Source organism: Sceloporus occidentalis, unplaced genomic scaffold (assembly GCF_023333645.1).
Source record: "Sceloporus occidentalis isolate IW3139 unplaced genomic scaffold, rSceOcc1.0.p SCAF_12, whole genome shotgun sequence".
Taxonomy (NCBI): Eukaryota; Metazoa; Chordata; class Lepidosauria; order Squamata; family Phrynosomatidae; genus Sceloporus; species Sceloporus occidentalis.
In genome coordinates, this window is record NW_028316992.1 from 4,535,037 (window position 1) to 4,607,125 (window position 72,089).

The window sequence follows — 72,089 nt, forward strand, 5'->3', positions numbered from 1 at the left end:
CACATACCAAGTGCATGCAGACATGTACTTGGTGTGTGTATACAATTATGTACGAAGTGGAAGAAGTGGCTAGGAATGTGACTTTCTCCTTCCCATAGTACTACAGCCTGGAGTCATCCACAGATGCTTAACACTAGTAGGACATTCAAGTCAGATAAAAGGAACTAGCTCCTCACATATGTAACTACCTATTTTAAAGCCTTTTAAGTGAGTGGTTACACCTGTGAAGAGGTTGGTCTAATTCTGCACAGCACAACTGCCATGGATCAGTGCTATGGGATTTGCAGATCTGTTATTTTGCAAGATATTTAGCCTTCTTAGTCAGAGAGCTCTGGTGCCACAACAAACTACAAATTCCAGGATTCCACAGGAGGGGTCCATGTCAATTAAGATGGTGTCAAACTGCATTATTTCTGCAGTGCAGATCAGACCATAAAAAGAACCATAGTTCCTTTTATCTAACATGTCAGATATACAAATTTGGGAAGTAAAATACTTTGTGCAATAAAAGATATAAGTGACTACATTAGTCACAATGGCTGTATATTTACTTATTTCAGCTGCAGTTTGGGCATTATGGGAAGAGGACGCTGGGCTAAATAGGCCTTAGGCATGATTTTTAAATCATCAGCTGACATGCTTATTACTGTTCTTGCTGATATTCTTATAACCAGCTGTTGCTGCAAATACAGTGGGACCTTGGTATTTACTGGGATTTGGTTCCAGGACCCACCATGGATAGCAAAATCTGTGGATATTCAAGTTCCATTAAATACAATGGAATAATAAAATGGTGTCCCTATATAAAATGGCAAAATCAAGGTTTGTTTTTTGGAATGTATGTACTTTTTAAAATATATTTCAAGTTGTGGATACTTTGAGTCCATGGATAAAAAGATCCATGGATATGGAGGACTGACTGTATTTAGAATAAGTGATTATTCTGAATGGGAACAAGACACTTGGTCGACTCTTTTTAAAAAATCAACTAGTTTAGTTACTTTCTGAAGAATGACCAGTAACTTTCCCTATGCTCCCCCCATTCCTTTCTGGGTTTGGCTTAAGTATATTTGGAATCTGTTCAACATTCATATAAGTTGTTAGATCTCAGGCCAGTCACAGCAGACGCGAAGGTGCTGGTGGTTGCTGGGAGAGGGGATGGAATGAGGTTGGTTTCAGATGTAGAAACCAACAGTTCTGCTCTCAAAAATAATATTCTGCTGTCTAGATCTTTTGGACTGTTTTGCTAGGTGAGGAATGCTTGTAAGATTAGACTAGGGGGAAAAATGCCATTTGAAAAGCCGAAACCAAGTTAAGAGTATGATTTAACCTTATTTGAAATGCTTTTGGAATCTATTTTTCCTCTAGTACCTTAAATGGGAAAAAAAACCCCAAGGGAGTTCAACTGGGAAACTGACTGACTGATACCCTGACTCTAAGCCTATTTGTTATTGTGTGCCTTCAAATCCTTTCTGACTTACAGCGACCCTAAAGCGAACCAACCAAGGGGTTTTCTTAGCAAGATTTTGTTCAGATGGGGTTTGCCTTTGCCTTCCTTCGAAACTTGCTCAAGGTCAACCAGTGGGTTTCCACGGCTGAACAAGGATTCAAACCCTGTTCTCCAGAGTCTTAGTCCAATGCTTAAAGCACTACACCATGATGGCTCTAAGCCTATTATTTAGAAGAAAGTCCTATTATACAAGCCAGAGCAAGCTTTAAGTTCTGCAGGGGAGGGCTTTCTGTCAGTCCCACCACCTTCACAGGCACATTTGGGGAGAACATTGTTTTAGACATCTGGAAGCCACATTGGATCCTATTTCAGGAGAAAGGCAGGGTATAAATCCAATCAATCAATTTAATGTAACTCTAATTTCCACCGAACAAGAGCAAGAAATGTTCAGACTCTAGAACCTGCTGAACTGGATCTCCAAACAACTTTAGTTAGCCTTGCCAATGTTGAAAAATCATGAGAGTTGCAGTCCCAACAACTGAAGGGTCACATATCTTCCCTCCAATCCATGCCACAGAATATCCTTATACATGGGTAGCCTTATCCATGAATAATGTTTGCTAGTTCCATGGAGTGGCAATGGTAATGTTGCATCTAAATATTTTTGGATTGTAGCTGCTAGTTATCCCTGCCACGGGCTATAGCTGCTAGGAGTTGCAGTTCCAACAATTTTCACCTGTCACACAGCAGAAATGACTAAGCATTCCTGTCTGCTTTTGCAATAAAAAGTATCTAAAAACAAGACAGTGCTTTCTGAACAGCTAACAGACCACCTTTCTTACCTCTTTCTAAGGGGAGGTAACAAAACATGACTATCTCTGGTACCCAGTCTTAACATACGTTGAGTAAAAAAATCTACTGTATATATTCGACTACAAGTCAAGAAATTTATGCCCCAAAATGGGACTCCAAAATCATGTGTCAAGTAATATATAAGTTAATACTGCTTATAAAGTTCCTAAAAGAAGCATCCACCCTTTCCTTGTAGCCAGGGATCTTAAAAAAGCTCCCTGTTTGATTCCCCATGCAATCTCCTGTGTATGTGTGACACCCCCCCAGCCTTTCCTTGGAGCCGGTGAGACAAGGGAAATGGAGGAGAGAGAGGGAAAGTGAGGGAGTTTGCTTCCCTGTTTGAATCCCCGCATGCTCTCCAATGTGTGTATCCGTGTTATCTCTCACTCTTCCTTCATAGTTAGAGCTAACAAACAGCTGCTGAGATGAGTTTGCTTCCCTGTTTGAATCCCGACATGCTCTTCTGTCTCTCTGTGTGCCTTATCCCTCAGCCTTCCTTCATAGCCAGAGCTAAAAAACCAGCCAGCGAGGTAAGGGAGAAAGAGTATGCCAAAACTTGTGCCCCATTTTGCAAGCCATGAGCCTTGGAAATCCTGAGGGAGAAGGGAAAAGAGAGAGAGAGAGAGAGAGAGAGAGAGAGAGAGAGAGAGGTTTGTACCCAGTTTTGCAAACCATGAGCTTTGGAAATCCTGAGGGTGAAGGGAAGGGGAGAGTGCGTGCATGCCGCGGTTTGTTCCCCATTTTCCATTTCTCCCTTGGGAGCAGTCTAGAGAAGGAGATGTAGGGACCGAAGTAATGCTTTGTTTCCCCCTTTAGATTTTGTAACATGCCCCAGTGTTTGACCCTCGACTTATCCATGACTCATATCAAAATCCATGATTTTGGACCTAAAAACTGCTCTCAACTTATACATGAGGTCGACTTATACACGAGTATATACGGTAATGATCCCAAGCCAATTGCATCACAGAGAGCATCTAGACTATAGAAATAATGCATTTTGACATCACTTTACCTTCCATAACTCCATCCTACAGAATCCTGGGGTTTGCAGTTCTGTGAGGCACCAGCACTCTTTGGCAGAGAAAGCTAAAGACCTTGTAAAATTACAAATCCCAGGAATTCATAGGATGGAGCTCCATCACTGAAAGTGGTGTCAAATTGCAAAGTGTAGATACACTCTAAGCAATCTTTCTGGAATGATCTGACTCAGATACTACAACAGGGAAAAGCTAGAAGAGTCATAGGGTGAAACCTGGATAAAAATGTTATGCCATGTTCTCAAACATCTGCTATGCAGTGTGTACCTTACGCCTTTACTATTTCTTTCTGTTGGTTATGCTGACGTGGGCTGCTGGAGAGCCACATGTTCTCCACTGATAATTCAAAAAATTGCTCTTTCTTTGACATTTTTCTACCACATGCACTGGTGCAGATTCAAAATTAACCACTCTTCAGCTTTAAATAAGAACACACAGTGATGACACCCACATACAAATTTAATATCTACTTTATTATTTAGGATATAGCTTTATTTAAGGAGAACAAAAATGAGGCACACTTATGCCTTCAAAGCCAAAACCAAACACAGTGAAACATTAACAACTCTGCATGGCAGAGGCTCTATAATTAGAATCTGTAACTGGTGTAATCCAGGACTACTTTACATACATTCTGATGGGTGTGTGCATGTGCAGCTGTCTGTATATGACATTCATGCCCGTGCTATTAAGCAAGCACATTAATGGAAGCTGATGGCAATCCTGCCACTTGGGAAGACTTAGGTCAGGGACCTAGAAACCACACAAGCTGATATACCTGAATCTGATATATACTTATGGCACTTACTTCCATAGAAACATGCTCAGGAGCCCATGTTCACTACAGTATTTAACAGCATTGAATTGCCACAACCTACAGCCCACATATTCCAGTGCAACTATTCTAGAGTTAATGCATTAGCCTTAGGTGCATCACGGATGGCAGTTTGTGCATTATTACATATGTGTCACTGACATTCTGTGATTAAGTGCATTTAGGCCAAGAGTCTAGTTTTCAGTTTAATGTGATACCACCCCACCACCCCAATACATATTTTATTAACATTACAGCATTCAACATTACTCTGAAAGCCCATGGCATCAGTATTCTACTCTTACATACATTCTACTCTTACATACATTAAGAGTAAATTCTGCAGATTTCAGTATACACAACAGTGCATAGCATGAACAGCTTCAAATCAAACAGGTACATGCATGCCATGTCATGGCTCAGTCTGGAAAAAAACAATGCTACTATTTCACATGTATAAATATGGCAATAAAGGGAAGTCCTTAACCAAACAGGCCCGCAGTCTGATGAAATTAATGGGATTCCTGCTGTACATTTGTGAATGTGTGTGTATGTGCAAGCATGTCTGTGCCATGAGGAAACAGTATCAGCTAAGGCAAGCAACACTGAATATTTAGTCCATTGTTAAATACACTTTAAATCTCACTAAAACGTGTAGGATTTAAAAATGCTTAATTGTGTCCTGGATTCTAGTCCTAGAGATGTCTACAAAATGAGTGTTAAAAATGTTGTTACGGCAGCATAGGCTAGATTTCCTGCACTGTATTCTGGCTGGCATTCTGCACTGAAACAGAAATATATACAGGATGGGCTGAAGCAAGTCACAAGAAGTTTCTCTCTTTTATATTCTTGGCATCCTTTTTAGAATAAAAAATAAATAAAGCTGCCATATATTCCAAATACAGCACCATGCACACCTAATTCAGATACTAAGTACTGAACTCTCAACACACACTTCAGAAAGCAACTTTGTTGTCAGCAGAACTATTTGCCTCTTGAACCTGAAATATACTAAAACTGTTTTAACGCCAATTATTTTCTTGGAATATTTTGTCATCCAGGGAAAAAATAATAATTTAAATAAAAAACCCAACATATCCAGATCCTGCTTGAATCTCAATAAGAGACAGAATCAGGTGAACTTCCTCCGTCTCAATAAAGAAGAACAAATGCAGGAAACTGAAATTTCAAACACATATAATTACGCTACTTTCACACAGTGCTTCTCTTGGCCTTTTATTTTAGCAGCCCCACCATCACTTCACTGATATCCCACAGTTTCCTTGCAACCAGATCATCCATGGCCTTAGGCAATAGCTGTTCTTCCTTGCAATCTCCAAAATATTTCCCAGATACACCCTCTACTTCAGGAGAAGATGCCAAATAAATAGAAGTCTGGGCTCCTTCCAGTGGAGATTTGAAAAAAGCCCAGGACACCAAATTAAAGAGAGGCCTAGCCAGTAAAGGAATATGTACATATCTGCCCAGATTTGTTCTGACAACACCAGGATGGAGCACATTGACCACAACCCCCGTGCCCTCTAAACGCCGGGCTAACTCCCTGGTGAACAGGATGTTAGCTAGTTTGCTTCGACTGTAGGCAAAGCTTTTGTTGTAACTTAGCTCGCTGTTCAAGTCGTCAAAGTTGATCTCTCCGTATTTGTAAAGCTTTGAGGAAACCACTATAATCCTGCTGGGTGCGGAGCTTTTCAGAAGTCCAAGGAGGAGGTTTGTGAGCAAGAAGTGACCTAGGTGGTTGACGCCAAACTGCATCTCAAAACCATCCTCGGTCTTCATGTAGGGACACTGGAATATCCCAGCGTTGTTGATCAGGACATCCAGTCTAGGCTCTTCCTTGACAACAGGAAAAGAAATAGAGCAAATTAGCTATACAGACATAACAATACTGAAATCATTCACCTATTTTGGTAAATGAGAAATCAATGAGTCAACAGAAGAAGCAAAAGATTAAGCCAGTGGTCATGAAGCTTCCACAATCTTGGCCATGCATGATTTTCCATCTCCTACCTCCTGCTCTGCTTCTATGATGGGCCCCATAAACAAGTGTGAGGTTTCTAAGAGAGTTTCAGATGTTGCCACTAGAGCACAGATGGGCAACTTGCGGTCTTCTGGATGTTGCTGGATAGCAACTCCCATTAGTCAGCATACACACTGGCAAAGTATGATGGAAACTGTAGCCTAACAACATCCAGAGAACTTTCCCTGATTTAGGGAATGTTTTGCATCATGGTGCACCCCCCAAAACAAAACACGGTAATATCTACTGTGCTCTGTGCATGTGTTCTGCACAGGCTCCAATCAAAGACTGCACACATAATGCTCCCACAGAAACAGGACCACCTGCTTCCAAATATGTTCCTACATTAGCAATGAATAGCTTCACGAGATCCAAGGGGATATAATCAAGGGTGGCACCTGCCCTGACACAGCCAATGTTTCTTTTAAAAAATATGGGTAGGCTATTGGGGAGGGGAACTGCCCACCCCACCCTAGAGGCTGCACTTTGACATTTCTGTCCTATAGGGTTGGGAGAACCAGTATGCTGCAGGAAGGTGGAATAAAAATGTATGAAGCAAAAAATAATTAATCAAAAGCAGCAAAGTCCCAGGCTAACACACACACACACACACACACACACACACGTATTCTTTATTACAAATGTATTACTAGGTTACAAAATCTGTTGCATCCTTTCACACAGTGCAATACAGACAAAATCTATAGGTCTCATATGGTGCAAACCAGTCACATTTTGCTCTATGACAATGCAAATAGTTCTTTGGCAAGATGCAACATGGTATTGTCAGATGCTCTTATCTAAAAGACACTGCTGTACTCAGCACTACTAATATTACTACTAGTCTTTTGATACAGCATACTATCAAAATCTCACCATATTTTCTTCATGTTTACACACACGCTTCTCTCATTTTTGAATAATAATTCTAATGTAAAATTAATTTCTTTTCCCCCTCAGTGGGTAGGCATGTTAGTCTGGTGTAACAAAAAACAACAGTCTTGTAGCACCTTAACCACCAACATATTTTATTTGGCATTAACTTTTGTGGGATTGCATCTGATGAAGTGGACTCCAGCCCACAACAGGATGTGCCAAACAAAATGTGTTAGTGTTTAAAGTCTCAGGGGATTCATTGTTATTGTTAACTGTCGGACCCTTCTTCTTAAGGTATGAGTACACTGTGTATTTCACACAACAAGCTGGTATCAGATATAAAAGAGGCTAGCCAAACCAGAATGATCACTACTCTTAACCTCTTGCTCTTACCTTTGGATCAACAGAATCAAGTTTTAACTGCCCTAATTTTATAGCAGAAAGGCGGTGCCCGTGTTAATAGCATGTTTAGCACACAAATATATTATTTAGAGGTAGTGCACTTGCTGGCCCACATTTCACACAGCCATCTCCATCTTCTGCATTCACAACAGGCAAAAATCACATTTAACACTGTTCAGTTTGTGGGCAGATAGTGGTGTTAAAGTGTGACAGTTACAGAATGTGTTATATTGCAGGAATGTACAGGCCTACAAATGAAAACTGTGAAGCATAAATGCCTCAAATGGTCTTTTGAAATATATGTCAAATTAAACTTTGTCAAAAAGGTTCAGAAGGTAAAAAGCTCCAGGACGCTGGTCCCTTTGCTAACAATGGAGGGGCATAAGAAAATGGTTGTTCTTTTGGCAACAGCTGGAAGGATTAATGCTGTGGTACAAAAACATAGGGAATCCCTGGCAGACTTAGCTTACAAACAGGCCTGTGCACAATGCAATTCACGTGCCTATGTTTATTTACATATGAGCTGCAAGCTAATTTCCACAAACAGAAGATTATTAGCTGGAGGAACAATCTAATGTTTACAACAGTCCCTAGTTATTAAAATATTTATAGCATGTAATAAAGAGCCATAGTGGTGTTGTGGCTTGCGTGACGAACTAGGATCCGGGAGAACAGAGTGCAAATCCTTGCTTGGCCACAGAAACCCACTGGGTGACCTTGGGCAAGTCACACGCTCTCAGCTTCAGAAGGCAAATGAAAAAAATATCTGAATAAATCGTGCCAAGAAACCCCCTTGATAAGTTCACCTTAGGGTCACCGTAAGTCAGAAACAACTTGAAGGCACACAACAACAACCATGTATGATATCATGGCAGCATACAGTACAAGTAAAATCACTTCATAGTAGTTTAGAACAATTGATGATTGAAAACAATAACAAAACTGAACAAGCTAAGGTATATTTTAAAATGACATAAATGTAAATACTGTATATACTCGACTATAAGTCAACCTCATGTATAAGTCGAGGGTAGGTTTTGGGGCCAAAATTATGGGTTTTGATATAACCCATGTATAAGTCGAGGGTAAAACTTAGGGGCATATAGCAAAGGATCTAAAGGATGAAGCAAAGCAAAACAGTGTCAAAACAATTCCAGCAGACATAACTGTTTGTGGTCATACTAAAGGCTGGATGGATGAGAGAATGGGGGGGGGGGGGGGTCAGTGCTTCCAGGACAGATTATGCTCGTGCTTTTCACCAGGGAATGGTTCCTTTTTAAAATAAGAGTTAAAGTACAGTACTTACATTGACCCATGGATAAGTTGACTCAGGTTTTTGGGGTCAATTTTTTGACTAAAATTTCTAGACTTATACATGAGTATATACAGTAGATTATTTAGAAACTTTTTTTTGGAGATGCTTACTCAAGTCAAGATGGCACTTATGTTTTACAGTGTGTTACAATAGCATGTTTATTCCAGGCAGCAGCTCTCATGAGATTTACCAACACCCACTACTGCCTGATGCTTAAAAAGAAGAAGAACAACAACAACGGAAAAAACGTAACTACAGATGCTATGGACTAGATTTTCTGTCTAAGCAAAGAATGTGCTCCATCATCGCCCTATGGTCCTTTCCTTGTGCTGGGGCAGTGCTAATGGTAAAGAGCTGTTAAAGTGGAGGAGATCTATCCCCTCCACTGTTTTTCACTGAGGTCTGAATATAGCAGAAGAACTCAGCTCATTGAACCCTAAAACTAATAAACCATAAAACTCACTGGCTGGCTGTGTGTCTCCTTCTTCAGTCTCAATTCAAGCCCCAGTACAGGACTGTTGTGAGGAAAAATAACCCCAAAATAACCATTGGGTTCAGTGGAGAGAAAGTGGAATAAATTAAGTAGTTTTGTTGCAAATACCCCATTCAGTGTTTACTCAGGAATCAGTCTCCCTGTGGTAAATGAAGTTTACTCCCAAGTCTGTATATGCCTTGGATGGACAGCTGTTCAGGTTGAGTATCACTTATCTGGAATCCCAAAATTCAAAATGTTCCAAAATTGTCCACATGAGTGGCTGAGGAGGGGACACCTTTGCTTTCTAACAGTTCCATATACACAAGTTTAGACTTGGGTCCCATTTCCAACATATCTCATTATGTATATGCAAATATTCCAACATCCAAAAAGCTCTGAAATCCAAAACACTTCCTGAACATTTTCGATAAGGAAGGCTCAGCATGTATTTACAACCCAAATTCATGTGACACACACAAGTGGGATTTTGTGTATCATATGGCCATAATCCTGAACCTAACTTCTATTTCAAATTTCAAAGAGACAGTTCTGTTAGTTCTGTATAAAAGGAAGAAAGGGAGATGGAAGGAATCCTGTGACATGCTTAAGACTAACTTATTTATGAATTTGTTAAAAACAGGTCACTAGTCTTAATAGTGCCACAAGATTCCCTCTTTTCAGCTCTTCCTCCAACTTCTTTGTATTGCTCTAGTAAAAAAAATAACGTAACGTAATGTACTCGACACATCAGAAAGCAAAAGTATCACTGTCTCAGCCATCCATGTGGACAATGTTGGAATATTCTGGATAAAGGAGACCCGACCTGTACTTTTCAGCAGGTGCTGCTTGTCACCAGTTGTTGTGTAGCCTTCAAGTCATTTCAGATTTATGGCAACCCTAAGGCGAAGCTATCATGGGGTTTTCTTGCCAAGGTCTGTTCAGAGGAGGTTTGCCATTGCCTTTCTGCGAGGCTGAGAGAGTGTGACTTGCCCAAAGGTCACACAGTGGGAGGAGGGGTCACCAGCACCTGCAGAAACTCTGTTTTCTGCACAACAACTCTGCCCAGTTTCATAGCCTTCACAAACCTAGAAGGGCTCTCCTTCCTTCCCTTTGCTTTTAGACTGCAAGCTGCTTTGAGCCCCAATTTTGGGGGAAACCTGGGCACAAATGTAAAATATAAGAATTATTTATACACGCACATATGCACACACACACACACACACACACACACGTATGTTAATTATTATTATTATTATTTATTAATTATTATTATAATATAAGTGTTTTAAAGCTCTTACTGAGTCATATTCTCCATTTTCCTTGAATTACCATAATGATGGTTATTGGGTCATGCCCTACATTTTCCTTGAATAACAACAACAACAACAACAACAACTTGTAGCACATGATTGAATAATCATTATTATTATAATTCAAAGAAAATGGAGAACATGACTCAGTAAGAGCTTTAAAAAAACACACACACACACTTATATACAAACACACACACGTGTGTGTGTGTGTTTATATGTTCATTCATGTATAGTGATATATTATTCAGGAAAATGGAGCCCATGGTCCAATAAGAGCTTTAAAAAAGGCACAAACACGAACATATGTATGTATATATGTGTGTGTATATATATATATACGTAATTCAAGGGAAATGGCGACCACGACCCAAGAAGAACTTTAAAACACACACACACACATATGTATGTATATATGTATATGTCTGTGTGTGTGTGTGTGTGTATATATATATACACACACACACACACAAACACAATTGTTATTATTTAAGGAAAATGGCGACCACGACCCAAGAAGAACTTTAAAACACACACACACACATATGTATGTATATATGTATATGTCTCTGTGTGTGTGTGTGTATATATATATATACACACACACACACACAAACACAATTGTTATTATTTAAGGAAAATGGAGACCATGACCCAATAAGACCTTTAAAATATTTATACACACAAAGACATATATGTGTGTGTGTGTGTGTGTGTGTATATATATATATATATATATATATATAATTAAATAATAATAATTCAAGGCCAATGTAGGGCATGACCCAAGAAGAGTTTTAAAACAGTGAATATAAGCTATAACCCCCTCTTCTTCTCAGCCAGGATCTAAATGGGGAATGGGGGGGCGCCATTTTGTCTTTCCCTCTTGGAGGGAGTGAGTGAGTGACAGTCAGTCAGTCAGGGGAAAGGGGGCGTGGCCTGTACCTGGAGGACCTTGTGGCAGAAGCTTCGGACGGAGCGGAGGGAGGCCAGGTCGAGCTCGCGCACCAGCAGCTCCCCGCGGCACTCCCCCCCTCGGGCCCCCCGCGCGCGCACCCCGAGCTCCGCGCGCAGCTCCCTGGCCGCCTCCTCCGCGCGCTCCTGGTCCCGGCACGCCATTATGACCCTCGCATGTTGCCGTAGCAGCTCGGCCGCCGTGGCCCTCCCCAGGCCGCTGTTGGCGCCCGTGATGATCACAGTCTTGCCTTCCATCGTGGGGGCCCCGGCGGAGGTGCAGGAGGAGGAGGAGGAGGAGGCGCACCGCTTCGCCTTCCCCGCCGACCGCAGCAACAAGCGCCGGGCGATGAGGAGCAGCCCTCCTCCCAGAGCGGCCGCCAGGACGACCGCGGCGGTGGCGGCGGCCATCGCCCCAAAGCGGACCCGGAGTAGACACGCCCCCTTCCCGGCTGGGAAAAGGGACAACCGGAAGTCCCTCTGCAGGGTTGCCTGCTGATTGGCCGGCGCGCTTTCGCAAGGCATTGTGGGCGTTGTAGTTTAATAGATAACAAACGCAATAAGCAATACACTCACCCCTCCATATTTGCGGCTTTTACGATTGACGGATTGGATTAATACGTTATCTCTATGAATCTCTAGGTTCTCCAGTGCAACTCTATGGTCAACTTTAACCAAAAGTCGCACTGAAGGACCTAGAGATTCCTAGAGAGGACACTCCACTAGGCCTTTGTATCTCCTCCAGTGCAACTCTATGGTCAATGTCTGTCGGACGTTGACCAGTTGCGCTGGAGGACCTAGAGATTCCTAGAGAGGACATTCCACTAGACATATGTAGCTCTTTTAGCACAACTCTATGGTCAATGTCTGTCAGATGTTGATCACAGAGTTGAGCTGGAGGACCTAGAGATTCCTAGAGAGGACACTCCACTAGGCATTTGTAGCTCCTCCAGCGCAGCTCTATGGTCAGTGTCTGTCGGACATTGACCATACAGTTTCACTGGAGGACTTAGAGATCCCTAGAGATCTCAGGTAAAAACATGGTGTTTTTGTTACTTGCGGTTTTTCCGTATTCAAGGGGGGGGGGGTCTTCTGCCCCTAACCCCAGAGAACATGGCGGGACAAATATACATTTATTTCGACCAACCATCAACATGCTTTTTCATTAGGCTTGTTGTTGCCAGTGTGGCGTAGTGGTTCACGCATTGGGCTACGACTCTGGAGATCAGGGTTCGATTCCTGGCTCGGCCATGGAAACCCATTGGGTGCCCTTTGGGCAAGTCACACTCTCTCAGCCTCCTCAGGGTTTGCAAAGGCAAACCTGAACACATCTTGCCAAGAAAGCACCATGATACTTTCTCCACAAACGACTTGAAAGCACCCAACAACAACAACACACGCAAGAACTTCTCTTCTTTGTAATTCATGGAAAGATTCTTGGTAATAGCATAATTGCTAAGGTCCATTCAATAGCTATCAACTTCCTGTGTGCTTTCAAAGGATTTCACTTGCAGTCCTAAACACAGTAGCGGTGTCTCTCCCAACAGTGTCACCTCCACTACAAGTCCCATCATCCTTAGCCAAAAAGAGCCATCCTGGTTGGAGGCAGCAAGAGTTGTAGTGTAACAGTTTTTGGTGTACACCAAGTGAAGAAGGCTCCATTTAAATGCCATCTTGAATATCGGAGGCACTTACTCTTTATACCAGGATTGTAAAGCATATAGCAGAGAGGCTAAATCCCACATGGACTGTACATGTGATAGCAATGTTTGGAGTGCCTTAAGCTATTTATAACCATCTGTACCTCTAATTGCTGTATTTAATTTTTCAAAAAAAATGATTAAAAAATCTTATACACAATCCGTCCAAAGTGTTGAATTTCATTACCAGTTACTCTAGTCACCTTACGGAGAAGCATCAGCCGGAGAAGGAGATAATAAACAAGCAAGTTATTAGATTTCTCCCATGAAAATCAGTGCAATTTTGAAGTGTTTCATGTCTTTTTTAAAATAAAAAAATAATTTGATATAAACCAAACAGCAGAATGTTCTGCTGTAAACTGTAATACAATAACAAAGTTTATAATTGCATGTTTTTTTCATTTTATTGCATGTAGCAATCGATGAGAGTTGGCAAGATGGTAGCCCCAGGATAGACCAGCTCTCACTGGGTTAGTTTCATCTGTAAAGATTTCTAACTGTGCATGTACACAACTGGGTTTTTTTTTAATAATCACTTGAAAAGTGAATATGATTTAGGGCAGAGTGGGGAATAAAGTTTATAACTGACTCATTAAATTGCTAGCTTTTTCTACAGTAGCTATTTCCCCTGACTTGCAAGACTCTTCAGATAGCAGTGATGTTAAAAATTCTGCTTCAGTGATTTAGGTTAGAATTCATTTTGATGAATGCTCTTCTCTTTGTTATATTACAAAAAAGGAAGTTCTGCTGCCTCAGGAAAAGAAATATTAGAAATGGAGGATTCACATTCTTCTTTTGTTAGGCAGGCCAGTGTTTTCTTTGGGAACATGACAAGGAGAGGGGGGAAGAGAATTTTATGGAGCCCAGTAAAAGAGTAGGGTCTTGAGAAAGAAGAAAAAAGGGAGTTTTGGAAAGGGATGGTTTGTTTCCTTAGTAGGAGACCAATGCCCTAAAGTAGCCAAACCCCTTCAGAAAGGTATGTTTCCCCCCTTTCCTATGGGATTATGTGGAAGGAAAGTATATGGAGTTTTTCCAAAAGGTGGTGGCACATTGTGACTCTATGCTTAGAGGCTCTCAAAACATTTCTGATTAAGAATTTTGCACTCTCAGATCGCTGACCATTGTAACTATCAACTTAGTTTGGTGGATTACATGCTTTCCAAACTTGATGATTCCCAGATGTGTTGGACCCCTGGCATTCCTGATCAAGTCCAACTTTTACAGATTACTTATGTCACTAGCATGCTTTGTCACATAACATCCCCAAGAAAAGCTGTAAAGCCCAATCTGCACAAAAATCACCTTTACTTTGGGGTTTTGTTGTGTGCCTTCAAATCATTTGCAACTTATGGCAACTCTAAGGCAAACCTATGACAGGGTTTTTTTGGCAAGATTTTTCAGGGGGAGTTTGCCTTTGCCTTCCGCTCAGGCTGAGAGTGTGACTTGTCCAAGGTAATCCAGTGAGTTTCCATGGCAGAGGGAGGATTCGAACCCTGGTCTCCAGACTTGTAGTCAAACTCTCAAACTACTACACAATGCTGGCTTCCTTATTTCAGTTAGTGGAACCTTAATGCACACTGATGTATTCTAAATCAGGTACTGAGATTATATTCAGAGTTAAAAGCATGAAAGGAATGTAATCTATACACCACACAAATTAATGGAAGCATTATTGATTTTATACTGGATTGTACTTTATTGATTTGCTACTATAGTTCTATTCGGTATGCACAGGGGACAGCAGACTGTATCCAATAATGCAGTAACACATGCAAAATCCCATACATATGTTCTTTGCTTTGGTGCTATTTGTGTTTTCCTACTGGTATAGCAGCATGTAAATCATGTTGTAGTATTCCCATGATTCTATAAAGCAATGCTTCCCAAGCTGTCTGATGTGGGAGACTGGGAATTATTTTTCCCAATATGATGGGGATCGGTATTTGTGACATATTTGTGCTGATTGCCCTTTCTGGAAATACAACGGGCCAGCAGCCAATGGTATGGGGACTGCCACTAATCTATGGACCACCACTTTCAGCAGCTCTGCTGTAGAACAGACAATGATTTCAGTAGTACAATACCAATATACATATTGAAATGAATAAAAGCCCAAGCTAGAAAATTTAGGGGTATCTGTTTAGGGATATCAATTTAAACAATGTTTTTCCACTTCCCACTACAAAAATATGTCTACAGTATAAAATATCTCCTCTAAAAATAGATTAAAAACCTAAAGGAGTCACATTTAAACATAACACTTGAAAGAAGTCCATGTGGGGAAATTTCAGACCTAACCCCATATTCACTGCTAAGTTAGAAGGAACTAATTGGTGGCTGGGCTTTCTTTCAGTTTGGATTTGTGGTACTTCTGCCCAATGCCGTACGGCACATGAGCAGCAATCGTGCCCAGCTGTCGCGCTCCTTCTATGTGAAACATCTGGTCATCAAAGAAAATGTGAGGTCTGATTTTGGCCAGGATTGGTCCCTTGGGTGCCCCTGCGAGGAAGAGGGCCTCATCAATCTGCACTCCCCAGCTGCGGAGAGTCTTCAGCACTCGGGCTCCAGAACTCGCAGCACTCCTGGCCGTCACCAGGTAAGTCCTGATTGGCGAATCCAGACGCTCGTTCTTAACATAGAATTTCTTTTGGAGCCTTCCAAGGTCTTCCAAGAAACCTTTCAAAGGGCCCTAAAGGGAAAAGTATCGGAAACACATTTTTTAAAAAAGTAAATTTTCATTGAACAATTGGTAGAAACTATAAGGTCTTCCTTTTGTTTTGCTTGAAGACTGAAAATGGCAGTCTAATGGCAGTTACTATCTGATGTTTCAAAACAAATTTATAGCAGTTTAATGGGAGCTACTGTCCATCAAAATAAGTCCTTTGATGTTTAAAAACAGATTTATGATTCTGCAGTTCTCATTAAATGATTGAGCAAAATTACATTTTTGCTGAGCATGACAACATTGATCATGAGGACCAAGAGCAATAGAGATGTTGAATATCATACCTGTGCCAGAGGCTTGTTTTCATTTATCTGTTCATGTTCAAAAAATCTATCCAGGCCATGTTCTTTCACAATTATTTCAGACTCATCAGAAAACAGAACAGCATCCCCGTCAAAGGCCACTCGGAGCTGCTTGTCATCGTAAGGAACTTTTTTGTTACCTGTGAACAATGTAGCAGCAGCAATTCCTGCAAAAAGATTGCAGAAATTATTAATCTTATAACCTTTGTAACATGAGAACAATTGGTGCTCTTAAAAGGGCTAGTCATAACTGTTAACATCCCACTGGTAAACATATGAAACTACGTTTTTTTAAAATAGTAAACACACTTATGTAACCCTAACAAAGCAGAATGTTCAAAGTAACTATACATTAAATCACTAAAAGCATAACAAGGAAAAGAGATTAAAAAGGTCACAATTGATTTATACTTTTCAAAAATGAATCAAAGTCGTTTGAGGTTCATAACCCAAACACTGTATCAATTGAGCTACAACATCCTATAGAAGGCATATGCAAATTAACCATATGCAAATGCTGTGGTTAAAGCAAAGAAAAGACCCAATACAAACCTGCTTCGATGGCTTCTTGAACTTTTTCAGAGTCAGCAGAGAGGTACAAATTGGTAAGGTATGCTTTCAAGTAGCCAACTGGGCTTTTTCCTCCAGTCATACAAAACCGTTCAATTAACAGACCTAGTATTGAATAAGAAAAATTCTCAGACCTGGCGGATGCACTGATAACCACCTGTACAGACTCAGACATCCACAGTTTGTTACAATAAGTTCAGTGGTAGAAAGCATATAGTGGGTGTGGATATGTTCAGGAGCCCATAGGACTACAGTGGCCATTTTTGGCTTCTTCCAGAAGGCTGCAGCTATACTGTTGTGGCTATTTTGGCAACCAGAACTGATGTAATGCCACTCATGATTATGCTGAACTGATCCTTCCAAAAACTACATACCCAGTAAAATGACAAGGCCATCACTAAAAACATCAAATTGAGAAACTTCCTTTTGTTTTATAGACCACTTCAATTTGAAGTCATCTGGAGGGGTCATTCAGTGTCCCATGTTTGTGACATCTTCTCTGCAGTCATTCAGAGCAGGGCATTTAATGCCAGTGTTACTCTATTCTGCCACTGCCACTTTCTCCATCCATCTGCGACCCTCCTGCTCCTCCATTAGCATCATAGTTGTTTTGTAGCTTCCATTTTCATACAGTTCCCTACAAGAATCCCATCCAGCCATTTCTATTGATATGGCCAAGGAAGAGAGCAGTGTAGCCAAGGCCAAGAACTGAACCATAAGCGAAGACAGAAGATGGGAAATGAGATGAAGAACATTTTGCCATTCAGCTTGTGGTATCTTACAGACCTCTGCAACTTCACTTATGCATTTGCTTGCAAGTGAGTTCTATTTGGAGTATAACATTCTGGCCTGTGTGGAAGTGTAAACCTCCACTTTGAAGCAATGGGTCAATTATAATCCTCTCTCTCGCTCTCTCTCTCTCTCTCTCTCTGTGTGTGTGTGTGTGTGTGTGTGTGTATATATATATATGTATATATATATATATATATATATATACAGAGAGAGAGAGAGAGAGAGAGAGAGAGAGAGAGAGAGAGAGAACACACACAAGATAATGTGGCTCTGTACTTCAGACTGAACCTCCCATTAATTCTAGACAGCAGAGCCAATGGTGACAGATCATTGAAGCTGAATACCAAAATAAATTAATAAATAAACACACACACACACACAAATCTGGAGGGCCACAATTTCCCTGAATTAAAGACTAAATTCTTTCACTACATCAGTTAAGACTGGTGCAAGCAGATTTTCTTCTTCCATTTGTTTTTTACACTAACAGAGCTGAAGCATGTAAACCATAGCAGCTACAGCAAAGTCAAAGGGAAAGAAAACATATAGACTCACCATAATGGTTAATGCTGTTGATAAGTCTCACCCCAACTTGGGCATGGTTATTAGTCATGAGCACAATATCAAACAGCTCTTCGTCATTGGGATATAGCTCACGGAGTCGGGCATTGACTTGCTCCAGTGCCTGTGGGTAGCAAATGAATGAGTCAAATGAACGCAAGTCAATTATCTGTTTGTATCAGGAGATCTTATTAGGGTATGTGGGACTCTGCCCAAAAGAAAAATGCATCTGCCAGCCTGACTTGCATAACAGGTTCTATTGATTCCAGCTTCTTGACCTCTCACCAGGGCCTGGTGGGGCTTGTTATAACAAGGAACAAACCTTTTAAAGAATTACAAAATACCATCTGCAGTTTCACAGTCTTTCAGTTAAGGCACCTCTAACTATAGATAAAATGTTAAACTAGACTACTTCATAGGGGAACATTAGCATTTCAAAGGCCCTTCATTAGAGCATCCATTATTTCTTGAGTGGGTAAATCCAGACATAATGAATAGTGAGCAGCATACAGTAAACACTGTTTCATGTGAACAAAAGAGAAAGTGTTTATATAAATAGGAGAATTTAAGATGGCAGAAGAGTCAGGAGCATAGGAAACTGCCTTATACTAAGTCAGCCCAGTAATAGGAGGGTACCTTGTATTGATAAAGGCCACACGCAACAAGCTGCCTTGTACTAAGACTACTGACCCACCTAGGCTAGTATTGTTGATACAGTGGGTAGTGGCTCTGCAGGGTTGCAGATTACGTTCTTTCACTACCTGCTTTAGACATGGAAGGGGCTGAATCTGGGGCCTTCTATATGGGGTGGGCAAAAGGTGGCCTTATATCTGCTTGCAGTTCCCCCAGATTGATTTCTGCACCACTCAGCCCTCTTTGGACCATCTTTTCTTGGTCCAATTTAAAAAGATGAATTAACTCCCATGGGCCTACAGCTTCATGACCTACATTTCACCTTTTATATAGGTTACAACTTCCCTGACAATGTTTAGCTCCCCTCCACCCCCCGGAGAAAAACAAAAGCGAGCTCTGGCCATTTCTGAGCTTGGGGAAGAAAGCATTTTTGGCAATCCATGAGACTGCCCGCCTCCTGAAGTGTCTCAAGGGCAGAAAACTGGCCCCAGGCCTGGTGCAAATGTTCTATATCAAAGCAACTGTATTCATTACCTCCATGGTGGCAAATTTTGCTTTAGCTGCTAGTAAGATTAGACTTAGTTCTCAAAATGGGAATCAGGATTAGAGTCTCATTTGCCATATGTTTTTTTCACTATTGTTGCATTTCTGTATCTTATTATTATTATTTTGTTTATTTGTATTTCCCCCCAGGAATTCTGTGTCTTGATCCTTTTATATTGCTTTTGTATCTACTGGCTGGACCAGTGTCACATTGTGACGGCTTTCAGCTTTTAACAATAAAGTTGTTTTACCATCAAAGCAACTGTTCTTCCAGTGAAAACAGTCCTTCTCTAGAACCACAGGTTCCATTTGCCCAGTCTGCCAAGCCATTTTGAAAATGCTACCTTTATGCCATGTGATAAATGAATTGGACATTTTGGCCAGAATGAGACTTAGCAGAGAACACATGGTAGTCACTGAAAATAATAATTTTCTTCTTCTATTCTCCTTCTCCTCTGTATATCTGATCATTATCTCTGATCTAGCATTAAAACATACAGGTCAAGAAGCAATTCGTTTGCAAATTTCCCAGCCACTGCAAGTGACAGCTAGTGAGATAGTTTCAGAGTGGAAAAACTAGAAAGACAATGACTTCACACTGCATGTCCTGCAATAATAGATATTCTACTCATTTTACAATACTACGGATGAGAAAAGAGGCAACACTGGCATGGACAGTCCATACTCCTCAGCTGTAATTGGTTTAGGGGAGCTGCAAGAAGCTACCAAGCAGGAAATGAACTGCAACAAAATGAACTCAAGGATTAAGACGGGAATGAACAACTTGTAGCCTGCATACTGTTGCCGGATGTTAGATCCCAATACCTTTAGCTGATATAGAAAGTAGTGAGGTATGAGAGGAGGTATTGTCCAACAATATCTGGAGGGACACAAATGGTCAGCCCTTGGATTAAAGGATTGTACTTCTTGGTTAGGAACTGGAAGAGATACTGTAAATGAGTGCTGGTGGCCCATGATCTCTTCTAGCCCCTGGCCCATTTGAGTTTTACTTTCTTGTCACCCATCTGGCATCATCCATTTCCTGCAACAAAAACAAAACAAAACAAAACCCCTAAAATGTTTCCTTCCCCATAATTGTGTGCTTCTTTAAAAAGAAATACACTCATCCACAATTCATCATTAATATTTAATTTGTCCACATGAATCTATTTACCTCTGCAGGGGTGGGGAAGCATTTAGGATGGTGAATCTGGATGGATACTTGATGGCTGTTGGGGATGTTTCTGTCACCTCAGCAGGTGATTGTTGAAGCTGTGCCTGATCTCTGGATTGGGGAAATGGTCAGGGTAGTGGATACAAACATTCTTAAGTGTCCCTTCTTACAAAGTGGAGTCAAACTAGCCCCTTGGTTTTCCATGCAGCTGGCGGTGATCAAACAAGTGGAGACTAGAGCGAGGATGGAAGACTTGGAGTGAGTCTAACTAAACATAAACTAGGGCCTGTTACAGACAGCCAAAATAAAGCTGCTTCGAGTCACAGTGGAGGTATGGTGTTTCAATGATGCATGCGTCCTAAAAGTCCAGAAGCCACACCAAAGCCACGCTCCAGTCTGGAGCATGGCTTTGGTGCGACTTCTGGACTCTTAGGATACATGCATCATTGAAACACCATACCCCCACTGTGACTCAAAGCAGCTTTATTTTGGCTGTCTGTAACAGGCCTAGAGTCTCTTTGAAAACCTACTTTGTGGCAGTGTGGGCTTGCATCTGCAAACAGCTATTACACACGTCCTCAGACAGAAAATGCAGACCACTTGATAGCCCACTGTGAAGAATTTGCACAGCACTTTGTAGATAAAATTGCTCAGATCTGCTCCAGCTTGGATCCAAGCTGGAGCAGATATAGTTCCAGTGGATGTAACCTTGGCTCCTGTTTATCCTGTGATATTGGATACTTTTCTATTTGTGCAACCTGAGGATGTGGACAGGATCTTTGGAAAGGTGAGAACCACGACATGTATACTAGACCTTGTCCTTGGCTGACTAAACAGATCAGAGCAGGGCTGGCTGAATGGCTAGTCTCCTTACAACAAGACAGAGTTCCAGTTTATGTAAAGGAAGCAGCTGTTAGGTCTGTGTTGAAAAAACCCACCCCAGAATCCCTCTATAATCGACAGTTATTGATCAATTTCTAACATAACCATTCTTTGTGAAATGTACTGGAGTGTGTGGTAGCCTCCCAGCTCCAGGTGTTTGGATGAAACCGATTTCTCAGAGCCAATTCAGTCTGGTTTCAGGACTGCTTATGGAATCATTAGACAGCTTTGGTTGCTTTGGTGGATGACCTACGCCAGGAGGTAGAGAGGAGCAGCATGTCCTTCTTGGTTCTAGTTTTTGATACCATCATCCATGGTATCCTTCTGGACCACCTTGCTTAAGAGGCACAGTTTTACAGTGGCTCTTTTCCATCCTGGCAAACCCAGAACGTGATGCTGGATGACTCCTGCTCAACCTCCTTGACCTCAGGTTTCTGTTTAGTCTCCCATACTATTTAAAATATACATGAATCTGCTGGCAGAGCTCATTTGGAGTTTGGAGTGTGGTGCCATGAACCTGACACCCAGCTCTACTACTCCTTTCCACTTCATTACGCCGAGGGATAACTGTCTGCATTCTCAACTGGTGTCTGTCATAAGGACAAACAAACTGAAACTTAACCCAGACAAGACAGGTACTCTTGGTCAGTTGAAAAGTAGATCAAGGAATAAGGATTCAGCCTATGTTAGATGGGGTTATATTTGCCCTGAAGACACAGGTTTGCAATTTGGGTGTACTCTTCAGCTTTGAACCTGAGGCCCAGGTTTCTATGATGGTCAGGAGTGCTTTTGTAAAGTTTTGGGAGGCCAACTACATCTATTCACTGAGATGTAAGATCTAGCCCTGGTGATACGTACTTTAGTTACATCCTGTTTGGACTACTGTAACATGCTCTAATAGGGCTACCTTTTAAAAGCGTGCAGAAACATCAGATAGTTCAAGGAGTTGCAGAAGGAGTGTTAACTAGGGCAGGTTAAAGGGACCATGATACCCCCCCGTTATAAAGCTCCACTGGCTGCCAGTTTGTTGCTGGGTACAATTCAAAGTGCTGGTTATGACCTATAAAATCCAATATAGTACATGTCCAGGCTGTCTGGCACACTGTATCTCCTTGTATCAGCCAGCCCAGGACCAGAGATCATCAGGAGATGCCATTTTGTCAGTCTCATCATCATTGCAAGCATGGTCATGAGCACAGTTGGTGGGGCACAAGAGAGGGACTTCTCCATGGCTGCCCCTAGACTCTGGAACTCCCTTCCCAGGTACACCATATTGGTCCCTTTCTTGTTGTCCTTCTATTGGCAGGCAAAGACATATTTGTTCTGACAGAGTTTTAAAACATTTCTTAAAGAAGGGACTGAGAATGCCATACTTTTTAAACTGAACTGTTTCAATTGCTTTTTGTATTTTAATTGCATTATACCTTATTTAAGTATAGTTGTAAATAATTTCAATATTATCAACAGTTTAATTCTATTTTAATGTTCATTTTTGTATGTTTTTGCTATAGTGTTCTTTTTGAAACTGTAAATCATCTTGAGTCTCAATTTTGGAAGATAGGCAAATATAAATATACCACTCAATATACAGTTGGCCCTTCTTATATATGAATTTTTGATACACGGATTCAAGCAGCCACAGTTTGAAAACGTTAAAAAAAGGATAAATTTCAAATATCAAACCTTGATTTTCCATTTTTTTATAAGGAACACCATTTTGCTATGCCATTATATTTAATGGGACTTGAGGATCCATGGATTTTGGAACCAAACCCCAGCGTATAACAAGGGTCCACTGTACATACTCATTTATCAGTTGAATTAATTAATCAAATATATTGCTGGAAGAGGAAAGAGGTAGAGGACTTTGGGAGCTCAGTAACAGGGACAAACCTACTGCCTCTTCAGTAGGTACAAACATTTAATAAAGAAACAGAGGGAAAAACTAAACAGTGTCTGACTATGGTATAGCTTGTTGTAGAAGTTGTGCTATGCCCCTGCACAAAGACATGCAGTAAACCACAAGCAAACAACCATAATAGAGGTAGAAAATTCTGTGAAAGGTCATGGTAAGAGTGTATGTGAGAGAGAGACTTTAAATTGGGAAACACTGCTATATAATCCATCTCCTTTGGAAAGATTCTGAGAGATCAGAACAAGATCAGGCCTCTAAACCTGTTTGTGCACAATCCTGTACACTTAAAACTTTATTCTCTACTTGTCTTTCTCTCTAACCCAATGCTCTTAACAATAGGCAGAAAGTCATAAACTGGGCATCAGAAAATATTTCAAATTCTCAAGAGATGTCAAATCAGCTATAAATACATTGGATGAACAAAATGTCAACAATGTGGCTTAGAGCAGTGGTCCTTAACCTTTTCTTCACCATGGACATTTTTCTTTGCCACAGACCATCAAGACTTAACTCAAGATTTAACCCCAAAATGCATCAAAGATGGCCTGTCCACAAAGAAAGGGCTGTAAGCTGCACCTCACGAGACCCTTAGTATACTATAAGGTTTATATGACTCCAGACCAGAAGGGATTGTGGATGGTGAGAGTAGCATGAAGAGACTCATGCACCACTCAAGGCTGTGGAGGTGGTGGAGTGACTGTGTGAGTGAAAAGGAGGGAAGCTGCTCCGCCAGTGAGCTAGAGCCTAAGTCAGACCATTCAACTGGTTTCTCCATTCTCCTTCCCCAATGACTTATGCCCCACCCAAACAAAAAGGCAGGGGAGTCTTGCACATGTATATGTTCCCATTCTTCCAACACTCAGCTCAGGCCCAACTTCAACAGATAACAAAGTAGAACTCTGAGCACTGATTTTAAAACTGATGGACACGAAAATTAAGATTTTTTTATACTCCCCCCCCCCCAAAAAAAAAAAAAAACCCCTTCCACATTTACATGATGATTCTGCTGTTTACATACAATGGCTTCGGACTGCAGTGCAAGTCTTGTCAAAACAATAATGCTGTATTTCTGTTCTGTGGAAATCCATATGACCTGACTTCTAAGTTTGTTTTTTTGTGCCTTCAAGTCATTCTGGACTTATGGTGACCCTAAGGTGAACCTATCCTGGGGTTTTATCAGGCTAAGAGTATGTGACTCACCTAAGGTCACTGATTGGATTTCCATGGCCAAAGGAGAATTGGACCCTAGTCTCCAGAGTCATGGTCCACTGCTCAAACGATTACACCATGCTGGCTCTTGAGTAGACAATACCATTTCTAATCCAGGTCATATGCCACCTTGAGTGGGATAACAATAATAATAATAACTGTAAGATAATGGTAGTGGTGGTACTCGTGGTGGTGAAGTCAGTTTTGCAGGGGACTATCCAGTAGGGTGATCCCACTGAGAGATGTGCTTCCATCCGAAGAACCAAAAAGAGGTGAAGTGACCTCCAGAGCCTGGAGCAGAGTCAATTCGCTGGAACAGGTTTTCTAGTGGTGTGGAGGGATGAAGGGGAGTGGGAGTTTCACTATGCCTACAGTGCTAGTATGTTCTAAGATTTAAGCAGCAGTGGAAATTCTGCAGACTGTGGGCATCTTGCCAAGCCACATCTCCAACCATTGCTAGAAAAAGAAATCCCCCCCCCCAAAAAAAAACGTATTTCCAGAAGCTTCTGTGGGGGGTGATTCTTACTTTTAAGGCCACTACAGTTCCCCAGATCCAAAATACTATTTCAGACTGGTTAGTTCCTGTTTTGGAAAAGTAATGGGTGGTGCAACCCATGAGGTCTGTATGTGTGCAGGCATATGTGTGCATACATAGGGGGCAGCTGCAAAGTCTTTAAGTTCCCTGCTTAACTTTAAGCATTGTTTATGATGCCATGATTGGTTTTTAAAATCTACATCTAAAATCTGATGGAGCCCTGGTGGCACATGGTTAAATGCCAGTACTGTAGCCAAGTTTGTGAGTTTGATTCCAGCCAGGGCCTCCAGGGTCAATTCAGCTTGGCATCCTTTCAAGATCTCTAAAATGAATACCCAGCTCGTTGGGGGCAATTGGTTAACTCACTGTAAACCACTTAGAGACTGCTTGGTTCAGTACGAAGTGGTATAGAAATGTAGCTACTATTGCTACTGTGATTCAGCTGAGAACCAGCTGGCTCCAACACTTCCGTGTCTGAGAGGATGTAGCTTTTTCAGAAACATTCTGAAAGAGGAACCAGTGCTTATGTGCACACACACAACTCATTTTCAGCTGGTGTGACTAGAGTTTGAAAGTCACTGTAAAGATAGACTTGGACATGAGACAAATAAAGTGTGTGAATGGGGGAATCACGGGAATAAATTCCCCTCTCAAACACAGACCCAATACATTTGGCTCCCCGAGGCAGTGACACTCCACATCTCTCTGACTCAAGTAAAGGTGCACAGTATGAATGCAACAGTACAAAGACTAATGAGAAAAGACAAGGACAATTACTATAATTACCAATGCAAGGAAATAGAATACAATAACAAAAAAGGAAGAACAAGAGACCTTTTCTACATGATTCAAGTTATTAAAGGGACATTAAACCAAGGATCAGGATGCTCCATGATAACACTAATAACATAATTCAAGACCAGGAGAGAATAAAAAAAGTTGGAGGCAATACACAGAAAAGATATACAAAAAAGATGAAAAAATGAAGGATGCATGGAATGAAGAGCCATATGAAGATGAACCACAAAGCAAGGTAGAAGCTGCAGTAAGAAAAATGGGGAACAGATGACATTCCAATCAAACTACTACAACTCACACTGACAGAATCAACTCCAATCTTAACTAACATATGTCAATAGATATGGAAAACAAAATGGTGGCCGATGGATTGGAAGTGTTCAAGTTACACCCCCATCCACAAGAAAGGAGACGCAAAAAACTGCAGCAACTATAGGACCATAGCGCTAATCTCCCATGCAAGCAAAATTAAGCTCAAAATCCCACAGCATAGGCTCCAATCATACATGGAGAGAGAAATCTCAGAGGTGCAAGAGGGGTTCAGGAAAGGAAGAGGAACTAGGGACCACATTGCAAACATACGATGGCTAATGGAGTGCAGGGAAGTCCAAAAGAAAATCAGCATGTGCTTTATAAACTACAGCAAAGCCTTTGACTGCATAGATCATGAAAGGCTATGGAACACCCTTAAAGACACAGGAGTGCCAACACATCTGATAGTCCTGATGAGGAATCTGTACTCAGGACAAGAGGCTACTGTCAGACAAGGATGCATCTTATCATCCTACTTGTTCAACTTATATGCACAACATATTGTAAGAAAAGCAGGCTTGGGCACAGAAGAAGAAGGAGTGAAAAGATGACTAAACTGAGTCTGAGTCTGTGATACTTTGGCCACATCCTGAGAAGACATGACTTATTAGAAAAGACAATAATGTTGGTAAAAGTGAAAGGAATTATTAGAAAAGACAATAATGTTGGTAAAAGTGAAAGGAATTAGGAAGAGAGGAAGACCACATGTTTGATGGATGGACTCAATTAAGGAAGTCACGGGTATGAATCTGCAGAAACTGGGAAAAGAAGTGGAGGATAGGGGGTCTTGGAGATGTCTCATCCACAGGGTAGCCATTAGTTGAGATCGAATCAAGGATGGTTAACAACAAATGTAAACCCAGTTAGTTATTTTGGTAAATGAGGCAAAAAAGACCAAAACCTCACAAGCGCTACCTTCTATTTCTAGCAGTAATAACCATAACAACAACAAATTAAATAGCTAACAATTTTCCACTCTTTCATGATGCCCAAATCTGCTGCTCGAGGCATCATTATGCCTAATAGTAAAATGGGTCTTGCCTTAAAATTCTTTACTAGAGCTTATCTGCAGCTCTGGCTTCATGGCAGAACATGATTATCATAATCCTAAAACTAGTCATGAAGGAAAAGAAACCCATAATAGCAGCGTAACGGAAAACCACATCTGCATGTGTTCATTTAACACTCCAGCCCTGCATCCACCATAACAAGAAGCTCTTGCCATCCTCTCCAGCAGTGGTGCCTGGCTGTTGTTGTTGTTTTTTCCAAGGGAAGTTGAAATTTTCCCTCCCTGCACAGAAACCACACCATCTTTATTTCCCTGACCGAACTCTGTGCATTACTGCACATCTGACAGCAAGATTATGTAACATGCCACTGAATTATTTGCCAACAGCTTCAGGCAGAGAGGGCGAGGCAGGGAGAAAAGAGGTTATTGATGGCTCATGGATATTTGCTAATGAAACAAAAAAAGCCCCACCAAACTGAACATGGTATGAGGAAGTGGTTACCTTCACAAAGGAAAAAGCCGGCCCAGGCTTCAGGGTGACGTTTTCATTTGCTTGTTGGTACTCCACATACTTTTCCACGCCTTGTTCTTCATAGAGTTTCCTCTCTTCCACCATATCAAAGAGAACCCGGGAGGACACAGCAACGGTGATGGCATTTTGGGGTTTGGGCTGTCAGGGAGGAAGGTGTGAGAGAGAAAATGATGACAACTGTAATAGAATATGATATAGGTACGATATATAATATAAAAATAATAGTGGGTGGAATCCTGTTGGTCAGCCCAAATAGTCATTAATCAATTGATAATCATCAATCATGAATTGATGACAGTCATCAATCAATTGATGTCTGGTAAGTCAACACATGGTTAAACCCCATTGATTCAGTGGGTCTACTCTACTTGGGACTAGCAAGAGAATTCAGGCATTGCTACTCCTACAGGTTGAGTCTTCCTTATCCAAAATTTCAAAATCCTAACTACTCAAAACCTCAGAATTGTCCACATGAGTGGCTGAGATAGTGACACCTTTGATTTCTGATGGCCCAGTGCACACGAATATTGTTTCATGCCCCCAAATTACTGGGGGGGGGGGGAATACTATGTATCAAATTATCTTCAGGCTCTGTTTATAATAAGGTGGATATAAAACATAAATGTCACGTTTAGACTTGGGGCGCATATCCAAGTTAGCTTATTCTGTACAATCCGTCCCTGCCTTATGCGGACTTTGCATACCCTGCTTTGAGTGTATGCGGTCCGGTGGCAGCAAGGGGAAAATGGCAAGCAATGGCGCACTACCATAACAATTAATGGGGCTTGAGCATAGGCGGATGAATGGAGAAAGAAAGAGGCCAGAAGGGGCTTAGGATGTGGAAATGACATCTGCTGAGGGTGTGTTTGAGACACAGGAGTTTATCACACTGGGGCTAATTTCGGTATTAAAGAGAGATTAAATTGCATTTAAAGCATCCCGCAGATAAAGTGAAAATGGTGAATAATTGTGTGATTATCACATGCAATTGTGAAAATAAAGTGATATCTGAAACGCATTGTCTCTGAAATCCCGAAAGTAATTTTGTGATTGCTTTAACAGCGGATTTCGTTGGGTGTCGTGTGAAAGTTTTGTGTAATGACGCAGTTTTTCTGGGATATTCACGGGATAAACTCCTGAACTGTTTCGTCTGATAGACAAACTCCTTAGAGAAAGATCCAGAGAGAGAGAGAAGATGATAGACAGCAGCGTGGTGCAGTGGTTTGAGTGTTGGGCTACGACTCTGGAGACCAGGGTTTGAGTCGGAGAAACCATTCTCTCGGCCTGAGCCTATGAATAGAGAGGTCGCTTCCTTTCATAATGTCATGGAGCAACTGCTTTCATTCTTCTAATATTTATATATGGCCTCAAGGAAAGGCCAGGGCAAACCTCACTCTGAAGCAATCTTGCCAAGGAACCCCATGCTTTGCCTTAGGGTTGTCCTCAGTGGGAAATGCCTTCAGGACACAACACACAGCAACAATAAAACCCTGAGGCCCAGTGTGGAAACTGCCTCAGAGGTCAAAGGGGTTGGAAGGCAGGCAGGAAGAGGCACAAAGCCAGGGGGAAAGAGCCAGGCAGGGCAAGGCAAGGCAAGGCCCTGGGCACCCAAGGAGGCTGGCCCAGCTCTGCCAGGGGGACCAAGGCACCTCCAAATGGAGGGCATCCCAGGCACATGGAAGGCATGGTTACATAAAAGCTTTTAAAGCACTCCTGGGTTACATCCACACTGTTTGGCACTGCTATCACTCCTTGTCTGGGGCTCAAGGCTATGGAATTCTGGGATTTGGGAGTTTATTGTGGGCCCAGAGAGGAGCAAAGAGTGAAAGCGGTGCCAAACAGGGTCGTTTCTCCAGTGTGGATGCAGCCCTAGAAATGTAAACTCCTGCCTCTTAGTCAGGCTCAAAATGGAGGACGTTATTAACAGAACAAAAGCTAAAAGCGTTCCTATAAACGTCAATGCATGCTCCTTAGTGATGCTCCGAATGGGGGAGCTTTTGGAATCCCCTCCCGGACAGAAGGCTGGAGGGGATGGAGGACAGGCCCTGGAAAAGGAGGACGTGTCTGGTCACTCTGCGCCCCCTTCCTTCCTTCTTGTTTCTTTCCCTTCCTCCCTCTTCTTTTCTCCTTCCTTCCTTTTCTTCCTTCTTTTTCCGTTCGCTTCCTCCCTTTTCTCCTTGCTTCTTTTCTTCTTTCTTTCCTCCTCCTTTCCTTTCTTTTTTCTTCCCTTGCTTCCTCTTTCTCCCTTGTCCTGCTGCCCTTCTTCCTTCCTTCCCCCTTTCCTTCTTTCTTTCCTCCCCTCCTTCCTTCTCTTCTTCCCTTTTCTCCTTCCTTCCTCTTCCTCTCCTCCTTTTTCCTTCCTTCCTTCCTTCTTCCTCCCTCCCTCTTCTACTCACTGGCCGGGGTCTCTTGGAGGAGGCCAGGCTCTCGTAGGCAGCCTTGGCGGCCTCCCAGTCCTGCTCTGCCCCGGCCGCCGCCTCTTCCTCGGAGAGCTCCCTTCCCGCGGGGGCTGCCAGGGCCTCCTTCTCCATCCCGGGCCCCGCTTGCTTCTCCGGACTCGAGCCGCTCATGGCTCCCGGGGGCAAGCTCTGTCTTCTCAATAGGCGCCAAGGGGCCTCAGCTGCTGCTGCTGCTGCTGCTGCTGCAGCATCTCCCAGTTCCTGGGGAAAGAGAAGCAGAAGAAGGCCTGCCTACTCACTGCTCCTCCTGCTGCCCCGCTTTCTTTTTCTCTCTCCCTGGCTATAGATGCCACACCCTTTGGGCTTTGATCTTGCTCGCAGCGATGGCTGCATCCACACTGGAGAAATAACCCGGTTTGGCACCGCTTTGTCTGGATCAAGGCTATGGAATTCTGGGAGTTGGGAGTTTGTTGTGGGCCCACCACTACTCAGCATTCCAGGGTTTCAAACGAGATTCTGCTCCAGGAAAGAGAGTACATAGTAAATAGCATGGTGCAGTGGTTTGAGCATGGAAGTTCCCCATCGCCATGTAGGGATGGGAGGGCTGGAGAGGGACGAAAGCAGACAGGAAGAAAGTCCATTCCTTTGAGATGTGATGCTGCTGGAGAAGAGTGCTAAGGATCCCATGGACAGCCAAAAACAGAAACAAATGGATCCTGGAGCAGATCAAGCGAGAAATCTTTCTCCAAGCCAGGATGACTTGAAACTGTTGTCCTTGGGCCACAACATGAGAAGGCATTAGAAGAGACAATGGGCCCAAACAGACAGGCCAAAATAAAGCTGCTTCAAGTCACTTTGCAGGTATGCTGTATAAATGATGCATGCGTCCTAAGAGGCCAGAAGCTGTGCCAAAGCTGCACTCCAGTCCTTAGGACTGGAGCACGGCTGTGGCGTGGCTTCCAGATTCTTAGGACGCATGCATTATTTATACAGCATACCTGCAAAGTGACCCGAAGCAGCTTTATTTTGGCCTGTCTGTTTGGGTTCAATAATACTAAGAAGGGTAGATGGCAGTTGAAAGAGAGGAAGACCTCATGCCAGGTGGATGGATCCAGTCGTGGAGGCCACAGGTCTCAATCTAGAAGACCCAAGCAGAGTAGTGGCAAACAGGGGGGCTTGGAGACAGTATATGCACACTGTTGCATTTGCATGGCTTCAAAGGGGGGGGGGGGTTGCCATCACCACCCTCTGAGGCTGAGACAGTGTGACTCTCTCCAAGGGTGAACCTATAGCAGGGATTTCTTGGCAAGTGTTCTTCTGAAGGGATTGCCATTGCCATCCTCTGGGGCTGAGACAGGCTAGGGTGAAGCAGCTGCCTCTTGACTGGGCTCCTCCTTGGAAGCCACAGCCATGCACTGGAGGGATAGAGCAGGGGGTCTCCTGGCCAAAAATCCTCCTGCAGCTGCCTCATTTTCCCCCTTCTCTCCTGACCAACCCCATGGAGGAAGGCTCTTGTGATTCTCAGCCAGAATCTCCCAGGGGTTGGCGGAGGGAGCAAATAGAGGGTGTTGTTTGTCCCCCTTCTTTCCATCCCTCCATCCTGTTCCTGGAATCCCCCCCCCCCCCCATTGCCAGGACTTCAGGATCTTCCCACATTCTGATGTCGGGTGAGGACACCAACTATGACGGCAGAAGCAGAATGACGCAGATGCACTTCATTTGATTAACAGTTTTTAAAAATGTGTTCGATATGGCGACTCAATTTTAAATCAATACAAATGGCAATGTGAACATCGACAGGGTTAAATTGCCATTCAGTCGCGGCAAACGTAGGGTGAACTTCGGTTCGGAATTGCACCGTCAAATCTCCTTGGATCTCCTCGCTACACAAACGCTAGTGTTAATGCACCCAGAGTTAACAACAAGTAGTTTGAGTGTTGGAGTATGACTGCAGAGACCAGGGTTCAAATCCCCGCTCTGCCATGCAATCCCAGTGGGTGACCTCGGGCAAGTCACTTGCTTTCAGTCTCAGGGAAAGGCAGTGGCAAAGGTCCTCAAAGAAATCTTGCCAAGAAAATCCTATAATAGGTTCACATTAGGGTAGCTGTGTCAGAAAGGACTTGAAAGGCACACAGCAACAACATAGGCCTGTTACAGACAGCCAAAATAAAGCTGCTTTGAGTCACAGTGGAGGTATGGTGTTTCAATGATGCATGCATCCTTAGAGTCCAGAATTTGCACCAAAGCCACACTCCATCCCTAACGACCAGAGCGTGGCTTTGGTGTGGCTTCTGGACTCTTAGGACACATACATCATTGAAACACCATACCTCCACTGTGACTCTATTTTGGCTGTCTGTAACAGGCCATAGACTATTGCAGCCTCAGAGGCATAGGCCTGCTTGGAGGCCCTGGCCTCTGCCCTAGAAGCCAGCTCCAGTCCTTTCTCATGTTTTCCTCCATTTGGTGTTATCTCCCTTTCTGAGCCATGTCTCCAAAGTGTACAAAACCAGCTGGCTGTTATTGCTGCTCCTTTTTATTTATGATGTCAATAAGGTGAACTTCAGACAACAAACAAAGATTGTTCCCTGCTCCCAGGAGCCTACCATAAATAGGTAAAAAGGGTTTCTCCTGAGTAAACATTTGAAAGCAATCACATAGGAGGCTACTTGCTCTGATCTTTCAGACCAGCAGATTTTCTTTCTTTCGTAACAGAAGGAGTGGATCAGCAATGCTTCTGGTAGACCAGCGGCAGCTGGGGGCTTCCTGGTCAGTGAATGCTGAAGTAATTTCAGGTTTGAATGTAGGCTTTAAAGATGCATACTGTGGGATCCTATTCCTAAAGCATGTCTCCTTTAAAGCTAGCCCAAATGTGGCATGGATTCTGTTGGAAGGGAAGGAAGCACCAGCACTTGTTTCTTCAGGGGACTTCCTATTTATGCCTGTCTTGTTTTTGCTCTCTATGCTCTTTGGTCAGTGTAATTCAAACTTGCTTCATGAAGAAGTTACTTCCTACTCCTTGCCTTCTCTCTCTCTCTCTCTCTCTCTCTCTCTCTCATGATGAGCCTCCCTCTGAGAAGGAAGCAACCTTGAGGCTCCTGTTTCAGGATGCCACTACATCCATGCATATCAGTCTGCTTTAGAGACTTATAGGACTGCTTTCCTATTTAGATGTTTCTTTCTAACAATAAAGTAAGCTTTGATTTTTAACTTTATCAGAGAGTCCTGCATACTTTTATCCTGTTTTATACTAGAACAGTGGTTCCCAACCTTCCTAATGCCGCGACCCTTTAATACAGTTCCTCATATTGTGGTGACCCCCAACCATACAATAATTTTTCATCACTACATGCAAATATGTGTTTTCCGATGGTCTTAGGTGGCCCCTGTGAAAGGGTCGTTCGACTGCCAAAGGGGTCCCGACCCACAGGTTGGGAACCACTGTACTAGAAGCTCATGATGCATTTGGGCATGATACCTAGGAGTTTATCAAATGGGAGGAATTTCTCTTAAATTCAAATGAAAAGAAAGTGGGGCCAGAATGCATTCACTTAAAGTCACTAGTTTTGCGCAATTATGTGACTACGCATTGCATTTGAACTGACTCCCCATTGCCCGAAAATAACATGCCATTGCCCGAATTTGCGTATGGCAGTCTATCGCGCAATAATGTGAAATCCCATGATTGCGTTCAGATTGCCATCTGAGTATACTTCCAGTTCCCCTTGTCTGATAAACTCCAACATCTGCATGATTGACTTTGTTGTGTGCCTTCAAGTTGTTTCCGACTTACGGTGACCCTAACGCAAATCTATCATGGGGTTTTCTTGGCAAGATTTGTTCAGAGGAAGTTTGCCATTGCCTCCTCTGAGGGTGAAATTGTATGACTTGCCTAACATCACCCAGTGGGTTTCATAGCTGAGCTGGGAATTGAACCCTGGTCTTTGGAGTTGTAGTCCAACACTCAAACCACTATGCTACACTGGCCTAGTCTCCATGATAGCAATAACTTCCTACAGATTCCCTACTTAACTAATGTGGGAGCTATCAGCTGGTATTATGTTAGGCTTAAATCCCAGAATTCCATATACCATTGAGCCAGTGCCAAACTGCATTATTTCTTTAGAGCAGATTAGACCTCAGACAGCTACCTTTACGCATGTATTTTAGCTTTTGTCTTTGAGTACCAGGGGGGAAAAATGAAAACAGATATCACAAACAGATGTAGCATACTATATCATCTTAATTTTTTCAGTGACTGGAGAGAAAAATGATCAGTCTAAGGATTCAGCCAGCAACCTATTTGGATATAAAGTTGCCCCTCCACTTTTGCAGACTTGATATCCATGGTCTCGATTATTCACAGAGGGGTGAGCCCTATTGGCTAAAATGCCGTGCGCGCCTATGGCACATGTGCAAGTTGGAAGCTGGCTTTTTATGCTGGTCTGTACCAGCCCCTTATTTTATTGTATGAATATAAAATAAAAAAATATATATGAAATTAATAAATTTCCCCCAAAATAAAATAAAAATAAAATTTAAAATAAAATACAATAATAATAATAAATACAAATAAAGTAAAAATAAAAATAAAATTAAAAATGTGTAAATATAATGAAAATAATGCAAAATAAAAATATAAAACTAATTAGAAACAAAATAATAAAATATAATACACTGTATAGAATAATATAAAAATTAAAAATAAAACAAATTAAAAATAAAATAAAAACAAAAATGAAATAAACATATAAAAATAAAATATAAAAAACAAAATGAAAGTATAAAAATAAAAAATAAAAGATAAAATGAAAATATATAAAAATAAAACATGAAAATAAAATAAAATGGAAAATGAATTAAAATAGAATTAAATTAAAATAAAAAATAAAATATAGTAAAATAAAATGAAACAAATATTAAAATATGATAAAAACAAAACAAAATTAAAATAAAATAAAAATAAAAAACAAAATAAGATATAAAATAAAAATAAACTAAATAGAAAATAAAAATTGCATACAATGCAAGTAAAAAAAATTACATAAAAATAAAATAAAATCATTTGAAAATCAAATAAAGTGAAATAAAAATAACAATATAATAAAATATGATAAAATAAAAAAATAAAAAATAAAACAAAAATAATATAGAAATAAGAAATAAAATAAAATAAATAATAACACAAAATAAAAAAATTAAATAAAATTATACACGCACACACAATTTTTATTCCATTTGTTCTGGCCCCAGGAAAGCCTGTTGCTGATTCACAAATACTTACTCAAGCACCTTTCTGAATAATGACAATTGAGTTCAATTCAGTTCATGAACTGATTGCTTTTTCAAGATTTTCTTCTTCAAAGGGCCAGAACAGACAGCCTATAAAAGACACCTTCAGGGCATTATCCAAGTGCAGCATTTACACGTTGCACTCTCTGATGATGCGTTGAAACCGCCCAGAAGGCTGTCCAGATGTGGGCTGCTTCAGGTTGCTCTGGTGGTGCAGAGTTTATATGCTGCATGCCTCTGGAGCAGATTGCAGCTGGGTTCAAGCCACAGCAGGGTGGGAAATGCTGGCTTTTTGCCAACCTAAAAAGGAGTGGAGCTTTGCCACTCTTGTTTTGGCTGTCTTCAATGTGGTTTGGTGCTCCATCATGTGTTTGGGCTATCTGTTTCTCCCCCCAAACTTATTATATAGCTTTGGAGAACTGCTAGACACATTGCACATGTGGAAATGTAGCCTTGGCTGCTGGTTCCATAAGCCACCACTTCTGGACACTGAGATCTACAGGCCTTGCTTTTGATCTGGTGGGACACAAGAGAAGGCCTTCTAGGGGGGTGCCCTTAGAACTGGAACTCCCTCCCTAGGGAAACTAAAATGGCTCTCTCTTCTGTCTTTCCATTAGCAGGTGAAGACATGTTTTTACCCCGACTGGTTTTCAGCATTAGTTAAGGAAAGGCTGTAATGAGGCTGCAGTATTGTTTTAAATTGTACTGTTTAAATTGTTTTTAATTTTTTAAAGTGCATATTTTAAATAGTTTGGATACAGCTAATAGTTTAATTCTACATTAATATTTACTTTTGGTATAGTTATCATATTACTTTTTGTATAGTAATCATATTGATTTGTAAGCCTCCTTCATTCTTAACCTTGGGGAAAAGTCACACAATAAATAAATAAAAATTTAATATTATGTAATTGGAAGAATGTCACTTGGACCTTAGGAGAAGCACAATTTACAGCAACAAATATTGCCACCTGCTGAGATATTCTCTTTCTCTCAAAGAGCCCCTGCAGACTCAGTACCTGACAGCTGGGGGCAGGGGGAAAGGAGTAAAAACTACCTGCACTGGCCATGTTCAAACTTGAACATATTCTCTATTATTTGTGGCTTCTCACTTCTTCTTTTTTGAATATTGGTTCAATGCTAAATCATATAGAGGATCCCAAATGGCAGAAACTGAGACTTTCTAGTGCATTTCCAGTTCAATAGTGGAAAAAGTAGAGGAACCGTTTTCTTTAAGTACAGAAATGTGAATTTATTACTGTCTTAAATGCATTTAATCCATGCTGAAATTCTTTTCTAATGCATATGGGATATTAATATGCTGAAAGTCACTCACTACGCGAGATCACTTAATATAGATTAGTTATGTCTTGTCACACTTGGAATAAGTCTTTCAGATAAGCACTTAGGTAGTCTCTTTGGGAGTACACAATTCCTTCCAAGGGAGTAGTTTGGCAGCCTTGTTCCCTTTTCCGCTTAAGTAATTTAACTATATTGAGGTATAATCTAGTAAAATGTTATGTGATCAGGTCAATGTAGGGTACTAATTTTCAAGGGTGCTGCGCAGTACAGTCCTATGTGTACTCAATTTGGAAATAGGTCCTGCTATGTTCAGTGGGACTTATTCCTATATAATTGTAAGAACACAAGAAGATCAGACGAAAGCTCTGTCTAGTTCAGCTTTCCTATAGTAGCCAGCCAAATGCCTCTGGGATTTCCATAAGCAGGTCATGAAGGCAATAAACCCTTTTCCTTGGTGGCCTGCTGCCTCTGACACTGAACTCCAATGACCCTGGTTGTGGTTGTGGTTGTTGTTATTGTTGTTGTGTGCCTTCAAGTCATTTCTGACTTATGGCAACCCTAAGGTGAACCTAACACACGATTTTTTTTTAAAGCAAGATTTGTCCAGAGGGGTTTTTCCATGGCCTTCCTTTGAGATGGAGACAGTGCTGCGCCTGTACTGGCATCGGTGCATCAGTGTGCGAGTGATACATTGGAAAGCACAATAATGGAGGCCCCCTTCATCCCCTTTTACCCCATGCTTCCCTCCCAAAAAATTAGCCATCTTGATGCCATGCCATCCAGACTGTCCATGGGTGTTCGGCCCAACCTGGAAATGACCTATGTGGACAACAGGATTTCAACCTGCCTTTGGAAAATGCAGGATTGAGCCATTTAAATTTACAGCACTTCATAAATAAAGCTTAATAATAATAATAATAATAATAATAATAATAATAATAATTTCTTTCTACTCATCTGCTCCAGAGAAGGGATGGAGTAATGAGCATCACTAGTTTGGTGGCAGATAAGCCACCAAAAACAATGAAACAATGCATTAAAACAACAATCCTAATGTCCTAAGCCAACAATCCTAACTTATTTGCTAAATAGACTAAATTTTCTGGATCCCATCTGATTGTGGAAGCTAAATAGGGTCAGCTCTGGTTAGTACTTGGATGGGAGACTGCCAATGAATACCAGGTGCTGTAGGCTACATTTCAGAGGAAAGAACCGGCAAAACCACCTCTGAGCATTCCTTGTCTAAGGAAACCCTGGTGAAATTCATGAGCTTGCCATAAATCAACAGGCAACATACACAAACAGAGATAAGTTCCATTGGACATGTATGTTTACTCAGAATTGAGGATGTCACTATGAAGCTGACATTTTGCAAAACATGAAGACTTCTTGAGAAATTCAGTGTTCTCTACCTACATAGAAGCCTGTGGCTTCACAAAAGAGGGAGACATACAGGATTCCAAGGAAACATCTTCTTTGAATTGCAAATGGACATTAAATTTCCTTGATTTTGAAAATCTACCAGTGACCACATGGCCAAAGGCGGAGGTGCCAGCCTGCAGATAGCCCTCCTTACCATCTGAACTAAGACCAGAAACAGAAAATGCAGGCCTATGTCTTACATCTTCAATTTCTTTCTCCTGTTTGCCTGATGAAGAAGCCAGTGTGATTTTGAAAACTTGCAACATGTAAATTGTGCATTTTGGTTGGCCCCATTAAGGTATCATTGTTTGGATGTTATTGGATTTGCTATATGGCAAACATGGCTATCCCTAGATGTTTTAATCTGAAGTTTTGGGTCAACTTCTTAATTAGTTGAAAAGATCACCTCAACATTTTCTGGAAGAATAGTGATGCCTCTGCCAAGAATGTCAGAGAACCATAATCTATCATTGCATCAGATCATGAATGCCATGGTTTTGATAGGAAATGTCATCACATTCTGGGCTGGCTTGGCTCCCCAGAGGACATATATGTTCTCTTATTTTTGAAACTGCTTTGTGGCAGTTGATGTAGGAGGTAGCAGCGCCTCCATTGTTTTCAAAGGCTGAATCCAGCTAACCTTCTGCACTGATAAGCATGGGAAATATACATGGGTATAAAAGAGAAGATAATACCTACATTTTCAGGAAACTCAATCCAGGCTAGAGCCAGAGAGAATGCTTTATCAGAAGAAGAAAAAAACTTTCTCATGAACAATTTGCCAAAGTAAATTTCTTTGATGAAAATGAATCACAAAGGCATTCCCTTCAATTTATTCTTTGACAACCTGGCACTTTAAATATGTCAAAACCAACAGTCCGGATCATATCATACTCCAGGCATCTTTATATGATTCTATGGCTTTCATATGGTCCATGTCAAACATGAGTGTATATAATATTCCCAGTCTGCAGATGCTGTCATACTCACATTTTATGTCATCTAAATAATTGTAAATGTTAACCTTTTCACCTCCTTCACTTTCTTTTTGCCACTTTTGGGAGAATGCTTTGATTCACAAAGAATGCAGAGAAACCACCAAGAACTGTCTTGGAAGGAATTCCACTTCCCATTTGCTTTGCCATTAATAAAAGACTGGCTTCTTTTTTATTACTGCAGGGCAGAGGTGGACAACTTCTGGCTTTCCACATGTTTTTGGGCTGCAACTCCCATAACCTTTGATTATGCTGGATAGGTCCAGCGAGTGTTACAGTCAAACAACATCTGAAGGGTTGGAAGTTACCCTGTCTTATTGTATGAGAACTAACACTGCAGAGTTTATAGTCCATCCTTATATGCACATTTAGTTGAAAGCAAGTTCCACAGGGATTAGTGAGATTGAGAATATAGTGACCAGGGTTCAAATCCCTGCCTGACCATGTAAACCCACTGAGTGACTTTGGGCAAGTCATATTCTTTCATCCTCAGAGGATGGCAATGGCGATCCCCCCATGAAGAAACTGCTGAGAAAACCCCATTATAAGGTAACCTTAGGGTCGCCAAAAGTCAGCAACAACTTGAAGACACACAACAATAGCAATACATTATAATTGTGCTCATGCGGTGGCTTAGCGGTTAAGATGCCAGTTCTGATGATTGGAAGAACAGAGGGTTGGTAGTTTGAGGCACAAGTGCCACATGATGAGGTGAGATCCCATCACTAATCCCAGCTTCTGCCAACCTGGCAGTTCAAAAGCATGCAAATGCAAGTAGATAAATAAGTACCACTTCTCAGTGGGAAGGTAACAGCGTTTGGTGCAGTCATGCTGGACACATGACTACCAGAACAGTCCTCAGACTATACTGGATCTTAGTAACGGAGATGAGCACCGTCCCCTACAGTCAGTTACAACTAGACATTCATATCAAGGGACTATTCAATGTAGTTTATCTCTCAGCAGAAATATATAACTTTGCACTATTAAGCTGAAGTCCTATAAAGTTACTTCAGAATATGCCTCATGAACACTGAGGTCTTAATTCTTAAAATTACACTGTTGCTGCCCAGAAAGTGTGCAGAGAATAACATAGGTCTAGAACAGATAGGTAGGAAAAAGCAACTTGATCCTGCCTTTTCCCAAAGTGGGTTGAAAGCCCGCTGCCCACAGGGCCCACTTCCAAGGTGGACCCCCTTCATACCCTCTTCACCCCTTCACCCCATGTTCCCCTATTGGATTGTCTGGTTTGTGTATGTTGTAATTAAATAATTTGGAATTGTCACACTTTGCTGCAACCCCATAATCGCTTTGGGGCATTTATATGCTCATGTTCCAGGCTAAGTGAGAATATCCTGACTTCTTTTTGCTCCAGTTTTTAGTCCTGGAGGATGGCTTCAGTCTGGTTTCCAGCTGCTTTTGAGGCTTGTGTCATCTAAACACCCTGGGTTCAAAGTGGTTCAAAACCACTTTATTTAGCTGTTTCACACCATAGAACAACAGTTTAAGTAGTACAGAATCAATGGCCTGTTACAGACAGCCAAAATAAAGCTGCTTCGAGTCAGAGTGGAGGTATGGTGTTTCAATGATGCATGCATCCTAAGAGTCCAGAAGCCACACCAAAGTCACGCTCCAGTCCTTAGGCTGGAACGTGGCTTTGGTGTGACTTCTGGACTCTTAGGACGCATGCATCATTGAAACACCATACCTCCACTGTGACTCGAAGCAGCTTTATTTTGGCTGTCTGTAACAGGCCAATGAATCATAGAATCACAGAGTTGGAAGAGACCTCAAGGGCCATCCAGTCCTACCCCATTCTGCCATGCAGGAACTCTCAATCAAAGCATCCCGGACAGATGGCCATTTAGCCTCTGCTTAAAGACCTCCAAGGAAGGAGACTCCACTACACTCGGAGGGAGTGTGTTCCACAGTCAAACAACCTTTAGATAATAAATGGAGGGAAGTCAAATTTAACCTATGAATAGAAATTTTACATTGATGGGTCTAAAGTTATGAGGGTTTTTGTTGTTATTGCATCCAATGGGAACAAATACGAAAACATTAAAAAACAGTTTTCCAGTCTAATAATGAATATTAGCTTTTCTTTGGTAAAGTAGAAGTTATTTTAAAAGTTCTTGTTTCCAAAGAAGAAAGCACCCATTTTGAGGTTCCAGAAATTTGTGTAGATTTCTTGTGTAGATTTCCTGAAAGAAGATGATTTATCGCTGAATTTATAATTAATCTACAAACACAATGAGCCAAAGAGGTAAACAATATACTTTGTTAGTATCTCATGGTCAAATTATTCAGTGTTCAAAATGTGATCAATGGTAGAAAGTTGCAATCAGTGCTTCTTGATTTCTCTGTGTTCTTTGGGAGGGAATGTTTTTTCTGCTTTGCCATTGTGAGCAATTTCATGTTAATTTATTTGCATTACTGTGATCACGGTAGTGTCATTAAAGAGAAAACCCTCTATTCATATCATATGCATTCTACTGTTCTTTCATTAAACATGTCTTCATCTCTCTGGAAAGCCAAACTCTTATAATAATAAATCAGAGACACCTAGAGGCTTTGCCAAGTTAAATATCTACAGTTTCTGGCAATTATGTAATTTCCAGATTTGTTACAATGGCTATTGCTGATAAGTCAATCGTCATAAAAAGAAATGTTCCAGACCAATCTTTATTAGTGTGTCTTTCACTGATGTATGTAAAACAATCTTTCTGTTCTCCTCTTTTTGAGGGGGGGGAGGGAAAGGGAGCGCATAATTGCAGCTTTCCCCCCACTTTTGAATGACTCTTCATCATAACAGTTTATATCTGGAAAATATCACAGAAAATGTGAAAAGGGGGTAAGTTTAAACCAAGAAATTAGGCCCCGCAGTTATTAATAGAACAGCTCAAAAATATTTCCCATGATGTGTTTGTAATAGTTCTGTCTTGTAATAAAACTCAGCAGTGATATATTTCTCCCATTCTCGAGCTGATTTTGCATTAGGAGGCCAGACAAAAGCAATTTGTAATAAGGTCCCTGATCCAATGCCTGCACATGCAAAGGGGCTCAAAGGACTCTGTGCTCATTTAAAAGCTCTTTAAAATGATTAATGGCTAAATGCATTGCAAATTATCAAGTGCTTTAATACACGGACTGAATGTGGAGCTTTTTCAGAACAAAATTTTGCTCGCTCAGAAAGTTATCACCCCAAAGAAGCAGTTGCAGCATGTATCAAATAATGCTGGGATTGATTTTAAAAGTTGTTGCATTTATTTGTCACATTTGATTGACCAAAGACTCAGATGTTTTCACCAATTAATGAAGAAGAGGATGTTCCTTAGGGCCAAAATAGACAGCCTGGATGGAGTGACATGAAGCCACCTCACCCGAAAATGGATTGGGGCCATGGCAGCTGCATGCTGTGGGCCTCATTCCACCATGCACCAGCTGAAGAAGGAGCGCTTTTAAGCTGCCTTTAGTGACTGTTCTGCAGCCCTGCAGTGGCTTCCCAGTGTGTTGGGTGCTTGCAACATGTAACTGCCTTGCCCCCAAGATGGCCCATGTGTAGGTAGCCGGGCAGCTGAAACCTGACTTCTGGGCAGCTCCAGAGCATGCGGCCTCAAAACACTTTGATCTGAAACCGCCTGGACAGTGGCGCAAAGGGGCAGTCTGTTTCTCCCCCAAGTAAAACATTAACAACATCCTTTCAGATAATGGGCTTGCTCCAGAGAATTAGGTTAGGCACACTTAGGGCAGGAACAGACTGGCATACAAAGCTGCCTTCCAGACAGCTTGGATCCATGGTGTACACATGATGCATGTCCCTAAGCCACCCAGAAGCTGGCTTCATGCTGCCTAGCTGCCCACACATGGGCCAGTTTCCAGGCGCTCTGAAGGCATGGCACTTAGACGCCACACACCACTGGAGGGCTGGCGCAAAAAGGAGAAGCTGTTTACCACTTCTTTTTTGGCTGGCAAAAAGATGGATTCAAGCCATGGTGTGTGGTTGCCACGGCCTGAATCCACCTTTGTCAGGGGCAGCTTAAAGCCTCCCCTTTGGGGCAGTCTGTTTTGGCCCTTAGTTCCCATTGAAATCAAAGGGTTTTCAAATAATGAGCAATTCTATGTGGGATATAGGTGAAGAGGTGATGACTATAAAATAATGTAGTTTGTCACCACTTTTAAGTAATATAGCTCCATCCTATGGAATCCTGGGATTTGTATTTTTACAAGATCTTTACCCATGTCATAGAATCATATAGTTGGAAGAGACCACAAGGGCCATCCAGTCCAACCCCCTGCCATGCAGGAAATCTAAATGAAAGCATCCCTAACAGATGGCCATCCAGCCTCTGTTTAAAGACCTCCAAGGAAGGAGACTCCTGACACCCTTACTGTCAGGAAGTTCCTCCTAATGTTGAGGTGGAATCTCTATTCCTGGAGCTTACATCCATTGCTCTGGGTCCCTCCTCAACATGACATCCCTTCAAATATTTAAACAGGGCTATCATATCACCTCTTAACCTTCTCTTCTCTAGGCTAAACATCCCCATGTCCCTAAGTCGTTCCTCATAGGGCATGGTTTCCAGACCCTTCACCATTTTAGTCGCTCTCCTTTGGACACGCTCCAGTTTCTCAACATCCTTTTTGAATTGTGGTGCCCAGAACTGGACACAGTATTTGAGGGGGGGCTTGACCAAAGCAGAATAGAGTGTTATTATTACTTCCCTTGATCTAGACGCTATACTTCTATTGATGCAGCCTAAAATTGTATTGGTCTTTCTAGCTGCTGAATCACACTGTTGATTCACGTTCAACTTGTGGTCTTCTTGGACTCCTAGGCCCCTTTCACATGTGGTCTCCTTAAGGCAGGTGTCTCCCATCCTATATCTGTGCATTTCCTTTTTCCGCTCTGAGTGCAGTACCTTACATTTCTCCATGCTGAATTTCATTTTGTTAGCTTTGACCCAGCTTTCTAGTCTGTTCAGGTCATTTTGAATTTTGATCCTGTCCTCTGGGGTATTAGTTACTCCTCCTAATTTGGTGTCATCTGCAAATTTGTGTGCCCCCAATTTTGTCCTTCAAGTCATTGATAAAGATGTTGAATAGCACTGGGCCCAGGACAGAGCCCTGTGGGACCCCACTGGTCACTTCTCTCCAGGATGAAAAGGAGCCATTGTTGAGCACCCTTTGGCTTCGGCCAGTCAACCAATTACAAATCCATGTAACAGTCGCCTTGTCTAGTCCACATTTTACAAGCTTGTTTACAAGGATGTCATGTTGAACCTTGTCAAAGGCCTTACTGTAATCAAATACTATATCAATGGCATTCCCTTCATCTATCAAGCTAGTAATATATATATATATATATATATATATATATATATATATACATACCCATATTGACATTTTGTGATTATGGAATTTCCTTCTATATGTTCACAGACTCTCTTTTTAATGATCTTCTCCAGAATCTTTCCTGATATTGATGTCAGACTAACTGGACATCTGCCAAAGAGTGCTAGCACCTCACCAAGCTACAAACCCAAACTGCAAACTACAAAATTCTTGAAATTCTTGAAATGGAAAGAAAAAAGAAAATAAGTGAAAGCTATCATAGGGGGTCATCCCCACTGACCAAATAAAGTGGCTTTAAATCAATTTGAAGTGGGTGGAAAGCAAATGAAACTGTGCTCCAAGGCTAAAAACTGGAGAAAAGGAAGCTGATAGTCTAACTTTATGTGGGAAATACACATCCTCACACTGGCATATAAACAGCCTGGCGTAGTACGGAAGTACGGTAATGCAAAAATACGAAAATACGTCACACACGATTGTGCTTTGCCAATGTATCACTGGGCACATCGATGCCCTGTACAGATGGTGCATTTCATGTGTGACTGTGTGGCTGATCATAGGGACGGGCATCCAATAGAATGGCTTCTGGTCAGGAAGAGAGAAGTAATTGAAAGTTGCTGGCACTGTGTTAGTGTGGTGGTTTGCTTGCATGGTGGGGAGGTGACAAAACAACAAAAACCACGCAGTGTGGCTTGATGCTGTATGGTGTGGACAGACCATGGATATTTGGCTCACTTTAGGAGTGACCCGTGCAGACAGCGGGGGTTCGACCAGCTTTCTGAAAACCTAGGCTCAAACTGCTTTTTCCTGCCCATCTGCTCTGGCCCATAATCTCAAGCAGACAGGAGATTTTTTTATAATTCATCATTTTTGCATATAGGAACAAAATTAGATGATGTTTACATCCATAATAATAACTGACCATTCCCCCCCCCCCCCATCTGCTTCCTGCCCTGATAATCATGTCCACAGTCACAAAACGTGACAAGTAGCTCTGTACTTCCTCTCTTCCACCAGCATGTGCATACAAAAGGTTGAAGATGCAGAGAGGAACAATTTCCCTAGTTCACATGGCAGTATATTACAATAAAATTGAACTTTGGGGTGTTAGCAATGCAGTAGCAATTGGATCAATATTCTCCCTCGACATCCTCCAGGATTCTGCTTCAACTAATCTGAAAAACATAGCTGATCACGCTACCAGACTGTCTTCCAATAATCTGGCTTCAAATATGTTAATAGGCAGATAAAATATACATGTATAATTTGACAAGAGTAATTTGACTTTTGTGTGTGGGGAGGGTGGTAGTTGCAAAGTTGTTAATACATGCAAAGAAGGAAAATAGGATTTAATCATCGACCTTGTCAGAAATATAATTAGGGTTATAATGTGGACTGGGCTAATTAATCATGCAGAAGACATAGTCAGTCTGTTAAATATCACTGAGCACACAGAGACACACAGCCTCCAAATACCTGCTTAGCCATTCACATTATTTTCCTTTTCCTCCAATCACCCCTGCAAACCCCCACTTTTTGCTATATCCATATTGTTCTTTCATACGGGCCACAAACTCTGTGCCTTCGTTCAGCCTTGGCAAGTCACCAGTAGTGCTCACATCACTTGAAAAAATACACATTAAAATGCACACATCTTCTGTAGTGATGATGTGATTTATTATCACACAATACTTATTAGCCACAAGGGTGTAAGAAACTTATCTTACTGTATACAGAAATGGGACAATCTAGCAGTTTGCTCACAGTGAATACTAGTTTGGAATTACATGCAGGAAATTTCAACCTTTGACCACTCTTTGCATCTTAATTTTTCCCTTGACTGTTTGCATTGTTGTTGTTAATTGCCTTCAAGTTTATTTCAACCTGTGCTGACTCTTCACCCTATCCTCATCCGTCCTGGTCAGCTCTTGCAGATTTATGGCTATGGCATTTTTGATTGAATCTATCCACATAAAAGGGAGTCTACAGTTATTAGAATAGATTCTGATTTTTGATAAATCTTATACTTAAAAAAAGTTATATTCCCCATACACACACACACACACACACCAATAGTCTTCTAGTTTTATAAATAACATGTACAATTCTTAACACAAATATTCTTTGGTTCTTTTATGAATACAAGATATCAGATGAAGTTTAACTGAAAATATTAAGAAACAACTCCATCTGCAGCAAATGAACTTTTCTTTCTGTTCCCGCATTTCTACCATTGCAATAACTTTAAACTTCAGTTGAGCATTGATAGATATGGTTTAGGCACTCAAAGAAAAGGAGTAGGGAAAGGTACCACTGAAATATAAACAGAGCAAATCTAAAAGAACAATAGGCCCTTGGTATCCACTGGGGTTTGGTTCCAGGATCCCCTGTGCATACCAAAATCCATGGATGCCCAAGTCCCATTATTTACAACATTGCATATAATGTTTCCCTTATACAAAATGGCAAAATCAAGATTTGCTTTTTGGAATTTTGGTGAATATTTTATGGATGGCTGAATCCATGGATGCAGAATCCATGGATAGGAGGGCCAACAGTACTAGATATTTACAGTTATCAGTGTCTTACTTTCCACAATGCTAGAAATTTGAGAGTGAAGGAAAATTTCATTTGGAGAAGCAGAACTTTTATCTGGGTTTGGCATTTCCTCATTATGCCCCTTTGCCTATAACTATACCCACATGAGCTTAGAAGTATTCTTAGCAGAGTCTCCTCCAACTAGGGCTCATTTACACATAGGGCTTATGGACACATCACAGCTTTCTTTATTTCTTTTTCCTTGTTAATCTTTTCAGGACTTCACATTTAATTTCGTTTTTTTTTTTAAAAAATATGGCATATCTTTAAAAGAAGCCAGCATGGCTGTTTTTATCCATCTGTTTGAAGAGTTTCACTTTATGAGGAACAACAGTGCTTGTGTACCACAATGTGTGAAATCACAGGTGGGGATCATATGGCCCTCCAGAAGTTGCTAGACTGCAACTCACAGCATCCCTGGCCATCACATTTAATGGTGAAGCATGGTGGAAGTTGCAGATCCAACACTATCTGGAGGATTATGCAATTCACCCCCCTACCATGTTCAAATGTGTTTGAACAAAGGCTAGACATGCTACCTAGCAACAAGGCACCGGTTGCTTTAAAAATGTGTGAGGAAAGCATGGTTTCCTGATCTAATGTCATCATGCAGTAACGTCTTCAGTGCTCTTGCTGTTATTTTTGTTGTGTGCCTCCACATAGTTTCCAACTTATGGTGACCCTAAGGTGATCTTATCACAGGTTTCTTGGCAAGTTTCTTCAGAAGGGGTTTGCAATTGCCTGGGCTGAGAGTGTGTGACTTGCCCAAGGTCACCCAGTAAGTTTACATGACCAAGTCAGGATTCGAAACCTGGTCTTCAGAGTCATAGTCCAACACTCAAATAACTAAACCACGCTGGCTCTTCAATGTCATACATGAAAGATTTTTAAAGCTGGCTCCTAGAGAAAGATTTGCTTTCACAGCAGTGGCAGCTGGTAGCTCCTGTGCCAGTGGCACTGAGGAAACCATTTCAAGTTTTAGTTTCAGACTTTCAAGGGACCACATGCCCCAACTAAGTTCAGCACCTTAGATACTTCCTTTAAGGTTATCTAAAAGTTGGAATGGATTCACCTTTCCACCGACGTTGGAGCTACCAGCTGCCACCATTTCATAATATAAAAAGAAAAGAAAACAGGAAAAGGAGGAGAACAAGACAGAGAAGCCACCCAGCCACTTCATCAAATTGGAAGTAGCCCACCCATCCTGAATTGTCTCCCACACCATCCAGATGTCTGCCTCTGTCTATTGACTTTGGGGATGTTTTCCACTCTTCCTATGGCCCACTGTCCAAAATCAAGAAGTGAGCCTGCACTGAACAATTGGATCATTCCTATAAGAAATACAATACTGTAGCATTGTCATCAGTAGCATGATCATCTTCAAAATTCATTATTTTCTGGATGTCTGCTTTATGATTCATACTTATCAAGTAGCATATAGAGCATACGGAGAAGTGCCAAAAATGTTTAATATAAAGTCCAGTTTAAGAAAAGGGGGAAAAGAAAAGAAAAGAAGAGAAAAGGAAAGGAAATGTGGTTCTTAAGCTATGTACATTTTGGGAACTCCTAAACATCACAATTAGGCTATCCCAGGAGAGACATCCCAGTTCCAGGAGATGTGGTGTGTGAGAGTCAGCATGAATATATTTTCTCAGGAGTCCAATATGTTTGGCAAATAATTGTGGGTGGATAGGACTGAAACTACAAATCTACTGATGGATTTATTAATGTTTGAAATACTCTGAAAGCGAAATACTCTGAAAGCACATGAAGAATTTATTATTGGCAGTCTTATCTAAATCCTTTTGTTTTCATGAGATGGATTTGTGTTGAACAGTAGAAATAAGGTTAATAACAAGGGCTAAATGTGTTCACAATTATGTGACTATTTTGTGAAATATACAACACAAAGGATTTTCTGAACAAAGAAATTGAAATCTTACATGCCTTTCCAATCTACCATCCAGCATGGTTCTTCTTCTCCTCCTTCTGCTTCTTCAACAATGTGTTCTTTCTCCACAAGTGTAATGCTTTCAGGAATTGACCCATTAGACAGAAGGCTCTTTAATCTAGCAAGGAATTACTGAATACAAACAGGAAATAAGAAGCTACCTTAGTCCCCTAGTCTATTGTTTACTATTGCCACCTCTGTCTGGCAGGAATGGCTTAGCTTCATTGCAGCCAGGAATCTTTCTTAGCGCTACATGAAGATTCCTGGTATTTCCTGGTGGAACAGGCATGTGCCTCTTCCTCTTCCTTCCCCCATGCCATCCTTAGCTTTCAGCTGGAGAGGCAGCTTGAGGCCGGGGAGAGAAACCACCAAGAACTGTCTTGGAAGGAATTCCACTTCCCATTTGCTTTGCCATTAATAAAAGACTGGCTTCTTTTTCATTACTTCAGGGCAGAGGTGGATAACTTCTGGATTTCCACATGTTTTTGGTCTGCAACTCCCATAACCTTTGATTATGATGGATAGGTCCAATGAGTATTACAGTCAAACAACATCTGAAGGGCTGAAAGCTACCTTGTCTTATTGTATGCGAACGAACACTGCAGAGTTTATAGTCCAACCTTATATGCACATTTAGTTGAAAGCAACTTCAGTCTGGTTTCCAACTGCTTTTGAGGCTTGTGTCATCTAAACACCCTGCATTCAAAGCGGTTGAAATCCACTTTATTTAGCTGTTTCACACCATAGAACAACAGTTTAAGTAGTATAGGCCTGGTACAGACCGCCTAAAAAGGGTGGTCTGCTGGCACCTGATTTTACTCTGTGGGGAAGCCCAGCATGGAGGAGACCATCATGTTCTGGCTTTACATAAAGGTGTTAAAGCTGAGGGGCGCATGGGGGGGCAGGGGGGAGATGACACTGAGCACTAACAGAGTTGAATTCATAGGGATTCAAAACCAACATTTTTAGAAGTAAATACAGTGTGCCCTTGCTTTATGTGGGGGGATCCATTCCAGATCCCCCCATGTAAGCAAATTCCATGTATGCTTGAGCCCCATTTAAATGAATGGGGCTCATGCACATGGTAGTGTGTGGTAGCGGTGGCGGCGCCCCCATTAGTCCCTATGAGACACCACCCCTTCCTCCCCATGCGGCTTTCAGTATATGCTGATAGCCGCATAAAGCGCGCCTGTGTATGATGCGGGTGCACTCTAGTCAAAACATTGGACTTGTATGGACAAATCTGTCAGTTTTGTTTTTTTCTGCATGCATGGCTCAGATTCAGGCTATTTGAAGAACTGCATATGAGGCTACTTGCAGTCTGAGATCTTTGGAGAAGGTATTTTTCTCAATCTCTGCGCCTTCACAGACATGTTTGGTGGCTGCTCTGAAACTCTGGAACTCTCTTTCAAGGGAGGCTAGATTCTTCTTTTTGGGTGGTGGGGCTGGTGGCAGGTGAATACTTTTTTATTCTAGCAAACTTTTGGGAATTGACTGTTTTTATTAGAAAATTGTTTTTATCATGCTGTACTTGTTTTATAAAGTACTATTTTGAATGGTTTTAATATTATGTTAGTTTAAAACTGTTTTTAATCTCAGATTTGTGCGTTTTTAGCTTATATGTATTTTTCACCATTCTCCTCTGCCAGCTGCTTTGAGTCCCAGGTTGGTGAAAAAGTGGGGTTTAAATAAAAGGATGAAGGTGTGTTGGTGTGTCTTGTCTATCTGGATGGATGTTTTTACTCTCAAATTCTTTCTATCCTGAATATGAAGCAAGTGGCAAATTTTAGGGAATCTTTGCAAAAAAATGTACTAAAAAGGAATCCTTACCCATCCTATTAAAAAGTAGTAACCCAAAGGGAGACGCAACAGAAATCAGACAGATATTATGCTTCTTTAGTGACTTGGATACTATGCTTCTTACAAATACATTGAGTTTTCTTTGCCACAGGACTGTGAAGCTGTGACATGCTCACTTTGTCCAGTTCGTCTCATCTTGTCTATTATGCTCTTCTTATGTCCCACACAGCTCTTTCCCTTGAGCATCTCAAGGAAGAATCCATGATTTTGGGAGGTGAAGAGAGGGTGGGAAAGTATTCCTGTTGTTGAGTCTGAGAAAGAGAGTTTTTTGGGGGCCAGCTGGCAGGTGGTGTTCAGAATTGTGATTCCAGCACTTCCTTTTCCCTCTGGAGAAATGGATGTCTAGATTCTTTGGTTGTGTGGTCTGGCACATGCAGGCCTTCTGCACATCCTTAGTCCAACGACACTAGGAATTATCTCCAGGCTTTAATTAAATGCTGAAGCACAACATGACCTATAATATAATCCAAGTACACATCAGTCCTACATCTTTTATTTTGTCTAGCCAATAGGGAGAGCAGATCAGCCCAGTGCTCTTCTTGTTGCCAATGTTGTGTGAAAGTGATAAATAAGCCTTTTCTATATAGCCTGGAAAAAGGCAAGGGGTTGTGTGTGTGTATGTGTATGTATGAGTGCATCTATGTGTTTGCCAGATCTTAGCATTATCTCAGGCTAAGAAAGAGGGTGATAAATTTGTAAGGATACTCAGGAGAAAACCCACTTGATTGCAATCTGGCCTTGCTCTTAAAGAAAACACAGTCCGGCTCCCATCAGGCAATGGGCCTGTGGATAGGGTTTAAATAATAGCAGCACCTCATTACATCTCCACAGAATCCAAGACCCTAAGCCTGAGAAATGAATGCTGGAAGAAATGCATTGGAGAGAGAACTCAGTGGGGTCAAAGTTATAACACAAAGATAACACAGTCCATATTACTGCATTTCAAAACAATCTACATGGTTGTACTTAATGGCACACAAAATATGACAGAATATGAACACCACCCTGTAAGCATCAGGAAAGTGGGTGGTTAATATAGGTCGAAGAGCCCTAGCTAGGAGATGAGAACAGACTCTCTGGGTCAGAGACAACAGTAATACATCCAAAGCATCTGGGCAATTGCATATCACGTCCAAAGTGTTTGTGAAACAACCAGACATATGCATCTCATAAATACTGTGGTTACCATTAAAGAGCAAACTCCATGACAGTTTTGAAGATAACCATAGTTAATTTCTTTACACTGGCCACACTATAGTGTGGGAACTGTTGACAACTACTGCTTTAATGGTAAATGATGATTGTGGCTCTTGGCTGTAGTTCATCAAGTGAAACAAAACAAAAGAAGAGAATATTGTCACAACTATTTCAGTGTACAGAAAACAAATGACGTGACAGAAGCAGAATAGCATCATGGTATCATCACTAACTCAAAAGAAGCATCTCTCTCTCACTCAGTTTGTGGAAAGGGTTTATTCCTTATTATTCACTGTGATTCAAAGGTAAACAATATTATTGCACTGATTCCAGCAGCCTTAAAATCTTGCTTTCTGTTATCAGCATATCAATAGGCAGACAGCACTGAGGCCTAAGGAGCAAGATTAAAATGTAATAAATTTCCAGAATCTATTTGCAAAGCTGAATTTGGACAACATTTTAAGACACTTGCTAACAACGCAGAGAGATATATGAGGTATCATGTCAAAACACTGGACCCAGACATTTCCAGAAAAAACAGTGCATTTGCCAATTTACCCTCCCAAAGAAAGCAAATAAATGAAAATGGTCAGCTAAAAGCAGACTGCAGCTTTTCATACCTCTCTTATAGCAACTGCCTACTAAGTTTAACTGATTGAAAGGAACCCACCATAACCATTGACTCAGCTGTAGAAACATCGAAGAATGTTAGTATTTGTGAACATTCAAACTGTGAGAAGGTTCTAAAATTTGTCTGTACACAAAGCAAGGACAGGTAATGCTGTCGTGGTGAGGGGATTCTGGAAAGAAGAGGTATGCAGTACTATTAATGTCACTTGAGAACCTATGCTGCTTTTACACTGCAGAATTAACACAGTTTGAGACTGTTTTAACTGTCATGCCTCCATCCTATGGAATCTTGTGATTTGTAGTTTGTTGTGGCACCAGAGCTCTCTGATAGAGAAGGCTAAATATTTCACAAAACTAGAAATCCCAGAATTCCATAGCATGGTGCAATGGCAGTTAAAGCAGTGGCTAAATGCATGAATTCTGCAGTGTTGATGCAGTCGATAGAAGAATTTATAACTCCTATCAACTTCTCTGTGTGGACGGTTGTAAGAGGTTATGAGAATTATAGCCTAAAACATCAAGCAGCCAAACCAGCTTAGATTTTATATTGGGATCCAACACTTTGGTTTCTTTCACACAATCCAATCATAGTGCTATGATTCTACTTTAACTGCCATGGTTACATCCTGTGGAATCCTGAGATTTGTAGTTTGGTGAGGCACTAAGAGAGCTACTGTGTAGTAGTACAGTGGTTCTCAAACCTTTTACCCTTGTGAACCCTTTATATCTACATTTAGATGTTGCCCCCCTTCCGACATAATATATTATTATTATTATTATTAACCTTTATTTATAAAGCGCTGTAAATTTACACAGCGCTGTACATACAGTCTTTTTAATTAGTTCCCTGCCCTCAGGCTTACAATCTAAAAAGGCACCACACAAAAGGAGAAGGGAGTAGTGGTGGGGAAGGAGATGAGGTCCAGCAGTTCCTCTCTACCTCCAAGGCCTGGACCAAGGCAGATGGACTGGAGGGAGGGCTTGGCTTCATAAAGGATGGTTAATCTTCATCCAGGGAGGCAAGCGACAATTAAGCAAGGCCTGGTAACGCTTCTCTGAACAGGACGGTCTTTAACTCCATTTTGAAGCTGGTTAAAGAAGTTAAATATACAGTCATCCTTCCATTTTTCTGGGTGATACATCAGATCCCCCTCCCCCCGTGAACATGGAAAATTGCACATATTCAAGCCATATTGTTTTGAATGGAGGTGCACTCCCTTCGGTGTGTGTGTGTGTGTGTGTGTGTGTGTGGGCGCATGCTGTGGACATGTGCCCCATTTTAACCCTCTCAATTCGCCTCCTGCAGATATTCAAGGGATGCAGGTCCCAAGTCCATGAGAACGGAGGGAGGACTATATTTTCATTCACATATTCATTTATATTCATATTTTAACATTTTATAAAGAAACACCTCTATTCCTTCTCCTTCTCCCCCACCTCAGGCAGAGGCTTCAAGTGACTATGTTGCCTTCCTCTTCCCCCCAGGACAGAAAACTTTTGGGAAGCAGAGGAGGAGGAGGAGGAAACACAGCCTCCAAGTCTCATGCCACCCCCTGAGCAATACTTACAGCCTCTAAAGTCCCCCAAAATCTGAAATCCAAAAACCTCTGGTCGCAAGCATTTCCGATAAGACAGACTCAACCTATATTAATAAACAAATACTCATGCTAGCATTAACATTGCACTTGGCACCTTGCCTTGTAACTTACAGTTTTTCCAGACATAAATTTTGTGATAGAGAATGAAGAAAGAAGGTTTCAATGGGTTCCTTTTGGAAAAGAGACCTTTCATTGACTAGTGCCTTGTCGCTGCTGTTGTTTTGCACCAATCCGACACAATACTTTAGCAATATATCTATCATCTGCATTTTTGATACATATTTGCAGGGGGAGGAGGGCTACAAATCCAAAGGGAAGAAGCGAAACAGTGTTGTGTGATGAAGCTATTTCATCTCGTATTTCACCCCGGCTTTTAACTGCAGTAAGAAAAAGCAACAACTTTACAACACCACCTGCTGTTCTGCTGCTTTTGACCTGACCCCTTTCCCTTCTCTTGTTATTATAAACAGTGAGCTCTTTAAGTGAGAGCTGTTTAAAGGATAGGAGTCCCTAAGTGTTCCTTCCTGGATCCCAGATGCAGGGGAGAGGCCGACAGGCTCTTTGATCCTTCTTTTATGAGTGTCTGATGAATTGCCTCTGGCACCTGGCAACTGAAATCTCACTATCTGGAAACATCCCCCTATGTCAAACAATGTGGCAAATCTCAGAGTATGAGTTACAAATGCTGAGCCTTATTTTTTTTTAAAAGTGCAAGGTAAGTACAATATTACACATGGGAGAGAAGCTCTCACACTGTCAAAGGACAGATCTATTCAATTGGTGTAAAGTAGCATGGTTGCACACAGGGATGGAAACATCAATTTGCTTGTTTGGGTTTTTAAAAAAATAGATAACATATTTCAATTCTTCTCATTGCAAAATGGGACATACATTTTGGTAAATTCCTCAAAAGCCAACCAAAATCATTGGCAAGGATACAGCCTCTTCTAAAATCTCCTCCTGTGCTGACAGAGAGAAAAGACAGACAATTACTGTACACTAAATCTATTAACCTATAGTGGTGTAGGAACCAAAGCTTGCTGAATGCTGGAAAAATGCCCACTCACATTTCATAGATATCTCAAGAGAACATGGTCAGTTGAACTTCCAGAAAAATTAACTGGCTATATTCATATAATGAGAGCAGAAACAAAGGACAATATTTAGCACCCTGGCTGCTCCTATTAATGAATTTTCAAGAACTGAATTTTGAGGTTGGGCCTTCAACTACTCAGTTCAGTTTTTAGCTTTGGAGATTATAATATATCACAAAAATGGAGCAATGATAGTAGTTATTACAGTGGACCTTTAGTATCTGCTGGGCTGTGATTCCAGGACCTCAGTAGATACCGAAATTGTTTTACAGGGAACCGTCTAACTAAAAGATTGTATGTACAGTGCTGTATAAATTTACAGCGCTATATAAATAAAGGTTAACAACAACAACAACAACAATAATAGATCTGGTCTCTAATATGTGATGAGCAAACTCAGGACTGTATTGCCCCAAGATAATTTTTGTGTTCATTCGGAAGCACACTGGCCATTTTTACTTCCCACATTGTGGGGGCTGGTATGGACTATGTTAGGTTCTGGGGTGGAATATTATACTCTCAGTTCCCCAAGGGGTTTAACTCTGCATTGAGGGTGCAACAAATTGTTCTTGCTTAGAGTTAGCTCCAATGATTAAAGATGGGACCATTTTAAAACATGTTCTTAAGTTGCGTATTGATTCTGCATAAATTATGCCAGAAGCCTTTTCAGCTGTGGAAGAAGTATAAATGCTATATGTAAGTAGACAGATCAGTGGTTACAACCGTAGAAAGCAACTATACATCATTCAAGGGAATGTGAGGATGCAGGCCTTAACATTTGCTGGAAATTTGAGCCATTTCATTCTACTATGTCCTTTACTTTTGCTAAGTCATGTTGAGCTTGGTCAACATTTGGAGGCATTTGATTTAATTATTATTTCACTAGATCTGGGACATCAAAGGAAAATTCAAAGCAAGGACTGGGATTCTCTATAACAACCAAAATAACATAATTCAAGACCAGGAGGGTATAAAAAGACATGGGATGCAATACACAGAAACATTATACAAAAGAGATTACAAGATGAAGGACACATGGAACGAAGAGCCAAATAAAGGTGAACCCCAAATTCTAAAAATTGAGGTAGAAACTGCAATAAGAGAAATAGCAAAAAACACATCACCAGAAATAGAACTGCTGCAATCCACACTGACAGAGTGAATTTTAGTGCTAACAAACATATAACAGATATGGAAAACAAAATGATAGCCAGCAAATTGAAAGCGATCAACATACATCCCCATCCACAAAAAGGGAGACACAAGAGACGGCAGCAACTATTGGACCATAGCACTGATCTCATGTAAGCAAAATCATGCTCAAAATTCTGCAGCATAGACTCCAACCATACATAAACAGAGAAATCCCAGAGGTTCAAGTGGAATTCAGGAAAGGAAGAGGCACTGGGGACCACATTGCAAACATATGATGGCTAATTAAAAATAATAATTGTAAGCTGTTCTGATAGCCTTTAGGGCTGAAGGGTGGGGTATAAATACCATAAATAAATAATAAAGAATAAAGAATAATGGAGTGCACCAGGGAATTCCAAAAGAAAATCAGCATCTGCTTTATAGACTATAACAAAGCCTTTGAATGCATTGATCATGAAAGGCTATGGAGTGCCCTTAAAGACATGGGAGTGCTAACACATCTGATAGTCCTGATGAGGAATCTGTACTCAGGACAAGAAGCTACTGTCAGAACAGAACATGGAGGAACAGAATGGTTCCCAACTGGCAAAGGGGTCAGACAAGGATGTATACTTTCACCCTATCTGTTCAACTTGTAAGCAGAAGATATTATAAGAAAAGCAGGCCTGGATACAGAAGAAGGAAGAGTGAAAATAGGAGGAAGGAATATCAACAATCTAAGATATTCAGATGACACCATAGTACTAGCAGAAAACCTCACAAACCTGTAGCAACTACCAAGGAAGATCAAAGAAGAAAGTGCAAAGACAGGCTTAATGTTGAACATAAAGAAAACAAAAATAATGACCACCGAAGACCTTCACAAGTTCAACCAAACAATGAAGAAATAGAAATAGCAAACAAAATCCCATACCTGAGATCAAATGTTAATAGAAATGGGGACTGCAGTCAGGAAATCAGAAGAAGATTAAGAATGGGGATGGTGACTATGAAAGAACTAGAAGAGATTCTAAAATGCAAAGATATACAACTCAGCTCAAAAGTTATAATCATACAAGCCATTGTATTCCCTATTATCATGTATGGATGTGAGAGCCGGACAGTTAAGAAAGAAGATAGGAAGAAAATCCATTCATTTGAGATGTGGTGCTAGAGAAGAGTGCTGAGAATTCCATGGACAGCAATAAGGGTCGCCATGAGTTGAGATCAACTCAGTGGCAGTTAACAACAACAAAACTGCCCCTGAGTAGACCCCCAACTCATGGCAACCTTGTGGATGAGGCATCTCCAAGCCTCCCTATCCTCCACCGCTCTACCTAAGTCCTGTAGATTCAGGCCCATGGCCTCCCTGATTCAGTCTATCCATTTGGCATGTGATATTCCTCTCTTTCTCCTACTTTCTTTCTACTTCCTCTACCACTCTACCTAAGTCCTGTAGATTCAGGCCCATGGCCTCCCTGATGAGTTGTGTCTTCTCATGATGTGGCCAAAGTACAACAGCCTCAATTTTCCCATCTTGCCTTCCAGATAGAGTTCAGGCTTTATCTATTCAAGGGCCCATTTGTTTGACTTTTGGGCTATCCACAGCACTCTTCTCCAGCACCACATCTCAAATGAGCTGATTTTCTTCTTATCTGCCTTCTTCAAATTCCAGCTTTCACATCTGTACATGGTGATGGAGAGTGCAATGGCTTGGGTGATTCTAACTTGAATGTTAATTTGTATGAACCTTATCACATGGAGGCACTTAGGTGGGCAAAATGTTGCAGAACCGTTTCACATCATGTAGGTGGGATTGTCCATCACACTTCTAAAACGTAATTGAGGCTTCCCACTTTCCTTGCGTTGATGAAGCATTCGCGGAGAAGACATTTTTTGAATAAAGGGATATCTCGTTATTCAAAATATGGTTTCTCCTTCCTTCTCTGTGAATGCTTCATCAACAGAAGGAAAGTGAGAATCCTCAATTATATTTTAGAAGCATGACAGACAATACTACCTTCGCACTTCTGAAACAATTCTGCAACATTTCACTCATGTAAGTGCCTCCGTGTGATAATCCCCTATATCTTTACTCTATAGGATCTTGTCTTTCATCACTACCCTTCCCATTCTTAGTCTTCTTCTGATTTCTTGGCTGCAGTCTCTGTTCTGATCAATATTTGATCCAAGGTATGGAAACTCTTTAACTATTTCAATTCCCTCATGATATAGGTTGAATTTATGTAGAATTTATGTGGTCATTATTTTTGTTTTCTTTATGTTCAGCAGCAAGCCTGACTTTGCACTTTTTTCTTTGACTTTCCTTAGTATTTGTTCCAAGTCTGTGATGTTTTCTGCTAGTAATATGCCATCACCCACATATTTTAGGTTGTTGATGTTCCTTCTGATCTTGCCCTAAGTACAGATTTCCCATCAGCATTATCAGGTCTAGTGGCATTTCATAGCTTTTCATAATCAAAGTGAAAGGGTTTGCTATAGTCTATAAAGCATATACTGATTTTATCCTGGAATTCCCTTAGTGTGATCCATTAGCCATTGTATGTTTACAATGTGGTTTCTGGTACCTCTTCCTTTCCTGAACCCTGCTTGCACCTCTGGGATTTCTCTCTCCATATATGATTGCAGTCTCTGTTGCAGAATGTTGCATTTTGTTACCATGACAGAATTCCTGGATCTTGTCAAATATCTCTGCTTACCTTTCACATGTCAGAATGTACATTCTCCAGAACTCTCCCCCACTCAATGTGCACACTTTTGAAAAATAAAATAAAATAAAATGATTTCCCATTAATTGCATTTTCTCTTATATTTGAGTCAGGTTTTGGTTTTGTTTTTTGTTTTTTTGGGAAGAATCATAGTGAATTCTGTTTGCCATTGCATACTCCAAAGCCTCTTTTAATTTAAAAAAAACTGGAAGAAATAGATGTGTCATAGAATTATAGAATCATAGAGTTGGAAGAGACTCCATAGGCCATCCAGTCCAACCCCCTACAATGCAAGAAGACACAATCAAAACACTCCCAACAGATGGCCATCCAGCCTGTTCCAAAATCTCCAAAGAAGGAGTCTCCATCACTCTCTGAGCTACTGTGTTCCCATGTCAAACAGCTCTTACCATCAGGAAATTCTTCCTAATGTTGAGGTGTAATCTCTTTTTCTGTAGCTTCATCCAATGCTCCACGTCTAGCCTTTGCAGCAGCAGAAAACAAGCTTGCTCCATCCTTAATATGTCAACGTTGGATAGGTTTACTTGAAAAAATGAGAATGTTTCAAAAAGAGAACATTTAAACTTCAAAAAGAGAATGTTTTAACTTTTAAAACTTTTAAAAAGTCTTATATGCTATTAATTTTTATATATGTTTGTTTTAACTCTTGTAAGTCACCATTAGTCAATAATAATAATAATAATAATAATAATAATAATAATAGCCAAAATTCAACATCATACTTACAGATGTGTAACCTGTGGTCCTGATGAATAACTTGCACTGAGGACAAGAACCTATTCAGAAAAGAATACGGAGGAACAGAATGGTTCCCAATTGGCAAAGGGGTCAGACAAGGCTGCATACTATCACCCTGTTTATTCAGCCTGTATGCAGAAAATATCATACGCACAGCAGGCTTAGACTCAGATGAAGGAGAACTGAAGATAGGAAGAAGGAACTTAACAACCTAAGATACACAGATGATACTATACTAAATAACAAAACTGAGCAGAAACAAACAAAGACTTCAAGCTATTACTGAAGGAGGTCAAGGAGGAAAGTGCCAAGGTTGGATTAATACTGAACATTAACAAAACAAAAACAATGATCATGGAAGATCTAAGAATTCATCCTAGACCATTAGAAAATTGAAATAGTCAAATGGTTCAATTATTAATCAGAACAGAGACTGCAATCAAGAAATCAGAAGACCAGGATTGTGAAGGACAGCTATGAAAGAACTGGACAAGATCATGAAGTGTAAAGACATGACACTGAACATTAAAGTTAGAATCACCGAAGGCATTGTATTCCTCATCACCATGCACAGATGTGAGAGCTGGACAGTGAAAAAAGCCGATAGGGACTCATTTGAGATGTGGTGCTGGAGAAAAGTACTGAGAATAGTGTGAATGGCCAAGAGGACAAACAAATGGGTTCTAGCCTGAATTCTTTCTGGAATTCAAGTTGACTAAACTGAGGTTGTCGAACTTTGACCACATCAGGAGCAACAATGAACCATTAGAAAAGACAACAATGCTAGGAAAGGTGGAAGGCAGTAGAAAGAGTGGAAAACCACATGCCAGATGGACAGACTCAATCAGGGAGTCAGTTGCCAGCAGAATTAATTAATTAATTAATTAGAATTTTTAAAAAATTCAAATTGTGGATGGTTGAGTCTGTAACTGTACCAAATTAGGAAATATCACTTAGTTCAAAACGTGGAAGCCAGATTGGTTACTGGTAATATCTAGGAGTAATATTATTACACCAATGTTGAAAGCCCTCCACTGCCTGCCAATTAGTTTCTGGACAAATACAATGTGTTTGTTATTACCTTTAAAGCCATACATGGTTTGAGTCCAGGTTACCTATGGCATTGCCTTCTCTCAGATAATCTACCTGTACCCTCAGGTCTTTTGGGGGACATTTACTCCAGTCAGCCAGGACCAACCTGGCACCTGTTAAAAAGATAACTTTTTCAGCAGCTGCCCCCCAAATTGTGGAATAACCTGCCGGAAGAGATTAGACAGATGGAAATGCTGTGTGCAGTTAAAACAACATTAAAAACTAATCTCTTCCAGCAGACATGTCCAGATGTTTTTAAAATTACGAGCTTTTGAATTGTGAATTGATTGTTTTTAATATGTATGCTTTTTTGACTGATGTTATGCTTTACTAACTGATTATGTATCTAGAATTGGTATTCATGATTTTAAATATGTTATGTGTCTATTTGTATCTGTATATTAATTTCTTATTCTCCATCCTGATCCATAGAGAGAAATGGGTAAGAAATAAATGTTGTTGTTGTTGTTACTAAACTTTGTGTAGAACACAGAAAGTTGTGTAATGTCAAGCCAATAACTGATCTACCTCAGTCAGAACCTGAACAGTTACAAGCCACTGGCCTATGGTACAAATTGCAGTTTTGTAATAGGGCCACATACCCTGTGTAACTGGGTCAGCAACTAAATGAGTTACAGATACATGGCAGAAGGAATTATCTCTCACTATGTTGCTATAGTAAAGTGATTCAGTTATCCATAGTTGGGATGGGGAAAAAAAGGAGTTAATTAAAAAGGACTCATTATTTGTATTTAGTTGATTCCAGGCTCTGAGCTGATCTACTGAGTGGCAGTAGGTAGCTCTCCAGGTTTTCAGGCAGAAATCTTACCCACTAAATTCTACATAGGGAGGCTAAGGTATTGATGCTCCATTCACAAGACTATAAGGAAGTTATTCACAGATAAACTTTGATCTTTTTATGGAATGCAGTTATTGGTACCCCACCCAAATCCTAAAAAAATCTTTTTGTCCTGAAGGAAAATTTAAATACAGGGACAAGAAACTTTTTTAATTTTCAAGTTACTTCATGCCACCCACCAGTGTTTCCATGTTAATAGCTTATACATCATGTTGTTATTGTGTATCTTCAAGTTGTTTCCTATGTATGGCAATCAAAAGGGGTAACTGCATACTTTTCTGGAGCTGAGTCTGTGTGTCTTGTCCAAGGCCATCCCATGGGTTTCCATGCCTTAGCCAGGAAACTGAACCCTGATATCCATAGTCCAATGCTCAAACCACTACATAACACTGTCTCTTATATTATCCTCCAAGATTTCACAGGTGGCAAAAGGACATATATACTAGGAGAGGATGCAACAGTTTGCTTCTGTCTGAGCCTCCTGGGAAAAGTAAGACTATTTCACTTCTCTCCTCTCCCCTGCTCTTGATTTAATTCAGCATAAAGGACATTTGCATTTTGAACTCAGTTTGTAATAAGCTGAAGACAAAGTAGGGAAATGAGATACAGTAGGTTGACTTACATTGGCCTTTACCATTCTCTTGTTAATTGTAGGTCAGGCTTTAGGAAATCCAGCTCTAGAAAATCTGCAGTGAGAACACTACAGAAACCAACAGTCCAATATTTCTTTGGTTGACATATGTACTTATGGTATTCTTACATGCCTGGAGAACATTTGTGGATTTAACAGATAAGGATCCTGGCTTATTTTCTGCTGTTCTTCAAGCATGTGTTTCATGGCTTGGATAATGCATTTTGCCAAACCACTTGTGGGCTCGGGTGATATGGTGCAGATGTCAAAAGCTGGAAATCAGACTGGTTCATGGAGGCTTGGAACTTTGCTAATACAAACCGAGGGTCATTTTCCATGACAGTTTATACAGGCAAACCTGTTCAAGAAAAAGGGTTTCAGAGATGGAAGTTGCATGGTACTCACTGTGGGCTTGGATGACAGGTTGAATGTGGGACAATGTTCACCCATCATTGAATCCCTTTTTTCCAGTGAAAATGGAAAAGCAAAACGAGGAGATAATGGGAAGAATAAAAACTGGTTTCCCTATGCATACTTTGAAAACGGAATTAGAATGACCCAGAGGAACTATAGCTAATTCCAGGTTGAGTGTTTCTTATCAAGAATTCAGCAATCCAAAATACTCCAAAAACCAAAACTTTTTTCATGGATAGCTGAGATAGTGACACCTTAGCTTTCTGATGGTTCATTGTACACAAACTTTGTTGGATGCACGAAATTATTAAAAATATTGTATAAAATCACCTTAAAGTTATGTGTACAAGGTGTACATGAAACACAAATGAATTCTGTGTTTAGACTTGTATTCCCAACGCCAAGATCTCCTATTATGTCTCTCTCTGGCTTTTCTTCATGAACGAAGATTTGGGAAGGACTAATCCCACGCTTTCTACAAGTGTGTTGATGACTAAAAAGGCCAATCCAAGATAAACAAGTCCAGTTGCAGGATCACAGTTCCACTGATAAGTGGACTATATGGGGCAGTGATTCCTAAACTTCAGTCTCCATATATTGTTGCGAATGTGTCAACTCTCAGACATCGCAGTGTCATAACCAATGATCAGAGAGTCTCAGCAGCATCTGAGAGGTGGATACCCAAAACCTCTAGTCTAAAGGGAAAAATGACTTCTTTGACCACTTTGCAATTTGTGGCAATAAAATCAGTGATTCTAGGGTCTCAGTCCTTCTGAAAAACAGCTGGGGAACAAGGATGGTCCCTGTTCTGCATATTGCCCACCTCCTGTTTTCATCAACCCAATTCTTCAGCCATTGCCTTTCTGACAGCAAGTGTTATCATTCAGACTTTCCATGGGCATCTGGATGACTGTAGTATGAACACAATGCTGGACTGGGTGTGCCTTAAGTCTAATCCAGGAGGGCTGTTTCTACATGTCATGTGAAGACATACTGACTGGTTGGCAAATCTCCAGATGACCACACTGAGACTTCTGGGACTAGAAGTCCCAAACATTTAATGATCAAAAGGTTCCACAACCTCACCTTATCAAAACATGCTTCTTTCTCCTGTTCTTGCTGTCTTTTGACTCACATGCATCCAGCTTTTTGGAAGTCGGGAAGAGTCAGGGAACTTACATGGTAAGATGTGATCAAGCCTCTGCATTTCCAGACGTCATTCAGAGAGAGGATTGTATCATAAGAACTTTCCTTCATTTCTTGTCTTGCATCCATTTTGCCTCAGGTGCCAAGAAAGGCTGAGTCCTGGCAGTCTGCTTATTAAAAATGGAAGCGACAGTGTGTGTGTGTGTGCGTGCGTGCGCACGCACACTAAGGGAATTGTAGTTGTGAAAAAGCAATTAAACACGCAGGGTTCCTTCCCCTGTTCACAGCTGATTATTCTGAGCCATTTCCACATGCTGCTTTGCAGCCACCATGGGCTTAATGATGAAAGACTAATTTCAGAACTCACAGGGGCATTATTTTCACTTGCACTAGAAGTTAAAACAGTACATCTGGGTACCAAGTTCAAGCAAAGTGCAGTATTATTCTTATTATTATCTCCTCGCCCTGTTGGATTCAGTGTCGGTGTGACCCATCATGTAATGATGATATATGACAAAGTGGGGGACTCACAGTCAAACTTGACTGTGTTCAAAGCAAGGTGCTAGTGAAAGGGAGAGATGGAAAATAAGCACTAATGGATTAATGTTCCATGATAAATGTTTTATTACAAAAGCTAGTGAGTGATTAGATAATTCTTGCTTCCAAAAGTAGGATTTAAATATTTCTGTCTGGCATGCTACCAAAATAAATAAATCACTTAACTGTCTAGTGTGTGTGTGTCTATGTGTGTGTGCAAGCATGTGCATTTGAACAGAGTAAAAAGGGTCTTGTTTTATTTTTATACAGTAGGTGCTAGAAATGCTGACAACCACTGCACTACAACAAGTTACTGTTTGGATCTGCTCTGGAGTGTGTAAAATGAAGAGAAGTGATTATGCCAATTTGACTCATCCAAACAGCTAGTTGGGCTGAAACTGCCTGCTTGTCCAATATTTCTTTGCTAACGTGGAATAACAGCCTTTTAACCTTTGTTCTCATTGCAGGATTAAAAAGAAACCCTTTCCAAAAAAATCAAGGCTGACCATATCCACTGTTATATTCCACAATCAGCTCCTTAGGATATCTCAGTACTTTTTGTTGCCTGTGGGAGAACCGCACATGGTTCCACCACTCCTCACCAAAGTCAAGGTGGAGAGAACCTAATGCAAGAAAAGTTATTTTGACTTCCACTAGTGACCTTCCCCAGTTTAAAAATACTATGATGATAAATGCACTAGCACTGTATGTATTTATTCAATCTGTACCATGCTTTTCTCTTGGCACAAGACCCCAAACAACTTGCAATATAGCCTCCCCATCTTCAGCTTTGACTTTTGCAGATTTGATTATTTGTGGATTTGATCAATATGTTCTCTCTAGGAGTTTGTGGGCCCTCCAGTGCAATTCTATGTACAGTAACTCCAGTACTGAGTTGTACTGGAGGACCTAGACATTCCTAGACAGAACACTTCTTTAGGGATTTGTAGGTCCTCCAGTGTGATTACCATAGAGTTGCACTACAGGACATAGAGATTCCCAGAGAGGTGTTCTCTCAAGTTAAAACAAAATTAGTTTTTTTTATTTGTGTTTTTTCCACTTTCACGGGCATCCTGCTCCCCTAACCCAGTGAATATGGAGGACCCCCTGTAATTTAGAACAGAAGCTAATCTTAAACAGAAGTTTTAAATTAGCTGCTTTGTATCCTATTTGGGAGAAAAGCCGAATGTAAAACCAATCAATAAACAAACCGATAATAAGTTTATCTAAAATTTTATTTTACAAAAGATGAAAAACAATTAAACATCAGTTCTATTAAAAAGCACATCACGTAAAAACAGTTTAATATAAAATTAAAATGTAACGTATGTTTTCTGTTGCTTGCCTTTCATGATACCCAAATTTGCTGCCGGACATAGAGAGATCTCACTCTGCCCAATGCTAGAGCTGGCCTTGCATGATTAATTGAGGCATGAATGGTTATAGGCCTTATAAGGCCTCTGGTTTGGTGGCATAATAGAATACAGAAAAGAAGAGCTGGCTCACAATATTTTACTTCCTGAGGAAAGGGACAAAATGGTGCCTTTCCCCATTCCATGTGCAAAAGCCAATCGTATGGCTGAGATCTTGCATGAGAGGCTACAATGCATAACTTTATAATAATGGAGCTATGTTGCTGACATGATTATGATGGTGCACAATGCGGCACCATCCTGCTGTACAATGGAGATTTCCATTGGTCCACAGGCCACAATGTGTATCAGGCCACATTATGCAGGACTGTTATGGGACAACCATGCTACTGGTTCCGCATGTGCAGGTCTCCTGATGATCTAGTTTCATGTTCCCTCCCCTCCTTGGGATACAAACATTATGCAGTTTGCCTTTATACAAATATAAGTTGGTTTATTATGATGCCAGCCGTGTATATGCCATTCTTCTCCACTGTACCTCAAAGCTGCAGGGGAGATTAGTGGTGTACGTGTGTGTTTGTGTGAGCATGTAGGACAGGCACATACAGGCCTATCCTTTCAGATGCTGAGATCACCACTCACTACTCACCCAAGGTGGTTACCTCATTCTGTCTAATGGCAGGGTTGGCACTGCACAGTGGTAAAGAGGCCAAATATCTATGGAAAGCATGACAGGCAAAAAATGTTCCACGGGCATTTGAGCCCATTCATTGCAGCCTGTGCAATATTTAAAACTATGTTGGGGAGGCAAGCAGTGAAACTGCCAAGGTTCAGGTACTAGCATTATGACAATGTCTTCATATATCAGGTTATCCCAGATACCCAGGAATCAGGATGTTTTTATTATTGGAAAAACAGGTGTGTGAAAGATGATGGAAACAGTCCAGTGGAATTTTGTCATGATACATATTTTTTCTGGAACATATTGGTACAGGGGAGGTAAACTCTCATGCTTTCATGAGTAATATACCAGTGACAATGTTAGCAACATTTACAGTTCAGATAATCCTCCCTCTCCCCTTTTAAAAAAAATCCCATTACAATTTGACTTAGTAAAATGGTGCACCTTCCAAGGATGGGACTGTAACTGGCTTCGTCAGTATAAGGATGTAAATTACCTTTGCACTTGGTAATAGAGTCAGCACTCTGACAGGAACTCACAGATCACTCAGTTTGCAAAGGGTAATAAGAAAGAGGGAACTCAGAAAGAAAAAAGGGGGGCATGAGCTCATGTGGCAGCTATGTGCAGGCAAGACAGAAGATTTATGACAAAAACTGACTTATAATATTAAAGGGTATAAACAGCTTCGTACTGTTATACTTTCTTATAAGTTTGCATTTGTCCTGCTATAAGTGTAGTGTGAAGTCTGGGAAAGGCTGATTGAATGTGAAACTCTTTGCTTTCTTAGCAAGTGCCATAAAACCCAACTCGTATTTATGTGGAATAGAAACAGCTTTAGAGGTTAGGTTTAATATTGATGTGGGTGCATGAATGGAAGCTTGTCTCATATAGCAGCTGCTTAAAGGATTTATATCTAAGCACAGTACTGCAAAAATTACTCAGCCTCCCCCACAAAATACGTATTATAACGACAAATGATACTTAGGCTGCCCTCCAGTGAGTTAGGTTTTCCATATTCGCTGCTAAGTATGTAGAGCACCATCTGCTCTAGAGGTGACTTCCAATGAGCTTAGAGGAAAAAAAAAGGTTGATCAAGATGAAACTATTCACACAGCCTCAACAGACCGGTGATAAATGCTGGCCTCAGGGCAGAGTGGGGGCGTGGCATCCACACGACACACATCCTGATGCTGCCCTGACACCACTGTCACCCTGTGTGCCTGACCACATGGCGGGTGGTGTTATGGCACTCCTTTGACACTATGTCCAGATGATGCAGCACCAAAAGGAGCACCAGAAGGTGCCACTGTGACTAACAGCCTCAACAGACTGGCCATAAAGTCCGGCATTGGGGCGGAGTGGGGGCATGGCATCTGATTAATACATGCACTGACTGTCCCCATGCCAGTGTCATGCCCTGTGCCCCACCACATGGCATGCAGCATCATGGCACTCCTCTGGTGCTGAATCCAGATGATGCAGTGCTAAAGGAGTGCTGAAAACCTGTGGCGCCAGCAGCCATGGCACCCTTTCTGCAGTGTAAAAAGGACCCACCTTTTGCAGCTCCTTTTTGTGCCATGGAAAGTCCAGATTGGGGCTGTGGCATGTAGTTGCCGCCGCCCTGATCCAGTGGTGAAAGGGGTAGCTACAGGATGCCCCTTAGGGATGGTCTGTTCAGCCCTTAATTTATTATGACATGAGCTTTCAGACAGTGTAGTCCACTTCATCAGATGCTGCCAGTGTTACTCAGAATTTTAGGTACATATACTTTGCTTATGATTGTGGGGTGGGATTGTAGATAATTATAAAATCTCAGAATAGGAAGAGACATCAAGGGCCATCCAGTCCAACCTCTTGCCATGCAGGAATACATAATCAAAGCACCCTGTCCAGCCTCAGTTTTAAAACCTCCAAAGAAGGAGACTCAATTACTCTGTAAGGAAGCATATTCCCCCTTTGAGCAGCTCTTATTGTCAAGATGTTCTTCCTAATGTTGAAGTGGAATCTCTTTCCCTCTAGTTTGAATCCATTGAGATCTGAGATTTTACAATTCCTCCCTCCACCATGTGCTCTTCATATATACTTGAAGTTTTAGCCATCTCTTCATGCATTAGATGAAGCTATAAATATCATGTGTTTGTTACTAGACCATAAAAGTTCACGCTCTAGTTAAATTTGCTACTTTCTAAGATTCCACAGGACTCTGTTGTTTTTACAAATTTTTGTGTGAATGATTTAGTAATGCTTCGTCATTAAGCCTTTTTCTGCCCACCTTGCAAAATTGTGCTTGTTTGTTTAAATTGTCTTCACTTGCCCTCTGTGATGTCAAACTGAATTGACCCAAGTCCAAAAATAAAAGGCATGTTACATTCCAAAACTGACCCTGGTGAATTTTGTGTATTGCCCTCTTGACTTCTTTTTCTTAACAAGTAGTGCCTTCCTTGCTCCTCAACATGGGGTGGATGAAAGGCTTGGAACTGACTTGGTAAAAATAATGAGTCACTTGCAATGAGTTCCTCTTTGCAATACTGAAGTCATAATTAAAGTTATGATGGAAACTGAATGAAAGGTGACTTTGCTTCTTGGCAGGTACTTTTTGGTTACTTTCATAGTTATGGGAATGTGGGTTGCCTAAATAGTTGAGGAAGAATATCATGTTGTTTAAATGCTGGCTTACACTGTCTCACTATTCTGCCCTCTCTGTTTTCAGCACTGAGATGACTGGAATCAGAGTATGTTTTGTACCCCAGGCCTTTAGCACCTAGATTTTTTTAAATTACTCTTCTTGTTACGTCTAAGAAATGAGAAAGAAAATAGTTATTTTGTGAAATTGTTTCTAACAGTAACTAATTGTTGGCTTTATAACTTTAACCAGTTACTTTAAAAAGTAACGCTCCAAATTCTGGCTGCATGCATGTATATGGAATTGAATGGTCCAAAGAGGTGTAAATATAGTCAATGGATTCTTCTGCCTCTGCTCAGTCAACATGAAATTTATGGGAACTTGTTCCAAACAAGGTGGAATCAGAGAAGAATTACCTATTGCCAAAGCAGAGGTATGTTGAGATAAATCTATACTGCAGAATTAATGCAGTTTGACACCGCTTTAACTGCCATGGCTCAATGCTATGGAATTCTGGGATTTGTGCCTTTGTGAGATATTTAGCCTTCTCTGTCAGAGACCCCTGGTGTCACAACAGACTAAAATTCTAGTATTCCATAGTATGGAGCCATGACAGTTAAAACTGCATTTGTTCTGCAGTTTGGCAGCAGCCTCAGCTTCTTACACCACAAACAGCAAAATGACTAAGGTACCTGCAAGTCGAAATGATTCAATATGGCATAAGTTGTCATTGATCAAAGCTACATGGAGTGCCACCTTCAATTGGCAGATAGCCATACATTGGGATAAGGGATATTTGTAGATATACATAAAATAATCAACACTGACCAATCAAAAAGTAGTGGTGATAGACAGTTACATCTCTTCTAACTTGTCTGAAGTCCAAAACACACTGCAGAAATAATCCAGTTTGAGACAGCTTGTGGCACCAGAGGTCTCAGACAGAGAAGACTAAATGTCTCATGAAACTACAAATCCCAGAATTTCCTAGCACCGAGCCAGGGAAGTTAAAGCAGTCTCAAACTGGATTATTTCTGCAGTGTGTTTTGAACCAGAGATTTACAACTTCCGGTTTTAGAAGAACTGTTTCTGAACTACAATATGCAATAGCCAATGAAGTGAAAAATGTAGGTTAATGAGGCCATGTTTTAACCAAGAATAATGTTCTGCTGGGACAATTCAGGAGATAAAAGGATGGGATGCCACATGATGTGTCACAGATAGCTCCCTACTAAACCATGGAAAGATCAGTGCCAAACACTCCATTTGGGACAATGGCAATTCTCTTTAACACATCTTGGGCAGGAAGCTTGTAAAAAAACACCCTAACCTGAAATATCTGCTCCCTAGCCTCAAGTGGTCACATATCAGAGACACAAAAATATGGAGCACAAGCCAAAACAAGGCTGAATGCCAACTTTGTCCTCCCCCCCCCCCCCCTTACTGAAGATTCTCTGAGAAGGATTTGAACCGAAAGGAACTGACTTTTGGTAAGCAGGGTTTATGGCTTTCACACATCAACGGTAACTGACCTCTGGAAAGATCTGAAATATCACCTTACATAGCCCTTTAAAAATTAAAGTCATGATTTGCATCTTTCTGAATTGTATGACATTCTATCCCAATCCCACGGCTGTGTAAGTATGCTTTATATCCTGATGACTGGATAACACTCTGTACTGTGTTTGAAGAAGTCGGTTTATATCTATGAAAGCTCATGCTAAAATAAAAACTAGCCAGTCTTAAAGGTGCTGCAACATTCTTTCTCTCTCTCTTCCACTCCCTTCCTCCTGTCTATCCATTCATCTATCCATCCATAAACAGAAACACAAACACAAACAGACACACACTGTACATATAAAATAAAATCCAATTAAAGTCCCCTCCCTTACCCCCTTTGATTCTGCAAGAGACTAACACAGCTATCTCTTTGACAGATAAATAATCTCTCTTTCTCTCATTCTCTCTGCATCTCCACCATGATCTGCCAACTCAAGATAACACTCCATGAATCTATTAAGGCCTGGCCCATAAACGATTACAGTTTTAACCATAATTAATTGATTATTGTTGGTTTTGACTGTACATGCAGTCAGTAACTGGGACAAAAATCCCACTGATTTTAATGCAATATGCTTAAATGTGGTCTTGTTTGTCATTGTAGAGGGGCGTGATATAAATAATAATAATAACAATAATAATAACATATGCAGCCTGCTGAATAGTACTTGTAAAATTGACATTAATGAAATATGTTTAAATGGTTGGTTGTTCTTTTTTCTTTTCCAGAACTCATCTGAGATTCTAAAGAGATCTTACACAGATCTCAGGTTAGAAATATCCAATATTTTTGGTCTTTTAGAAACTTGCTGGGTTTTTATTTGATTTTATTAAGGTTTGAGTTCAACACAAGGCTGTGTGTTTGTGCCTTCAAGTCAGTTGTTGATTTATGGCAACCCCATGAATTTCACAGGGTTTTCTTAGGCAAGGAGTACTCAGAGGTGGTTTTGCCAGTTCCTTCCTCTGAAATCTAGCCTACAGCTCATGGTATTCACTGGCGGTCTCCCATCCAAGAACTAACCAGGGCTGACCCTGCTTAGCTTCCAAGATCAGATAGGATATTTAGGCCCTTCCCAGTCCTCCTAGGCACCCCAACCCCTTGAATATGTAAAAAAAAAACTAGGGTTTTTTTTTTTTTT

General features: G+C 40.9%; 2 protein-coding genes across 4 annotated transcripts; both read right to left on the minus strand.

Moving 5' to 3' along the window:
• Positions 1-3,794: 3,794 nt before the first annotated feature.
• On the minus strand, positions 3,795-11,966 carry RDH14 (retinol dehydrogenase 14). Its single transcript, XM_089478058.1, has 2 exons — positions 11,518-11,966; positions 3,795-6,010 (listed from the first exon to the last, which is right to left on the minus strand). The coding sequence occupies exons 1-2, from the start codon at positions 11,935-11,937 to the stop codon at positions 5,393-5,395; spliced, it is 1,038 nt and encodes a 345-aa protein (XP_089334184.1). The 5' UTR covers positions 11,938-11,966; the 3' UTR covers positions 3,795-5,392.
• Positions 11,967-14,900: 2,934 nt separating this feature from the next.
• On the minus strand, positions 14,901-30,432 carry NT5C1B (5'-nucleotidase, cytosolic IB). 3 transcript variants are annotated; one of them, XM_089478055.1, is made up of 6 exons: positions 30,115-30,432; positions 27,689-27,856; positions 18,171-18,300; positions 16,806-16,928; positions 16,236-16,420; positions 14,901-15,915 (listed from the first exon to the last, which is right to left on the minus strand). In XM_089478055.1, exons 1-6 carry the CDS (start codon positions 30,286-30,288, stop codon positions 15,553-15,555), a joined length of 1,143 nt encoding a protein of 380 aa, XP_089334181.1. In that variant the 5' UTR covers positions 30,289-30,432; the 3' UTR covers positions 14,901-15,552. The 3 variants fall into 3 exon arrangements, with proteins under 3 accessions (XP_089334181.1, XP_089334182.1, XP_089334183.1); XM_089478056.1 differs by lacking the exon at positions 30,115-30,432 and adding an exon at positions 20,178-20,394 and having other exon boundaries at positions 27,689-27,776; XM_089478057.1 differs by lacking the exons at positions 27,689-27,856; positions 30,115-30,432 and adding exons at positions 20,178-20,394; positions 20,527-20,679.
• Positions 30,433-72,089: the final 41,657 nt, after the last annotated feature.

Bases quoted from the DNA above. Each gene is read 5' to 3' on its own strand.
- RDH14 (XM_089478058.1), bottom strand. From the start codon at position 11,937: ATGGCCGCCGCCACCGCCGCGGTCGTCCTGGCGGCCGCTCTGGGAGGA. The intron at 6,011-11,517 runs GTACAGGCCACG...CCTGTTGTCAAG, and splicing joins TCTGCCACAAGGTCCTCCAG to GAAGAGCCTAGACTGGATGT.
- NT5C1B (XM_089478055.1), bottom strand. From the start codon at position 30,288: ATGAGCGGCTCGAGTCCGGAGAAGCAAGCGGGGCCCGGGATGGAGAAG. The intron at 16,421-16,805 runs GTTTGTATTGGG...ATCTTTTTGCAG, and splicing joins TCAAGAAGCCATCGAAGCAG to GAATTGCTGCTGCTACATTG. The intron at 15,916-16,235 runs GTATGATATTCA...TTTTCCCTTTAG, and splicing joins AAAACAAGCCTCTGGCACAG to GGCCCTTTGAAAGGTTTCTT.